The 72,089-nt window shown below is 37.3% G+C and overlaps 5 protein-coding genes and 1 pseudogene across 7 annotated transcripts in view; 2 read left to right on the top strand and 4 right to left on the bottom strand.

Moving 5' to 3' along the window:
* The window catches only part of LOC116206610 (mediator of RNA polymerase II transcription subunit 33A), an 8,931-nt gene extending 8,418 nt beyond the window's left edge, over positions 1–513 (top strand). The window contains exon 12 of the mRNA XM_031539386.1: positions 1–513. This exon is cut by the window's left edge and continues 857 nt beyond it. Within this exon, the coding sequence (XP_031395246.1) occupies positions 1–252 (252 nt within the window). The 3' untranslated portion in view covers positions 253–513.
* Positions 514–551: 38 nt separating this feature from the next.
* Positions 552–3,956, bottom strand: LOC116206611 (serine incorporator 3). The gene is made up of 6 exons (XM_031539387.1): positions 3,647–3,956; positions 3,033–3,266; positions 2,519–2,630; positions 2,249–2,423; positions 1,705–1,945; positions 552–1,139 (listed from the first exon to the last, which is right to left on the bottom strand). The coding sequence occupies exons 1-6, from the start codon at positions 3,819–3,821 to the stop codon at positions 835–837; spliced, it is 1,242 nt and encodes a 413-aa protein (XP_031395247.1). The 5' UTR covers positions 3,822–3,956; the 3' UTR covers positions 552–834.
* An 11,605-nt stretch (positions 3,957–15,561) lies between these two features.
* LOC116208422 (DUF21 domain-containing protein At4g14240-like) lies at positions 15,562–20,236 on the bottom strand. The gene is made up of 12 exons (XM_031541859.1): positions 19,814–20,236; positions 19,235–19,311; positions 18,374–18,457; positions 18,157–18,270; positions 17,966–18,049; positions 17,778–17,849; positions 17,316–17,383; positions 16,968–17,129; positions 16,503–16,869; positions 16,372–16,418; positions 16,179–16,260; positions 15,562–15,956 (listed from the first exon to the last, which is right to left on the bottom strand). Exons 1-12 carry the CDS (start codon positions 20,049–20,051, stop codon positions 15,849–15,851), a joined length of 1,503 nt encoding a protein of 500 aa, XP_031397719.1. The 5' UTR covers positions 20,052–20,236; the 3' UTR covers positions 15,562–15,848.
* A 3,459-nt stretch (positions 20,237–23,695) lies between these two features.
* Positions 23,696–25,926, bottom strand: LOC116206619 (glycine-rich RNA-binding protein 4, mitochondrial-like). 3 transcript variants are annotated; one of them, XM_031539395.1, is made up of 5 exons: positions 25,589–25,924; positions 25,063–25,131; positions 24,501–24,607; positions 24,181–24,260; positions 23,696–24,080 (listed from the first exon to the last, which is right to left on the bottom strand). In XM_031539395.1, the coding sequence occupies exons 1-5, from the start codon at positions 25,842–25,844 to the stop codon at positions 24,044–24,046; spliced, it is 549 nt and encodes a 182-aa protein (XP_031395255.1). In that variant the 5' UTR covers positions 25,845–25,924; the 3' UTR covers positions 23,696–24,043. The 3 variants fall into 3 exon arrangements, with proteins under 3 accessions (XP_031395255.1, XP_031395256.1, XP_031395257.1); XM_031539396.1 differs by having other exon boundaries at positions 24,169–24,260; positions 25,589–25,917; XM_031539397.1 differs by lacking the exon at positions 24,181–24,260 and having other exon boundaries at positions 25,589–25,926.
* Positions 25,927–30,087: 4,161 nt separating this feature from the next.
* Positions 30,088–32,413, top strand: LOC116208985 (annotated as a pseudogene).
* Positions 32,414–40,381: 7,968 nt separating this feature from the next.
* On the bottom strand, positions 40,382–42,394 carry LOC116207267 (adenylate isopentenyltransferase 5, chloroplastic-like). Its single transcript, XM_031540170.1, has 2 exons — positions 42,326–42,394; positions 40,382–41,784 (listed from the first exon to the last, which is right to left on the bottom strand). Exon 2 carries the CDS (start codon positions 41,768–41,770, stop codon positions 40,778–40,780), a length of 993 nt encoding a protein of 330 aa, XP_031396030.1. The 5' UTR covers positions 41,771–41,784; positions 42,326–42,394; the 3' UTR covers positions 40,382–40,777.
* Between the last annotated feature and the right edge of the window lie 29,695 nt (positions 42,395–72,089).

The raw sequence follows: 72,089 nt of genomic DNA on the forward strand, positions 1-72,089 counted from the left end.
AGTGTTCTTGATGGCAAGATATCACTGGGGTGTGATTGGTCCACATGGCAGGCCTATGTGTCTGGGTTCGTGATCCTGATGGTGGGCTGCACGCCTAACTGGGTGTTGGAGGTCGATGTTGATGTGCTTAAGAGGCTGAGTAGAGGCCTCAGGCAGTGGAATGAGGATGAGCTCGCCCTTGCTCTGCTCGGGGTGGGCGGGTACAGGACGATGGGAGCAGCCTCTGAGTTGATAATACGGGACGAGGTTTAGATTTTTGTTTTCCTGAATACTGATGCGTTTTGTCTGTAATTTTCGAGTTACTAATAGATGTATTTTGTAGGATATAGTTGTAGTCCCAACTTAGAGAAGCTGTGTTAGAATAAAAGCTGTTGCATTTTGTTCCTATTTTTCTTAGCGAGGAAATGTTTCATAGAATGTCTGTATAGTAACGTTGTTGCTGTGTAATAGAAGTTCTGACATGACATCGGAAAAGTACTTCCCAATGATACAATATGGGTTCTCCAATTCTAACTCAGTTTTCGCTCTCCTGCGGTCAGAGACAGAGATCGTTCACGTCTCAATACCTTCCGGGCTCGCATATTGCTGATACCATTCTCATTTCTGTCTTAAACCAAACTTGAGCAAAATATTACTCTATTTACAAGGAGACTGATCCAATGAGTGCAGAAGGCAATTGTATCATCCCACGCCTCCCAACTCTTTCCTGAACTCTAAAAGAAGAAAGAACCGGAACAGAAAGGAATTTAATGAAGTAATTACGCATTACATAGTAGAACTGCTGTACTATTATCTTCTTTCTGCTCTCCACAATGTACACACATACTCAAGAATCTAGAAGAACTCGCGATCGGGGAAAAGGAGCGGGGCAATGACTGTCCAGATATAAAGTCCAGCTGTGACCCACTCGGTACAGATACGGACCCAAACGGAAGTCCAGCCCACGTCAACGAGGTCGGAGCTGTCGGACGAGCTCGTCCAGTCGGAGAGAAGCATACCTGCGTACATGCTCGCGAGAGCAAATATTAAGTGGAAGAAAGAGTAAGAATAACTGACAGGTCTCGCCTCTGCTTCCTTCTTGTCCTCCTTATCTGTCCCTTCTTCCACATCTTCGGCCTTGAGAAGAGGCGCCTTTGCCCCTGCAACACGAAATTTAAAGCACTTATTAAGGAGGAATACAGGTGATTTTAGTAAGAGTTTTGCCTCGACCGGGAAGCTCTTAAAAATTGTGGTAGGGAAGTGTTGATAATGGGGTTCATAGTTTTCTACTTTCATTTTACACTGGAAGAGTAGTTTAACTTGTCAATGACCAAAAATTACTAACTAATGTATTTCTCAGTTCATTGAGCCTCACGGGTGATTCTGAATTCACGTCACCAGATTATTTACCAACCCTTTAAGTTCTATTAGTCTCACTACGCTGATGGGTGAGAGGGTCCAAAAGTCCTCCCACCACAATGGCTCATCAGCAATCTCCGAACACAATACACCAACAGTTACTACATGATTGTGGGCTAGAGTCAGTTCTGATACCACTTCTAACACACCCAAAATCCAAAAATACAAAGTGAAGGCACTTTTGGTTTGTTTGGGCCTCTATAACTACTAGCAATCTCCACTTTACACAACCGACAACAACTGGCTATCATATAAAGCGCCTTTCAAAATCTAGGGTGAAGTAAAGGATTTGAGTAGTTGGATTACCTGATCTGGGTGAAGATGGCGGGCTCAGGAATGTCGTCGAGGATCCAGCACGAAAGGCAGAGTACAAGACGGAGAGCACCGTCGTTAGCATTCCCAGAATAAGGGTCCCAGTGGAGACTGCTTTTGACTTGCCATGCAGACCATTGCATGCATAATCTCGAGGCTCACAGGATAGAGCAGTAAAGCACACATAAGCACAGTAGACTGATACCACTGAAGCAGGCAAGAGACTTCCGTTCACCTGTTCAGGTTATCCAGGGACAAACATCATTCTAAACTGGACCAGGACAGTCTGGTTCAATGGCCGGAAAGAGCCAATTCAATGGGTTCATTTGCAATGGTGAAAGAAGAAAAAAAGGGGTCCATTTGCAGATCCAATTTTTCGAGAAAAGAACCACTAAGATCTGATTCCAGTTGCCTGACTGGATGAACTAGCCTTGTCTCTAGGACTACAATAAAACAACGAAAATGTAGCATGACCTTAGATTTCAAGACATCAATAACTGCACATTAAAAGTTCATAGGTCAAGAATGCGATTTTCACCTTAGGATGTAATGCAACTCCAGTAAATATGACCGGAAGAATCAAGGACATAACCATGAAGAAGACGTTGAGGCCGCAGTCATGCCCTGAAGGATTGAACCAAATGAACAGGATCCCACCAATTGTAAATGCTGCGATGTAGCACCCAATTGATACTGCCAGCAAAGCTATATACCTAATGAGATTCATGGGAACAGTCAGAACCGAAATAGAGGAGAGCTGAACGAATAAAAAATGGAAGACATTATCACTAAGGAACAGAGAGCTCACCATTTCTGTTCATCTTTTTCGACCCATGCATCATTCCATGAATGGGTGAAGTCTAATAATATAAGCACTTGAACCAGAAGAAACAAGGCCGCACCAAATTTTGAGATAGTTGCTGCAAAATTCATCACATTTGTTCACGTCATTCATTTGATGGCCATAACAAGAAAGATTTTTCCACCTTATGAATCAGGACAGCTTCCCCTACTCCGTTTCCCCTTGACTCTAACTGATTAAAGACTATATGCAGATAGATTAGTATTGACACCCGGCTTCAGGAACTTCGGTACATTCAATGAATTTATGAAAAGTTGAATAAACAAAACAAAAAGTTAAATTTTATCAGTGTTCTAATTCAAAAATACACAAGAATAGTAGCTTTAGTACCCATCTTTTCATAGAAAACCAAAGCAAACTTATAACTTGACACATAAAAACAAGATTCAGTCGATTCACAAGCCGTACAAGAAAGCATTGTGATGAGTAAAAATAATGAAATATTTGCCAAGTATCGAACCATAGATCGAGATGACCACATTCGGAAGGAAGAACATGAGGACGACTAGCAAGAGCCAGATCACCATCTTTGCAATCCATCCACCATGCTGCCACGAATCGCGCCTATCATTTTGGTCCTTTATCCCAATCATTATGAGAGCGAGTATCCCAAAGAACAGGAAATTTCCCAGGCTCACCCGAAGAACCGCTTGCATCTGAAACCATGCCTTTGAATGCGAAGAAGTATTTATCCCTGAAATCGCGAAAATTACACTGCAAACTCATATCTATCTCTTTTCAAATCATAAAAGATCTTATCATATATCCCGAGCGAAGCTGAAAATCGACCAGAAACTCTTTCATTCTTTCTCTCCCTCCCTTTGATTCCTGCTATAGCAGAACCCGGCCAACAACAACCAAGAACGCGACTACACAGTCCCGAATGCGAATCATCTACAACGTTCAACACTCAGAACAAGCAGAAACCTCAAAATTCAAGATAACCGAGCTCAACCGCAGTTCAATCACTGTCACAAAACATCGACTTACTCATTTTAAGCTAACAGAGGCACAGAAGTCAAACTAGAAACGGGAGGAGAGAAGAGGAGCGAGTTTGAATCAAGGGGGACTGACATGAGATATGCTTGAGGAGGGGAGCGGCGACTTCTCGGAGGACCCAGGCGACGACGAGGGAGAGGCCGAATAGGCCGCAGTAGGCGAGCCTGGCCGACCGCCGGGAGACCTCCGACGCCACGGAGGTGCAGAGCCCGCACGTGGAGGCGAACAAGCAAGACGCCAAGCACGACATCGTCGCTCTCGCTCTCTAGAGAGATCTCTGGTAGGCCCGAAGGTACTGTTAGGTCGGAGGAAATGGATATGGAAGCGAAGCGGTCAACTTTGAAATTAAAGGATTTAAAGGTCTGCCATTTTCGTCTCCTCCGGAAGTCGCAGAGGACATCAGACAGCTGACTGGTAGTTGAGTAAGAAAGAGCCAAAAAAAAAAAAACCCAAAAAAGAAAAAAAAAAAAAAAAAAAAGAAGAAGAGGGAATGGATCGTTAAGGTGGTCTGTTGGGCTGTCGAGGTTCCCATGATCAGCTCGACATGGGCTTGTTGGGCCTTTTTGGTCGGGTCTAGTTCGATAGCAGCCTCGTAAATCGGGAAGGGGTAAGCCATAGAAGGATTACTATGTTTTTTTTTTTTTTTTTTAAGAAAAACGGGACACTAGGCCCGAGAAATACAATTGAACTAGTTAATATCCGGGCGGGCGGTGTGGTAATTTCCTCATCAATTTTTATGCGACTAAAATTAGATAATTAATACATTTGACATGCGAATGAATATAAATCTAGAAAGACTGATTGAAACTATAGATTCTATCGAGTATATACCTATAAACATTACAAATTGTGAATGCAAGCTACGAATGAAAAATCATAATGACAAAATTACTTATCTAGTCTTACGGAATAACATATATATGAAAAGATAACAATCATGTCACACACACACACACACACATATATATATATATGGAGAGAGAGAGAGGCAGGTAGAAAGAGGGGGGAGATCGCATAAATATAAGGGTTAGGGGGTCGCAAATGTTATCGGAAGTGGAACAATATATCTCCTATTTATATGATATTTAGCATGTTGAATACAAAAGAATATCACATATCTTGAAAACTTCTTTTCAGTTACATAGAAAACTTTTAATTTTTCAAAAAATTCTTTAATTATATATTATTATGTACAAGTAATATGGATAACTATTGAAAATATGTTGAATATGCCACAAACAAAACATAGTAAGGGTTCGTTTAACCGCGATTAAGAGAACAATTAGCGTGGAGCTAGGGTTTTACGTTTTGACTTACTTGGCGCAACTATATTTTGCACCTCGGCTTTTATATATTATATGATTACACAAAAATATGGCATGGAAATCTCTCCGAAGGAAAATAAAAATGTGAAAACCCCACTGTACTCAACAAATTCCGAGTCTCCTGTAATTGACAAGAAATAAAATGTGATAAAGGAGATTTAGGGTAAACTATCAATTTAGTCCCCGATATTTAAGGCAACCATCAATTTCATCCTCAACGTTTCATTATCATAAAAAATGTTCCCAACAACTTCGTTTATCACTTTGCTCCTTGCCGTTAACTGACCTTTAACAGCGTTAAAGAAAAACACTAAAAAAATGGAAAAAAAAATAAAATAAAAATTGGACAAGAGAGATAGGGCCATATCGTGTCCCTCTCCTTGTCCCGGTGACCTCCCCCCATCGGAGTGGTCGCCGGAGACATTCTGTCCTCCAATGACCTCCCCGGTGGGGGGAGGTGGCCGGGACTGGGGGCCACTATGTTGTCCTCCTCTCTCTCTCTCTCTTTTTTTTCCTTATTTTTTAATTAATTTTTTAATATTTTATTTAATGCAGTTAGAGGTGAGTTAAAGGCGGATTGATAGTGAGGACCAAAGTGATGGACGGAAGTGTAACGTTGGGGGTGTTTTTGATGGCAATGAAACGATGAGTATAAAATTGATGGTTGTCTCAAACTTAGGGGACCAAACTGATAGTTTACTCGGAGACGGATATTAATATATACTAGAGGGTGTACAATCTCTAATTGGATAACTCGTAAAATAAAATACAAGTCGATCCCCTGATTCTCTTCCACGTGCTGCGGTGTCTCGGTCGAGGACGTAAGCAACTTGTTCTGTTCAATGAGTCCATGTTGAGGTCTTCTGAGTCTTTGGTTCGGATCGGCTGGACTTCGAGAGGGTGTCGGAGTCTCGATCTCAACGGAGCTTTCTCTAGGCCTTTATGACTTTTCTTTGTTGTCAGTTTCTGAAGATGAGTCGTGATCGGAGAAAGACTGGCAATTCGATTAAAATACATTCTTATTTTTGTTGATTTTTGTTGGTTACGGATTATTCGAAATTAATTTATTATTTCAAATAGTATCAGAAACATCAATGAACCACCAAATATTAATATGGTGAATACTGGATTCGTACTCGTACGATGCACGTAATGTATTAACACATCAGGCCATTTGAGCATATGGCATTTTACACGTCTATCATCCAGAGTCCCCAACATTAGTACCTCATTTAATCGGGCACTAACATATTGAAAATAATAAGGTGACAATTTATAATAGAGTGGGCACGCCCCGACCCGGTCCAGGCTGTTGGATTGACCAAACCTTTATGTGGACCATCTTTCTCTTCTTCGTTCTCACATCCCCATATTTTTTTTCTTTTTCAAATTGGATGGAAATCTCGTGAGAAAATATCTTCTTTCTTCTGATGCAAGCCGAACTGAAGTATCAAATAAAACTCAATTCGATTATTCTCGTGGCACCGGCGCATGGGATTTGAACGACCTCATTAGGTTAGGAGAAAGTTTTATATATAACGGATATACCACGTGTCAACATCATAAGTCAATAAAATTCATCAATTTCTCTTGATTTTTAGTAATAAAACAAAAAAAAAAGTAAAATTGCTGTCGATAAAAATAAATTTTCTTTCTTTCTTTTTTCTTTCAAATTATTTTTGCAGGTCGCTTTTCCAGTCAGTAGAGGCCAATCACCATGTGAACATCAGGAGATAAACGTCGTTTGGTAGTGTTCGTCGGTAGAACTCGAAACGAAACCTCCGGCGTTAGAAGAGGAGGCGATTAAGCACATGCAGACTCTTGTTACTGAGCGTGAGAGCATGGTCTCCAAGGCAAATGCACTGCAAAGGGAGTTAAGACTGAGGGAGCAAATAAGGGAAGATGATGTGCTTATTGAGGGGTCTCGTTAAGAAGTGACTGCGAAACAACTTGTTGTCTCTACTGCTATCGCTGCAGTGGCTACTGCCAAGGGCACAGCCTTACTTGACCGACTCGGAGGCCACTTCCATGAGCGAGATGCGTTTCACTGTGCGAGCAGGCAAGGCGGCTTTGAAGGACGTCGTGTGAGAGCCATAGATCATTTTTCTTTCCATCGTTCGCTTGGACTTAGATTTACTTCGTTTAGTTGCTAGCACTTTTATTTGTTGCCAGAAAATAATTGTATCGTAGTATCGGAACTTATTAAGGGTAATTTTTCTGTGCAACTTTATTGCTATAATTTTTTTATGCAATTTTATTGCTATCTCTTTATTCTCCGCTTGGCTAGTTTGCACCAGCGTTAGCAACAAAAATCGAAACCTCCAGCGAACTGACCATTTATTATTATTAATGCGACTGAACCTCAATTAATTTAGTTGAGGCTGCCTACGTACTCTGTAGAGGATCAAGTCATACGTAGTTCAAGAGACTTTGCTTTTGGATTCTTTTTGGGAAAACTATACATTTCATTCTCTAAGTTTGATTTTTTTTCTATTTGTCATTTTTCTTTTTTTATCAGTTTCAACCTATAAATTTGATTTTTTTATATTTCAGTCCTTTTCCTTGTTCTTGGTTCGTTTTCATCTAATTCCTTTACTTATTTTTCGGTTTTCAACCTTTTATCAATTTTTTTATTGGAGAAAGTTTGAAGTTTGGTCCTCAACCTTTTGTAACTAGTTTTTTTTGTCCTAATTCTCTTTTTTAGTTCATCTTTTTTTCTTAATACTAAATGTTTTTGTTTCTTATAAATCTACGGCTCCATTGTCCATTAAAAAGCCCGCATGACATTTTAGAAACAAAATCTTTTTTAATTTCGAAAACAAAAGAAAATTAATTAAAATAATAAAAGGAAAATCATGAACCCGTTCGAGTTAATGAGAGGAGCGAGCATTTAGGCCATTATGGTAGGGGAGAGGCAATTTGCGTTGGGAGCATCAATATCCAAATTTGCAAGCAAAGAAATGGAAAAATATAGAAAAGAATAGAGGCAATTATGGGTCGATAACCACCGGTCATGCTTGTGATGTAAGGAATGAAGTCGTAAAGTGCAATGATGACTGTGATTGCGAAAAGAGACATTGATAGATTTGTAGGCTTAGTCCTAAGGTGACCTCTCCTTGAACAGTGGTACTCGGCGTCGTCCCTTACCACCTTCTCAAGTTACCATCCTAGCACCACCCGAGTTGAGGTTACTTATGCCTCAAGCTTTAAGTAGATTCATAAGCTTCATATTATTATTTTAATTATTATTAATTTTATTTATAATAAAAGAATTATTTCAAGATATGTAATGTCAATAAGCAGATAGCATTGAGGCAAAATTAAACCAAAAAAATGAATTAGGACAAAAGGAATAGCAAAAGAAGGTTGAGGACCAAAATTATATTTTTTCCCTAATAGTTATTTTGATATAATGATTTAAACAAAAAATAGTCAAAGGTATTGGACGAAATCAAACCAAGAAAAGGGAAAAGGATTAAAATAAAAAAAATAGTCAAAGGTAAAGGATGTAAATGATAAACAAATAGAAAAAAGGACTAAAATAGAAAAACAATCAAACCTAGAGGACTAAATATATTGTTTTCTCTCTCTGTTTTTTTTTTTTAATAAAATGGAAAGTGAATTCTTCATTTTCCTATGTTTGGTAAGACAAAATCCTTTATCAACGTAAAAGTGTTTTCGGTCAACCTAAAAAGCAAAGGCAAAATGAGGAAAATGAATTCATGTAAAAATTTTCGTAATTCATTTTCCTGACTACACAACTCTCTCTCTCTTATATCGGCTTACCAGACATATCTCTTCAAGCACATGAGATGATTTCCTTGGTATCCTTCCAAGCATGGCAAAATAGATTAATTTCCTTGAAATTAATTTTCCCTTCAAAAATTACTTAAATGAAACAAACGGAGCCAAAATGATTATTTTTCAAATTTATCACCATATATCAAAGAGGGCGTAGTACAGCTTGGTAACCTCTCGCTTCAGCACTAGACGTGAATGAACCCCCTAATGCTTTGTTCGGATAGGAGGGAAATAAGGGGAAGGGGAGAGAGTTGTGCAGGATTTTTCAAAAACTCCCATATAAAATATCATTTCCTTCCCTCCTTTTCCTTCGGTTTTCCTTGATCCAATTAACGGCGGGCTAATGATCCTTATCCATCTACTAAATTCAACTGGTAATAATTAGGAAAGAAATAAGAACCGAGAAAAGACTAATGTTTATATCACTGCACACAGAATATGAGCTGTGTTTATAGCTTCATGCAGCTCGAGCCTCCTGTACTCACGATTTGAGTTGATAATGAGATGAAGCACCCAACTCATGGGTAGAGATAAGGACCTAGGCAAACGCATAATAGCAAGAATCGCGAGACCTTTTGGACAAATTCATGCGAGCCAGTCCCAAGGCGAACTAGATCTCTTAATTAATTAGAGAACCTCCATGTTATGGATCTCAATCACATTTTTCTTTGGGTCATCCCGGTTTCCTCCATGCTTAGCACGGTTTGCCAGCTTTCATTTAGATAATGTGGTCTACTCTCTCAATTATTTCAACTCTTTTGATCAAAAGGAGGAATATATGTTGATGATATAGTGCGAGTGTGGTGTCTCAGTTGGTCACATCCTTAGCTTTGTCTCTTGTTCCCACCTTTCCCCTACACTGCACACCAAACCCCCTATTCATGTATACTTGAAAGAGTCGGACAATAGACAATGCCACCAAAAGAGGACACCACAGTCATGGTCGAATATTTATGTCCCAGATATTGATCAATATCTTACTGACAATATCGTGATCAATGTCTGATCCAAATGTTAAGATATTATGATCTGGTCCATATCGTTCTATCCAGTAGAAAGATCGAATTTGGACAAGGCTATCTTAGCAACTGGAGTAAAAAAAAAAGTATCTTTATTGTAACCGAAAAAAGAAAAAAGAAAAAATCTTTATGGCCTTGGTTTTGAAGATCCTCCAGTCCATTCTCCGAGCTAGTTTCTGCTATTAAGTCCTCTAGGGAGCTTGAATTTCGCTCAACTGCCAAGGACTAGTGGGAAATCGATAGTTTGGAAGCAGAGGATATTCTAGGGTTCAATCCAGCCACTAGTGAGTGACCTATGTGATTTCACTAGACGATTAATCTTTAGTTCTGAAACCAGATCATAGCATATTAACTACCAAGATAGTACTCTCTAGTATTACGTACCAATCTCCAGCTGAGTAGTTCGAGTCACGGAGCTAAGTTGAAAGCACTAGCTAGTGAGTGTAAGTAAGGTCTAACTCTGGACTGAGCGTGATAAGTGTCAAAACGTTCAATATATACTATGCAAGTTTCCCTGAGATGGTCCAATCCATTATGATTCAAGCCGGATGGATATACTCGGATATACTTCATATCGTAGTAATCCTCATGTAGAAGATCAGCTTAGAATATATTTGTTTCCTCTTTTCTCATTTTTCTGTTAGGGGTTATTATAATATCCTAGCTGTGTCCCACGTCAATATGATTTATGGCCTTCATCGGGTTTTAAGACTCTAGGTGGAGCCGGAACACTTGTGAGCCATCCAAATAGTTGGGGTCCCCAAAATAGCTGGAGATCAGTACATTTCTGGCCCAAGAGGTCGACGCGGTTTGATCTTAGAGAGAGATCTTTATTCTGCCGATTGATACTTCTCTGAGTTCTCTCGACGTAAAGAGAAGATAAGGTTTTGAGGGGCCTTTCCCATGTCATTCTTTGGGATGGCAAGATTGGGACATATTGATTGGAAATGTGCGGGTCGGGACCCAAGCTGTACTTATTATCAGATAGTTATCCTTGATTAGTTGGCCCTTCTACATAAAATTTGAGACTCGTCAAGAAGAGACTAGAACAGATGCTACATGCCTGCACATATAGAAGTCCCTCATATTAAGTTACATAACGAATGTTATGGTTGATGTCGTAGTATGCGAGCTTCCGTTCCATAGTGGCCATCCTTTCTCCTTACACTAACATATTATTCATTGCTATGTGTGTATCGCACATAGCGCAATGCATAAAGGGCTGGTCCATCATATATATTCTCAGATCAAAGAGCTAGTGTAGGCAGCTTGCTAGCCAAGCAATTTCTTGATAATATACTTGCATCTTGTGAAAAGAAAAAAAGAATATGTAGACATATGTACTGATCGGATCACATTTTATGGAATCTTGTTTATCGAACCAATACGCCAAAATCCAGTAGCCAAAAATATTTTGGTGTTACTCTTGCTAAATCAAGATATCGGATATGGGTCCCTCTCACCTGGGAGGCAAAGAGCTCCTGTCCAGAAAAGGGAATATAATGTGGGGTTTGAAACTGAAACAAGATAAGGGGTGCCTGGTTCTCATATGCTCCAAGAAAAGAATTTGCAGACAAGAGATTAATTATTAGCTACACAACTGATGATTAAGTTCGAGTCAAATTGTGTTGGAACGAGCACGTGATGTACTCGTTCGACATGGCTATACATATGGACCCACCATGCAAAACTTTGACAAATCTGCTAGTTGCTCTCAGCATTGATCTCTATATCTAGGGTTATGGGTCGTGTGTCCGAGAAAGCTCCAATAAATGCGAGCGTGCATGCATTGTATATATATATATATGTGTTTGTTGCTCATCATCAGTGGAAGAGAGAAGACGACGTGCAAGGCTCGATATATAATAGGGCAAGCAAGGAAGTTGGGATTATAGCTTGTGAGTGTGTGTGTATATCTGAATTCTATAAATAGAATTTAGATGGGTAAGAGATGTAGGAAGTGGAAGAGGATGGTGAGGCAACAGAGAGGGAAGCTCTGCATCATGAAGATGTGTATCTCTATGCTTCTGTGTTGGCACAAGTATTCTTAGATAAATCAGCTCTTTGCTACATATATATGATAGCTTTCTTGTCTTTCTTCAGCTTTTCCCTTTTCAAGAAACTGATCAATTAGTTTCTTGTTGGTGTAATTTGGAGCATAAAATTGAAATACGAGTATGAACAAATTGTTTCTTGGGGGAAAACTCAGCTGGATTTTTTGCTGTCTGTCACATTACCTGCAAAACTTTCCATGCTAGGGAAGATAAAAAGATTGAAGTGTGATGTGTAAGCGATTTGATATATATAAAATGGTAACCGATTAAATGCTTAAATAGTTGGATAGAATTTAGTCTGAATATGTTATGACTGTTTAAATGGAATAAATTTTGGAAGGAAGGGAAAGGAATAGATAGAAATCTCCATTCAACTAAGACCTTGCTTCTTCTTTTTGTCTAAAGAGATTCTTTTTACGTAAGTCAAAAAGTCTGTGGAAATAAGGGGTGAAAACGGGTGGATATGGGCGGACTTTTTAAAAATATTTCGATCCCCTTTTAGTTCAGATCGGTTTTTTTAGAATAAAAGAACATTCTAAAAATTCTTTGGGAGTATAGAAAACCATCCGCCCATATTTTCGGTTTTTTCGGGGACATAAAGTGAAAAATTTATGAGTCCGATTGAAAAAGTTTCAAAAACGATCAAGAATCGCAAAAAAAAAGGATTGCCATTTTCTTTCTTTTTTCCATACAAATTAATTAAGATGTATAATAAAATTACAACATAAATATTTCTTAAAAAAATTGAATAATCTATCGATGATTTTAGTGGAAATATATACAAAAATGTATATACACTACAAAAAAAAAAAAAAAAAGTCTTTCCCGACGCACTTTCAGACTTTCCAACAGATTTCTAGCACGACAAAGCAAAATACAACTCCCCGAAGTACAGCACGTTCTAAGACGATTCCATTTGATCACTGTTGCCTAATTTGTTTTTCCTACACAGGAAAAATTGAACTTTCACCCACTCAAGCCATTATCTGCGATCCAATTCAACAATGCACCAGCTAAATCTCAATCAGCTAGAACACAGACATAACAACAACAAATGAGCTAAGGCTCAAATTTGATATATACACCACCTGATCATAATATTGTTGGGAATATAAAAGTCAATTGGGAAAAATTAATCCCACATCGGAAGCATAAAAGAAAATAGAATGCTATATATGAGATTGGATCTCACAATTTATCAGTTTGAGCTTTTAAGTTGAAAGTTGAATCCAAACCCATGTAAGTCTAATAGAATTTAAGCTATATGATCCGAACTGTACATGTGTTATACAGTAAGCCCAACTCAACTGAGGGAGGCTGAGTTCTCCTCCAATTGAATCTAATAAAAATAGCTAATCTGGAGGAATATCATCTATACATCTATCCAATTACAAGTTTGTCAGAAGTCCTATCGGTACCTTCGATTTTACGATCGCCTCGCCGAGGATCCTGATGACGTTCTTGATCGCAAAGTGCAAGCAGTTCGCGAAACACAATCCAATAAATAACCTCGTGGAAGAAATTGATTACGAAACCCAAGCTTCATGAGACGGATGCTCCCAGGTCTGGCCATTGAACCAATTGGAATCCCACCCTCCTCCACCTCCCTCGCCACGGTTGAAGCCGAATCCCCTGCCAGTCGGGTGGCAGCGACACTAGAATCGGCATGAATTGGAGCCAGAGTAGAGGTCGGAGTCGTGAGCAGTGGGAGCAGCGGCGGGAGGAACTGGGAGGGGCAGGGTATCAGCGGCCTTCAGTTGTTTGGAGAAGGAGAGATTGAAGTTGTAGGCGGTGATAACAGCAGTTGGAGAGGAAGTGGAGAAGCGGTTAGGCGGTGATGACGGAGACGTAGAGCAAAATTTCAAGTTGGCGCCTAAATGTTTTCAAAATTTCAGTTTGGCGCCCAAATTTTTATTTGGCCCGACTCACATGTGTCGGCATAGATATGTTCTTGTGCTGACTCACCTATCTATGTGTCGGAAAAATGCCCTCTATCTTGATGCACATGCATCATCCTAGGTGTACACTTGTACTGACTCAATTTTGTGTGTCGGCAAAAATAAACTTATACGACTCACTGTATGTGAGTTGGAAAAAATTGCATTTTGCCTACGCATTTGAGTTGGTAGAGGTCTAAAGATGTGCCAACTTACTTATTTTATGTCGGCAAAAGGGTCTCTAGTGCGACACACTATGTGTGATCGGCATGGACCCACTTTTTCCTGACGGCGACACACATTGATTGCATCGGCAAAAGCCATTCCGCATGACCTTTTCCGAACACATGCTCGGTGCGTCGGCACAAAAAGAGTCGGGAAAAATCATTTTTCTTGTGGTTTTGGGGTATCGCCGGGTTTTGGTCAGTCCCTGTTATTTTCGAGTGGATTCTAATGCCCTTAAAAACCACCCATGAAGTCTTTTAGCTTGCGTTTGGTTTTCGAGTTATATAAGTGATTCAACCAACTTGATTTTATGCAATGGTTATAAGTGTTGATAAATATATTGATATATGATATATATATATATATATATATATATGTATGTACATATAGATACGAAAGTATATGGAAAATTTATTATTAAAAAGTTAACTTTAAAAATTATTAAGAAAAAGTATGAATGAAAAAATATTATTAAATGGAAGTTTAAAAATAGTTAGAAAAAATGTTTGAGTGCAAAAGTATTATTTAATGGAAGAAAATAACAAAACAATTATTATTATACTGTTGAATTTTGGAAAGAATAAAATTGAGTTGAATGGAGTTGGATTATGATTTTAAAAAGAACAAAGCTGATTTTTCGAGATTTCTGTTTTTTTGTTAGGGTAGGTTCGGTTTTTTCGGGTTTTCGCAATTTTCCTTACACCCCCAGTGGAAATGCAGGAATCTGAAAAAATATCCCCCTCTCTGAATCCCCTCCTCCAGTTCCCTCTAAATCCCTGAATTCAAACAAACTACTTAATTTCGAAATTAAAATTAAACTTTTAGGCAACATTTTAGACACATATATGAGCAAAGATCTAATGAAAAGCTATCTAATTTTATTTCAAATTCTAAGGAAAATTTACTTGAGGAATGGTATCACACGTACATCAAGTATCTCATGCGGCTTGTCCATGAATCCATATCATCTTATGTCGGCGAATCAATCATCTAGGGGAAGATTCTTGACAACTTGATGTCGGCTCTTCGCTACCTGGCGTTTGTATGTTTCTAAGGGTTGGAATTTATTCATCCACTAGAGCAGTACGTAAGCTGAGGACAAAACACCACGAAATAGTTCAATCCATATCTGGTATGGTGTTGGCTTCACGAGCATTTAGAGGACCTCTTTCTGAGTACGAGAGGACCAGGAAGAACGCACCTCTGCTGTACCAATGTTCATTCTCCTCGCATCGAATGATCAAGTCGAATACAGAAACGCATGAAGACATTTGAGGCCAAAAAAAGGGGGGCAAGTCCTCAAGGAATTCCTCTTTTTCTGCATAAGAATTGCAGTAGGAAACAGAACAAAGACAGGCAGAATTACAAGTTGCAGTATGCAGGCTTTCGCCTGATACCTGAATCGTCGAGGAACAGAGGCCTGGGACAGGGTCGTGTCCCAATAACTCGTGTTTTGATGGTATCGACAACACGTCAGTAAGAAACTCAGAAGTCTCTATTGCTCTCTCTCTCATGCTGCGTTCATGTTTTCCCATTTGTCCCCTCCGAGAGAGAGATGGACCCGAAAGAGAAATCAGAATGTCGCTTTAAGCCTACTAATCATGGAAGGAACAAGTAATGCGACGAATATAAACTGAACAAAATTTTTTCCTTGATAATCCTTAATATCAAAGTCAAGATCATTTCTAGAACCTTAACTCCTTTACATATGAACCCATTCAATCTCTGGTGTCATGAATTACACTCGCCTAAGAGCCGCTCTCCAAGTTAAAGCACAGATTAGTATCACCAAAATTCTTCATCTATATGTCTTGCTTGAAAGTTTGGTTTATTCATCCTCTCTACAGCGATGACCCGAATACTTCTTCCTAAAGTCTCAGAGCGAACAATCAGATAAAATCACGCGAGTTGTCTTGTCATTTGTTCCCAGGAAGAGGCTCCACAGGATTTGCTTGAGCTTTTGCAGAGTGCAGATCCCCCTCGGTAGTTTTCCTCGGGGTTGTGCCCTGCTTGTTTTGGCCTCCCTGGAAAAATCCGTAAGTTTACGAGAATTTCAACTGTATAAGCTTCAAACTTTCTAGTGAAAGTCATTATTATGAGCAAATTTCACAATAATATATTCACTTCTTTCCCCCGAAACTTGCTGTTTAGAAGACCAATCCATGTGCATATATGTAGAACAAAGTGTACAATCACGCCGATTCAATGAGACTCCTGCAGAAGTTCTATCAGCGCGAGAAACTTACAGTTCCTTTGTTCACATTCAGCCTCCGAGATGAGGGAGCCCTCGCCACTGATGAAGCCGCAGCTACTGCAGCAACCCGAATCCTGAGGAGAAAAGAAGGAAAATAGAGAAACAAAAAAGGTATTAGCTTTGAAAATCTTCTGATCAAGCAAACTACAGCAACAAAACCAATGGTGAATCTAATTCTGCAGTACCTCTTGTGCACATCAACATACTCATCTGTTTCATCTACAATTTCTTCCTGCACAGATGTAGAAAGCAACCATAACATAATCTACTGGAAAACGTTCGATAGTTCACAACGAGATAAGATGAAACACTATACCTGCAGTAGTTCCTCAAACACATCTTCGAGAGTAATGATTCCTATGACCTCACCATCTTCAATATCGTCTGATGGAGTTGAAAATCCATTTGTGGCCAAATCATTGAGTTGGGCCCGATTTGCAGTGGCAGGCTTCAAACCCTTCTCAATATCGAGAACGACAGACTCAAGCTTCGCATTTTGGTTTGAGAGCAAAGGTGTGGTCAACTGGGAATCTGCATCATTAGGTTTAGTTTCGGCAGATTTCTCCTCAAAGGTTGGTGGAGGAGTTTTGGTCTTTCCCTTTGCCCGAACCACCGCCGCCATATGACTACTGCCCTTCTGAAACTCATTTAAAATGTCATATAGAGGCATATCTGCTGGAACCCTGAAGAAAAACATATGAATATGAATCTGAATACTCAATGGATATAAACTAGAATTAAGAAAAATTTAATAAAACGATGGAAAAGGAGATGGGGCAACCTGGGAATTCTTCGAATAGAAACTGCACTAACTGGTGTCTCCGTTTCAGGTCGTACAGTGAGAAGACTTTTCACTAGTAGAAGCCCAATTATATTCTTAGGACTCCCAGAATACACAGGCACTCGACTGTGACCTCGAGCAAGAATTTTCCCCATTGCTTCCCTGAAGAAGAATTTGAAACATTTCTTCGAAACATGTTAAACAACTTCAGTTTCAAATTTCCATTTGATAAATGTAAAAGGTTAATCATGTCAGAGGGCAAATCGACTGGGATGCTGGCAGAAAATATTTCATAAACTGCTGAAATTAAAGGACCCACTGGAAAACCTTATCGAGGCCTAGACTTACCAGTCCAATTTTGAATTGACATCTAATGAGAAGGTTGACTCAATCGGCGTCATGGCCTCCTCAGCTGTCTGTCAGATAACAGAACTTAAATTAGTGAGAGATATTCACTCCAATCATCTGACCGAATTTCTAATAGTTTAGAATTTGGATTAGGTTGAAACAACAGCAAAGTCAAGCATGCAGTATATAACAATCCACACAACAGCACGAGGCAAATATCGTAAAAATTCAGCCAAAAAAGCAAAACGAAACAATGGTTATTCGTCATGCAGCTTGGTAAAACTTACATATGGTTTGCTTCTCATGTCCTAATAAAGTCTAATAGATTCATACTTGTAAAAGTGAGAAGTAAAAGTCTGTAAGGATCCAGAAAATTAGAAAATAACTTCAGAACGGGCAGAAATTTTGACGGTAAAATTGAGTGCTCCACTAATGGGAAAATTTTCCATTGGCAAATGCTACCTTCTCGGTTAAATCGAGTGCTCCACTTATAATTGTTGTCTCATCATGTGTGAGTTCACCTCCCTTGCCAGCCTAACAAAAATATAAAAATGTCAGTTAGAACATTTTGAAAAGAAGAAAATTAAACAAGAGGAACATAGCAAATTATATGTCATGCATGTCCATCAAATAATAATGAGATAAATTACCTCCTTGCTGTGGATAGAGACGAGAGCTTTCAGCTGTGCACGCCTGAACAGCGCGTCATTGTGACCTAGCACCCAATCCAGAACCTGAAAAGAGAGTTAATCTTTTCTTTTTTATGAAAACACAAACAAAATGAAAGGACTAAAGAAGAAAAAATTAGCCTCGCCACTAGTAAAATTTGACAAGTGCCTACCTTCCCAATGGGGTATGCAATCGGATAGCAAATAACCATTAGAACTCTCACAACCCCCACCAAATTGGCACCTACTGCAAGCCCATATCTAGTACAAATTGCTTGTGGAATAACCTTGAGATCAAAATAGAAGAGGGTTAGCTCTAATTTGAGTAAACGAGACCTTTGTCAGGTGGGGCTGAAATGCTGAAAGATTGAAGAATGTAAAAGGAAGTACCTCTCCAAATGCTAAGACGAAAGTCACAGAGAGAATAATAGCGAGGTACTGATTAAACATCTTATCGAGATATATGGGGAGGGCCTGAAGATTGCAGATGCAATGCAAAGTCATCAGAGTCAAAAGGCAAGAATCTAATTATTAAAGGAGAAGCCTAATTTGAAGCAGCACTAACTGAATATTGTCAGGGTTGTTCCCTCAGATTTAGTCCCTGTTCTCCTCTATTTTGATCTATCATAACTTTTTTCTTTTCATCTTGGCACATTTAAGCTTTGTGAGCTGCAATATATATCTCTGTGCAATTTATAAGTTCACTTGTAAATGAACTTTTACAAATAAAAAGAATAATACTCTCAGGCAATAGCACAAGCTGAGCAGTGAGCCTCCGAATATTAACTTGAAGGAAAAACATGTTATTGCACTGGGTCATACCAAATGAGCAGATCAATTCTTTTAGTTTGTTTATCCTAGGGAGGTTTGGAGAGTGAATATTTATCCAGGAGACAATGGTTCTTTTGGCCTTTGATACAACATTATGATGAGCGAATCGAAATGAAAAGATATAACTACTAAAATCATATTCAACACAATACAATAACGCTGCTTTCAACTAGATGATAGCACATTTAGTTTCAGATTGAGCACAGTGGTTAATTGTTTCCACTCCAAACATTACATAATGTTTACATATATATAAGCCATAACAATTTTAAATCGATTAAAATACCGACACGTCCACTTCATGTGAGATGTATCATGTGACGTCGATGCCCTTCTGTTGAATACAAAACATTGGATCCAAAGTATGGACAAAAAAAGAAAAATTGAAAATGAAGTAAAGCAAGTGAACTTTAGAATCACCTCCATCGCAGCAGCATTACATAGGAGCAACGTGACAAGGAGCTGGTGTTGCTTTTGCACAACAGGAAGAATCGCAGCTACCAAAAAGAAGAGCACAAATTAGAATACCTTTTCCCTGGAAAATCAGATCTCATTGTTCCTTCCCACAAACATAAACCCCTCCAAAAAGGAACCGAAAAGGAAATTCAGCTTTATGACTATTGTCTTATTTAAAACCAGCAAAGCTGGACAAGACCCGTAATTCTTTCAGTAAGTCACAAATGATGGATTTACAAACGGCTCGGCATCATTCGTTCCGTTTTGACATTTATAGCAAAAGATCAACCTAGTATCAGCTCGAACTTTACAATTATTCCGGATCAGTTTCACCAATCAAACATATATGATATGCCAATCATCCTACCACCAGCTCAGACCGTTGGACGAATGGAAAATTGGGTTCGACAATCAAGCCTTAAACCAATCAAAACAACAAAAACAATGAGGATAGTAACAGAGAAATCAACCACGAGCTGTCGATAAAGAAAGATCACTAAATAATTCATTCTCGGATTAATCAAAGGGAGGAAGGTAGCTAACTGGCTTGTTTCTTCTCGGTGGGGGTGCCGCTGCGTTGCAGGATCTCGAGGTCGACAAGGCTGAGGGACATGAGGCCGAGCGTCAGCCCCGACATCATGCCAGCGAACAGGACGAGGAAGCACGACACCCCAGCGTAGGCGAACCACTCTATCGACCCGAACGGTATCCACTCCGCCCCGAGGCGGCCGCCAGGCTCCATCAGCTCCCGGGCCGCCATTATCGCGTTCACCGGATGCATCCCTCTCCCTCAATCAATGGGCCCTTCCCCCACCAATTCGCTGCCAAAATTCGATCTTCACGTGGGTTCCCTTCAGCTTATGGTCGCCGGCCGTGCCCTCATCACCGTCAACGTCGTCGTCACGGTCATCGCCATCACCGGAGGAGGACGAGAAAGGGAAAGAGAGCGATTATCTTGTTTCAGTTTTGTGTTACGTGGTCGGAGCTTATAGGTATGGGGCAGTGATCTGCCACGTGGCGGTCCCTGAATGGTCTGAGGTGTGTTTTCGTGGGGCCCAGTCAAGGGCAATTAATGCATAGGAGGACAAAACCAAAGATGTCTCAATTCTTCAGCGCAAAAAGGCCAAAAAGAAAAGCAAAAAAATAAAATAAAAATCTATGTATATTTAAAAATTCCTGACAATTTATGAAATGGATATAATATATTCAGAGGGAAAAAAATAAACTTGAATTCCCTTGAATTATTCAAGTGAAGACGGGGTAGGGCTCGTAGCTCAAATCAATAGATCGCGAGGCTAATGGCTGGTGCTGTCGAGATTTCCAGAATCTCTGAAAAGGACATCATCGATGGCTGCGTTGACGAAGAATTTAAAGAAAGTCTAATACTGAGAGAAGCGATGGTCTCTTCTTGCTTGCTTGTCGAGAGAGAGAGAGAGCTTCTCAAAGACCTTTTTATTATTTTTCAAATTCTATTCATTACGCTCCGTTTGATTTATAAATTATATTTTTAAAATTTTAATTTTAACTTTAGCTATTACGTAACAAAAATTAATAGAAAAAATAACATTATAGTCCTATATGTTTGATATTTTTTGACTTTGAATCCTAAAAATTTTATAAGGGCAACCAAGTCCCATAAGGTTTCAAAAAGTGTTAGCATTGGTCCTAAATCTAATTTATCATTACCGTCACACCTATGGACCTAACGTCGTCAAATTCGTCATGTTGACCGTTAATACGATGACGTGGCACGTTCTTATTGAATCGATTTGAAATCCTGTGAATTTTTCAACCCAAATTACTCCCTGTAATACCCGTTTCAACTCGGTTCGGGTCCGGATGTCTCCTTCTTCACCCGACTCCCTCCCCATGGCCGAAACCCTACCGCTACTCCTCTCCTCGACCCAAAAATTTGGTCACCATGTCTGATAGCTTGAACCCGGGATTCCCCATTTTCTAGCTTGATACTCTCTGCCTTAGGCCTCTGCTTTTGAAGAGGAAGAAGGAAGAGGAGATGATAATGAACGAGATGATGATGAACATGAGTCAATCCAATCCATTCTTGGAGTCATAAAGACAAAATTACAAGGAAAAAAGAAAGAATGGAAACAAAAATCAATTGTAGACTGTAACAAGTCATTAGATTCCTTACATTCAAAGATTGCAAATTTCAAATTTTGAAACTGGGATGGAGAACAGGGCTTTCATTCAAACCTCACATTTTTCTTCAATAAGAAACTGAACAAGTTACCAGCACTGCACATGCGAGCTTCAGAAATTAAAAGCGCTCAATACCTCCCCTTTCAGCACACTCATCGACTCAAACCCAAAGCGAAAAATCCCCACAAAACAGAAACTCTGAAGATGACGAGATGAGCACTGAGAAACCCTAATCCGAGTCGAATCCCTTTCTGTCTCTTTCGTCCTCTATTTCTGTTTCTTAGCCCATTTCTTTCACTTGTTTTCTAGACATTACGCTATGTTTCTTTCACCTTCCCCTTTGTCCAGAACGTTTCACACCTTTCGAGTTTGAACCAAATCGTCGCGACACAATTAATGTTTTTTTGAATGTGGGGGTGTGGATTGATTTGGGATTTTGGTGTTGGTGCGATTTGCGTGTGCAGTTGATAGCGGAGGTGGCCATGATCGGCTTGTTGCAAGGGCGGCACTGGCTCTGTTTGGAGGAGAGGAGCAGCAGTAAAATTTCGGCCATAGGGAGGGAGTCAGGTGAAGAAGGAGACATCTGGACCCGAACGGGTTGAAACGGGTATTTCATGGAGCAATTCGGGTCGCCCATGAGCAAGTCGGGTTGAAATCCGCCGGATTGCAAATCAGTCCAATAGGAACGTGCCACGTCATCGTATTAACGCCCAACAGGACAAATTTGACCGCGCTAGGTCCACGTAGGCGTGACAGTAATGGTCAGTTAGATTTAGGACCAATGTTGACACTTTTTGAAATCTTATAGGACTTGGTTACCCCTTGTAAAACTTTTAGGACTTAAAGTCAAAAAATACCAAACATATAAGACCAATAGTGTCATTTTCCTAAAATTAATAACACAATTATTAATTTTTCATTTTTTAAATTTTTGAACGATTCAATTCAATTTTTAATACTAAATTATCTCAACTATTCATTTCTTTTTCTCATAATTCAACAATACAATCATTACAAACCAATTAAAATCAAAATTCAATTCTATTTAACTCTAAAATCAAACACACCAAGTGTTTTGCGGTGTCTTGCAAAATTGCATGACGATCTAAAAATATAATACAGCGATAAAGATTGAATGTGTAAGATATTTAAGAAAAGAAGGGAGAAAAAAAAGAGAAGATGGTCCTATCATATTCATGAATATACTGGCTTGATCAGGAATTAATGGCCCGTTTGTTTTCAGGGTTAAAATCACAAAACTTTAACTTTAATTTTAACTCAACCCACTACACAATAAAAATACACATTTCTCAAGTAAAAAATTTTAACTTTAACTTTAACTCAACACACTACACAACATTTATCTTTTTTCATAATAAAAATCAAAATTATTTTAACTCTGAAACCAAACACACCGTAAATCTTTTTCAACTAATTTTATTCTTCATTTATGTTTTTCTTCTTCAAATATCAACAGCCATTCGTACATTTAAATTTAAAAAAAAAGCACAAAGAAAGTTGAGAGACATAGGACTAATTCGAGAATCGAGTGAGAGAGGGAGAGAGAAGTATTTTATTATATAGGAGGATATCCAATTATTATGCACATATTTTGAACGATGTATTTTTCTTTTTTCGAATGTATATAACGTTAATAAAAATATTGTATTGTATTGTATTAAAATATACATTAACATACTTAATACATGAACAAATAATACGCTTGTGTGTGAATACATTTATGATGATATCATTGACAGAACAACCTAAAATAGATTACAGTCTATATAGAATAATAGAGAAAATATACTTCGTTAATCTTTCATAAATAATGGATTTAGGAGAAATTTTTAAATGTTCATATCTCAAAATGATGTAGAGAGGATGAATTAAGAGAATTCTTACAATTAACAACAATCATGACAATTTTCCATGCGATTAACATTGCATTTACGAGTTTGCTACATCTTAATTGATTTTTCTCACGTCACCTAACGAGGTAGGACCACCGATGAATTTCTCAAGTAAAGTGACATCTCGACGTTAATTGTAGTGATTTCCTTATGAGATGGACTCCCCTTTGTATTGTATATGCATCCGAACTTTAAAAATATTCAGTCAGAAAAAAATAATCTGTGTAACGATCACGACCACAGCTCGTCCCCAGGATTTAATATATGTATTGACAAGTCCTGTTTCACTCAATTTAATATACATATCTATAGATATTCTAATCAAAATATTCAGATCTATATCTAGTGCATACGTACCAAACCTGTTCTTAAAAGATAGGATTATATGTAATATTTTATAGTGTACATCTACCATGAGAGCCTCTTCATCGTCAAAGTGGTCCCCGCCATAGTCCTTTTCATGGAACAATGATAGAGCCACCGATAAGCAAATACTTGCAATTACAGGCCCAGAAAACAAAGAAAAATAAGGAAAAGTGGCAAATTTCTCTTCAAAAAATTTGCCCTTTCTTTTGGGTATCCCCACCACCACCAGCAGTACCATTAGAGTTCATCAGACTTATGATTTCTTCCTGCAGTCAGTCCCTAGCTGATATGACATGATGCAAATCTTGGCATTTCCTCGTCTTCAGCGATGCCATTATTCAGTCACTTCTCGTACGTCCTTTTCCTTGATTCTGCACAAACCACGCGTTTAGAACCGAGGACCAATTTGGCTCACTAATCAATACCCTTGAAGGTTCTGGAGCTGAGGCTCGAGCTTACGAGTGTCAGAACCTGTAGGGAGTTGTGTTTTCTAGTCTTTTATGAAGATTGGGTTTCGCAACCGCGACGAGGATAAACCTGCCATAGAAGAACTGAAAATCCTGCATGTAAGGGACTCGTATGTGGGCACTTCTGTGTCTTTCATACACACAATCATAGCTTTTTTGGATGTGGGGATGTTGAGGAAATGGATGAAGGGGACTCGGAGGGAGAGACTGAGTAGATGATAGACATTTTTCCATCAAACACTCCCTTCTTTTTGCTCCAAATCCCTCCATCCAAACAAGCCATTAGGCAAGGAAAGAAAAAGTTCAGAGTCATGAATTTAATACCTTGCCATTCATTTCCTTCACAGAAAAATTTGCTGACTCTTCGCTAGAAAACCAGATAAACCCGTATCCTAGAGATTGCTCGGATTCTTTATCCCTGATGATTTGAACTGCACCACAACACAGAAATTAGAATGGTTCAAAAAGAAACCAGAGGAAAGAGATGAGACGTTCTCTAGTTCTCCTGATTTCCCAAAATCAGACAAACATCATCGTCAATTAGTTACCATTGTCTATAGAAACATTCACATATGGATTAAGAAAGACGAAGATTGCAGTTTCCTAGAGGAAATTTGCAACGTGTTGGATCTTTGCAACACCATGACGACAAAGGTCGCTTCAAAGTGATGTCAGCAAAAGCATTTTCGGGGAATATATGTTTTACAGGCAGAAACAACTCTACAACATGTGTATGCAAAATGACTGAAAATCATACAGAAAACTGAAAATTTGAAATGAACATGATCACTACGTTGGGCAAAACTACTTAACAACTAGCAGAAAATTATCTAGCTCCACTAAATTTTATCTCATTAGGACTGTAGGCGTGATGACATTGGTTTACCTCGGGTGACTTCTCCAAACTCCGAAAACGCCTTCTTCAACTGACCCTCCCTTGTCGACCGTGCCAATCCTGCATCAACATTTCTCTGCAGTGTTGTAATGGAAAATATATCAAAGCAAGAAAGCCTCCGTAGGCTTTTACTGCAACTGAAGAAGCATTAACCTAATTGTACAGGGTAGGGTCTAATTGCAGAGTGAAAACCAATGTACCTAAATCGCACTTCAGTACATTATGCTAAGCCTGACAATTTATCTATAACCAAAAACTCATCTGAGGAGTTGAATATACGCAACAAAGGCAATCGTCGAAAATGGAATTAGACGGAAGGCCAATAAGGGTGGAAAGATTGATCCTTTCCATGACAACTCGACCTCCGATGTCCACTCAAAAACCCAGCTTGCGGATTCAGGCAACAATATTTGCAGATATATGCAATTTTATTAATTTAAACTAGGCCAGCGGATGAAAAGCTTGCGAATAAAGATGTAAATTTGACATTGCTTTTAATTGAGCTGAAGATTGTTACCTTTTATGAACAGCTTCGGGGAAGGTGACTCTCGTTGCTCCACGGAGGAACTTGAGGCGGGGCAAGAACTGAGCGCTCGAACACTCGAGCGATGATTAATCGCAAATCGAAATTTTGGCGATGGAGAATGTGCATTGCGGGAATTTCGGGTTAGACTTAGGGGTATAGAAATTGAGGGCTTCACAGCTGCAGCAGTGATGGCTGATTGAGGTAATTCGATTGATGAGGAAGACGTCCATGACCATGAGAGCATCATTTGTGTTAGTGAAACTGAAACCCTAATCGGCGTTCTTCGGGGGAAAGTGATTTTGCGGGAAAGGCAAAACAGAACAGCAGCTGGATAATTGCGTAGGTGCCCCTGAAATTTTGGGAGAGGAGCCAACCAATCCTAACGTTCACAATGTTTATCAATTGGCCCCTCAAAAGTTAGCCAAGTTGCAATATATCTGCCTATAGTTTGAAATCAAGGTTGTCGGCAGCACCCTAAGTAGGGGTGCGCATGGGTACAGGGTAGACCTGAAACTGGTTGGACCCTACCACAACGGGTAAGTTATGGGTAGTTTTAATTAGAAAAAGGGTAGGATTTGAGTAGGAAAATTGAGAACCGGTGAATTTCGATTTCGATTTCGGTTCCTGCAGGATATTCAGAACCGGATGATATTATTGGCCCCTCAAAAGTTAGCCAAGTTGCAATATAGATGCCTATAGTTTGAAATCAAGGTTGTCGGCAGCACCCTAAGTAGGGGTGCGCATGGGTACAGGGTAGACCTGGAACTGGTTGGACCCTACCATAACGGGTAAATTATGGGTAGTTTTAATTAGAAAAAGGGTAGGGTTTGAGTAGGAAAATTGAGAACCGGTGAATTTCGATTCCGATTTCGGTTCCTGCAGGGTATTTAGAACCGGATGATATTATTAAAATAAAAAAGAGTAAAGTTCAACTCCCTATGGCTGTGTCTGAGACTTCCAAATCCCTAATCTACTCTGCCCAATCCCCTCCGCCTCCGACTCTCCAAGACTGCCCAGTCCCCTTCGTCTCCGACTCTCTTTCAAGTTCCCTAAGGCACTACGCGAGGGTTTCCTTTTCTCTTCCTCTTCTCCAAAACCCTAGTAGTCGGCGGTCGCTTCCTCTGGCCATCCTCTGGTAGACTGGTACGAATCCATCCTCCGCCAAGGATGCGGTTAAAGCTTCTTTGGCCTCTGAGTGATGTGCTTATAGATTCGATTTTTGGTGAGGACAGAAGAGATCAAAATTGGAGATGACGTACCCTATCAAATCTGACTTACTATTGTTGTTGGAAAGAAGGGGTTTGATCACTTTAACGAGTGATTTCAGCGGAGCGGTTTCTAGTGAATGACAATGGTTATTTGGTTCATGCCCAAGTGGAGATTGGCAGCTATTTGTGATTTGAAGCACCATGGGTCTCTACTTGTAAGTCATATTTTGTTTTGAGTTTGATACTCCAGATATTGTTTCTGTTTTCTGAGTTGGACCTGTGCCTTTCAATTTGTGAATGTGAGTTTGATATTCCAAATATTGATATAACGTATACCTTAATTACTTGAATCTCACTACTTAGTGGGAGTGAGTGAGTTGTGGTCAATAGGGTCTAAGCACAACAGATAAAGGCAGGAGTTGATGAGCTTTACTATCCCCTCCGCCTCCAACTCTCCAAGACTGCCCAGTCCCCTTCGTCTCCGACTCTCTTTCAAGTTCCCTAAGGCACTACGCAAGGGTTTCCTTTTCTCTTCCTCTTCTCCAAAACCCTAGTAGTCGGCGATCGCTTCCTCTGGCCATCCTCTGGTAGACTGGTACGAATCCATCCTCCGCCAAGGATGCGGTTAAAGCTTCTTTGGCCTCTGAGTGATGTGCTTATAGATTCGATTTTTGGTGAGGACAGAAGAGATCAAAATTGGAGATGACGTACCCTATCAAATCTGACTTACTATTGTTGTTGGAAAGAAGGGGTTTGATCACTTTAACGAGTGATTTCAGCGAAGCGGTTTCTAGTGAATGACAATGGTTATTTGGTTCATGCCCAAGTGGAGATTGGCAGCTATTTGTGATTTGAAGCACCATGGGTCTCTACTTGTAAGTCATATTTTGTTTTGAGTTTGATATTCCAGATATTGTTTCTGTTTTCTGAGTTGGACCTGTGCCTTTCAATTTGTGAATGTGAGTTTGATATTCCAAATATTGATATAACGTATACCCTAATTACTTGAATCTCACTACTTAGTGGGAGTGAGTGAGTTGTGGTCAATAGGGTCTAAGCACAACAGATAAAGGCAGGAGTTGATGAGCTTTACTATCCTGATCTAATATTTCCTCTCATTTTCAATGAACTTTTTTTCATTTTTCATTTTTTATTTTTATTTTGATGCATAAGCTTTTCCTTTCATTACTGCCCCAAAACGAATTACATGTAATCGTCAGAATCGGGTCGTCTAACATACTGCCAACCCCAACAAAACCATATGAAACTCACAGGCTAGAGAAATGGATACACACAACCCAACCCCTATGGCCCAGTTAAAGACATTTAGACATCAACATCAATAACCAAACAAGTAGAGAAAGACAGCATAATATTACACTATGCCCCAAGCTGCAATTTCCTTGCCTTCTTCTGTAGATTTCTTACTCCCAACATTCTTCCCTTCATAGCTTGTTTTATATATGGTACTCGGAACTTGTGATATAATACATGTTTCGGGTAGGTTCCGATTCCAAGATTCAGCAGGGTAAGGTCCGGTTCCAAAATCTCGAAATTGATCCCTTACAGGGTAGAGTCCGGGTATTGTAAAAAAAATAGGGTACGCGGAACCGATTACCCCTAACCCTAAGTAACTGCCAACACCCCTCATTTGAGGTCGTCAGCACCTAATTATCCAGAGCTCGGACATGAAAGGTGTGCTTTGTAGAAGCTCTACCTTGCTCTGCACATTGCAAAAGCAGGAACTTGGTTTCACGAATCAACCCCTTTTGCATTCCCACTATTAATGAGCAAAACAAAACAAAGTGAGATAATTGCAAAAGTGCCCTTGAAAATTTGAGCGAGGTGCAAATGTAATCCTAGCGCTTAGACCATTCTTTTTGTTTGGTTTGGAGAATGGGCATTTTTAGGGATGGTGATTTGTACCCAACCTATGGGTATCGGCTTCTTCGGACATGTTTGGATCGTTCGCCCCATTCTAAAACAGGTAGAGATCTGTAATATTTCTATTGCGGAGCACAGTACAGGTCAGAACTTGATTTTAATGGAGACCAAGACCCACCGGTCATTATATATAAATACATAAATATATATTAAATATAATACATAAATATACATTAAAAATTAATATATATTTATATATTAAGAAAACTATCAAAATATTCCTTGAAATTGTAACAATAACAGCTAACGTGGAGCTAACTGTACCACATGACAGAATATGATTGGACGAGTAGGCCCCACATGATTGGACGATAATAACTAACATGGAGCTAACGGTGCCAGGTGTTACTCGTTCAATCATATTGTGCCATATTGCATAGTTAACTCCCACTAGTTGTTATCTTTATACTTGACGGAATAATTGACATCGTGCTAAAATTGCAACTAAATCTGAAAGTCGTGCATTTATGTGTTATTTTTTAAAGGTCGTGATATATTTAGGAAAAAATGTAAAGGTCGTGTATTTATATGCTAATCTACAAAGGTCATGTTATATTAAAAAAAGAAAAGAAGCAAACGTCATGCATTTTTATACTATTTTCTAAATGTCGTGTTACTTTAGAGAAAAGTGCGAAGGTGGTGCTTTTTTATGTAATTAATCCTAGTTAAAATGACCAATCGAAACTTTGATGTGGCCTCCTACGTGCAAATAAGTTGTCATTTAGTTCGTCAAATTCTAAAAAGAACATTCTCTTGCAAAAAAATTTTAGAAATTTTTGTTATAGAAGGGAGCTCTGGCGGGAAGCTGTCTCCTCCCCCCCCCCCCCCCCCCCCCCAAAAAAAAAAAAAGCTTTCCCCTCGGCTCTATGAGAGGATCAGAGGGCTCCTCGTAAGTGGAGGGTCGCAACCCCTGCTCTCTTGGATGAACCAACGGGAGAAGGTCGCTGTTGGGGGAGTCCCCCCTTGATTTCCCCCCTAAGCCAAGAGAGTGAGCTTGGGTAGGGGCTCCCCATCGGCAACCTCCCCCACCGACAAGGTCACCAGAGGCTCCTTCGGTGACCATGTCGGTAGGGGAGGTTGCCGGTGGGGAGCCCCCACTTGATCCCTCCTCTCCTTATTTTGTTAAAAAATTTAAAAGGAACTTTTTTCTTAAATTTTGAAAATATCTAATGCTGTATTGATTATACTATTTTTTTTTAACTAAGTTTACTTGACATCGGTAGTCTAGCTAGAAGGCTATATCAGATTTCCATCGCTCAAACTTCATGACGGACCATTTGATAGACAGAATTAAACTTCAAGAGTTATTTTGACGGCAAAAACTTTTTGAGGAGCAAAATGGTGGCCGGTTTAAACTTTGAGGACCATTTTCCGTCTTCCCTCCCTCCAGGCTCCATCGTTTCTCCCCTTCCACTGCCTCCTCCTTCCTTTCTAGCTTCCACTCCACTGGTCGAGTCATTGGCTGCACTGCCTCTCCATCAGTTCCTGTTCCTCACCTCATGGTCCGTGTGCCGCCGAGCAAGGTCCGGAGCTGTTGCTGCCGTTTCCTCCCCTGCTTCGTTGGCATCGTACCATCGCTCGTCCTAAGGCCTGCTGGTGCCTCAGAACAATCCCAGTTCGCTTGCTCTGCAACTCCATGCTTCCTGAGGAAGAAGAAGCTTATGTTGAGATTCATTGTTTCTCGCTCGTTGCGGCGCACGATGCATCAGAGTTTTCATGAGCTCATAGGCCGACATCAGTATCCCTCTCTGCTTCTCATTCCGCTCAAATCCTCGTTAAACTATTTACGCAATTGTCCGACCATCGGGCGGTTTGATAGAGAAAACTGTATCGAGTTCATTTCATCATGAATGCGTAACAATCTTTTGATGTTGTTAGAATGAGCAGGAGTGGAACTACGGTATCAGGTCTGAGTGTTTAGTTCTACTAGAATCGGCAGTGAATTTCCATTTCATGATCAGTTAATGAATAAATTTGAATTCTCCTATCAATTTATCTAATGGTGCGGAGAAATATGTATTGCCATGGTCCAAGGACGGGTTTGATGATTTGCGTGAGCTCGGGAGAAAGTTTTTAGCTCATAAAATTGAGGAATCTATGCGTTCCTATGAGAATGTCCTCAAGCCCCAGCATCCCTTGAATTTCAGCTACTTCCTTCTCCCCTCAATTGAGCTCGTTGTTTTACTTTTTCGTCAATTAAGTCATCATGCAACGTTTTATTTGTTGCATATGTTTCTTCTTGGATCAAAAGTCGTGGTGCATCAAATGGTTTTCGGACAATCACACGCAGCTGAATTCACTAGGGCTGAAAATGACCTCTGCTAATGCAATATGGTAGCTTTTCATTGTTGGTTTTCGGGTAAAAAATAATAGATGTCTCAAATCAGTTTCACTTTTTTTCACTGATCCCGTTTCCTTTTCTATCTAGATTGATATGCATGTGCTGTCTTGCTGATCAGTTAGCAACTACTCATAATTTCCAGTTGTATTGGCAGGAAACAAGTTTTAAGATGCTGCAGCTCCATTGCACGTCATTCATATCTAGGAATCGTAAATAGAGAGAGGATGCGTTCTCCTAATACTGGTCATCATCAACATATAACGAATTATGGTGGCCAGGATATTTGAACCAGTAATTAGCACCACCTTCCTCCGAAAGATCAGGTTCGCAGCCTTCCCTCTAGAAGAGAATTGAGCAACATCGGACGCTCTTTGAAATTTGAATCGGGCGAGTTGGATTCAGTATTACAACTAGATCGCTATAAGCACCGTTCCAAGAATTGGCAACAGGAGATAAGGCATAAACTGACAACAAGCATCTTTGCCAGAGCTGTTGGCTTTTGGCCTCGTCGAAGAGTTCAACTCTGGCCAGAAAAGACTGGGGCAAGGGAGCCCTTTTTGGGTAACGTTGCAATGTGGTGGAACAATCATAAGGAAAAAGAAGCAAATGAGCGGTACGAGCTGATAACCGGAAACTATGTCTCAAATTCTAAATTTCAGATCTTTGGGAAGAATCACCCAGAAGATGACTGGCTTGCAGCTTCACCAGACGGAGTAGTTAGTGCTAGAGATCAAGTGCCTATTGGTCGATGAAAATGCGAACCAAGCTTCACCCTGCAGGCTGATTCCCCTCTACTATATCCCTCAATAGCATGGTTTGATGGAAATCTTAAACCGGGATTGGATGGATTTTTACGTTTGGACAGACGAAGGCAGCAGTCTATTCAGGATTCACCGTGACAGGAAATATTGGGGTACTCTGAAGTTGGCCGTTTCCGCTTTCTGGTTGAAGCATGTGGGGCCTGCACGGAAGATTTACAATAAACATGTGATAACAAATCCCCTCTCTGAGTTAAGCTCATACCGACCAGAGCCCAGGCATGAACTCTGAAGTGATATAGTTCGGGAAAGCAAACGCATTGTAGATATTTCCGAACTTCTGATGCAGGAGATTGGCGGGAAACTGCTAAACTGACCCATTTGGGTGTATCTTGGTTAAGCATTTCTGTTATCCATTATTGCAATACCAGCGGAAACCATGTTGCTATATTACAATGTGGGAGATAAATATGTTGCTGCCGGGAATGAGACAGAAATCCCTCTCCGGACTCAAGCAGCTTACTTGAGTTCTTTAAAGGGGGAACATCATAAGTTTAGTTTGCAATGTTCATGTCTGTTCGTTCCTAAAGATTTTCTTCATTTCTATTATTTTTGGTATTTGGCTTAAGCCTATAAATAAGTAAAGCACTGAGTTCCTAAAAATCAAGCGAGGATAGAGTTGCACACAAATAACTTCAAGAACAAGAATGAAGTAGAGAGTGCTTAAAGAGGAGGAATGGGCAATCCTAGTCGCTCAAAGTACACTGTGACAGTCCAGAATGCTTTGGGCTTTCTTCAAGACTTCCAGTCTATTATATAGTAGTCTAGGATCAATAGAAAGAAACCACTTGTCGGTAATAGATTGGATGAGCTCTCGACATTAATTTGCTAATTGGATTTGCACCAAGCCCATAACGTGCTTCTTGACAAGTCCCAATCCGAGCCCACCAAGCAAAAACTCTCTAATACATCCCGAATATGGACTTAACTCAGGACAACGTCACCTATCCCGTAATTTAGGCCCACATGTCATATTTCCCTCAATATATGGTCATTGAGCCATAATATGGTTACACCTCAATGATCTTCGAGCCATGGGCTTAATAATCTATTGTATTGCGATCTTTGAGTCACGAGTTTTAACATGCCAATCTCCATGTTCTTTGAGTCGTGAGCGGTCAAGTATAAAATATCAAAATAATTCACATGTCATTCTCTACGGTCTTTGAGCCGTGATGAGATGACATATTTATCAAGGATATTTATGAAAATCTACATTTTGCCCCCTCGAGACATTTTCACCCGGCTAGTAGGTTGTATCATGAAAATGTCTCGACTAATGAGTCTCTCTTTTTTTTTTTAAAAAAAAAAATTCATCCGATAATTTTATGAAGCATGTTTAAATCAATATATGCATATATCCATGAATGTATGTTGTTTAGAAAAGAAATTCAATCGGTGTAGAACATGAGTTCAAAGTGGAATCTTCAATTAAAAACAATAAATTACTTAGAGACATGCTTTCTAAAAGTGGAGGAATTATTATAGGGAGAAAATTTCTCCAAATGTGAGGTGTAAAATCAAAATGTTTGATTTATTGACCAAACAAAATTAATGTTAATTATTTGAAATGTTGACTGTCTTTTCACATAATATGTCTATGTTAAAGTTCTTTCCATTCAAAAAGCAAAGCTTGATGCTCAAAGGAAGCTTTTTGAGGACAAGGAAATTCCATGAAATATTATTTAGAAATGAGAGATAGAGGAGAGATATCTTGCAAAGATCAACAACTCTCTCATTTGTAGAGCAAACTCTGTGAGGTTGAAGAATTGAAGGCCTCATAAGGATCGTAGCTCTTATATGTGTAGCAATCCTTGCGTGGATTGGAGAATTACAACTTCTACGTTATCTTTTGATCTGCTACGGAAAGGTATGAATGTGTGTATATGAATATTCTAAAAATATGTATTTATGAATATGTATTATGAGATAAAAAATCTTTTTCAAAATGGCTAGAGTGAATAATTACAAGAGAATTTGTTATGGCATTATATTTTTTGATTCCTCATAAAACTGGAAGAAAATTCGTGGGCAGAACCAAGGAGGATTTTATGAAAATAACTAAAACAAAATACTGCATTTTTTAATGTCTAGGAAGAACAACCAAATGGAACTTCTTTCTTTTTTGTCATTAAACAGAGAAAAACGTCAAATGTGTTCTTTTTTTTTTGGCTGAATTACCAAAATACTGCAATGGAATTAGAATAATGCATTGGGATAAATACAATTGCTGTCAACGTGTTCCCCCTTTAAAAAGAAAATTATAAATATTTGCTAAGACAGTGGTATAGTGGAAAACTGCTTCTCGATATGACATATTGCTGATTCCTCTTTTTTTCTAAAACAAGAAAATTATAAATATTTGATAATGTTTTGTATTGCCCCTTGCTTGTTTTTGTTAAAAAAACAAAATACAAGCATTCCGATTAAACATGCACTACAAATGTCTAATTTTATATTTTAAGCAGCAGAGATGAAAGAGAGAAAAAATGAATTTATATATTTGTTATGCACATATGTATGGATGGAATTTTCTTTAAAAATATGTTCTTGAAAGAAGACAGAAATATTTGTTATTTCGTTTACGGATAGTGAATTTCGCATGGCTCGCTTTGATGAAAGTAGAAAACGAAAATGTACAAATTATATCTCGGTATTTTTTTTCCATCGCTGGCCAAGAATAACTAATTTAGGCCAGAAGGACTGATAATAAAAAATAATCAAATAATCATGCACAAGTCGATATCGCTATCAAGCATTGCCAAGCCTCGTGGCATGATGAGAAGTTAGACCCGAGTCTACCCCATGTAGATCAAACTAGGGTTGGTGTCTTTGGCTTCTAAAAGAGCTTTAGATAAGGAACGCGTCTATGCCTTCTTATTATAATGTAGTAAATTGACATAATTACCTCTTAGATTATATATGTTCTGAAAGTGTTTTAGGCATGGCTTAATTAAACAATAGAATCACTTTCAGAAAAAAAGCCAATCTACTTTTCCTATGTTAGTGTTTTGAACATGTCCTTCTGTCTTGGTAACCTAGTCATAATGAAAGAAGATCATCAAAGTGATAATTATCAGGAAAAAGCAGGCAATAATTAATTGTTTTGTTTTGGGGTTTATCCTGACCTAGTTTATCTAGATAAACTGAAATTCATTCGTGATAATTCAGTAAAAATTTGATGGTTGAGATTATTGGTTATATCGTCAGATAGATGAAGTCTAAGTGGGGAAGGAAAGCCCTATTTACTTAGAGAAAAATTTTCAATTTTTTGGAAATTTTCATAGAAAATAAAAAAGCATAATTTACCTAATTAAAATGAAAAACAATTTCTTCAAATAGATTTTTCTAATTTTCTAAATTCAAAGCATTTTAGTGTAAGTACTTTAAATAATTTTTCAATTTTCTTTTCTTTAATTGGAAGATTCTTTATCAATTATTTTTTGTCTTTTTAATTGTATCAATTATCCTCCCTTTATTTCACCAAAAATTATCCTCCCTTTAATTATAAAGTCTCTCATGATTATTAGATATTGAATATAAAATTAAAAATGTTGAGTTTGTAAACATGATTTTTTTCAATTTTCTTTGGACGAATAAATTTAGAAAAAGAGAAGAAAAATGAAAATGGCTTTTCTAAAAGTAAACAGGTCAAAAGCTTCTCAAATTTCCAAGCCGCTAGTTGAGTTTATAAGTCTTACGGGGCTAGTGGGTTTGCTGGAATGAGTGCGTTTGGATTTAGAGTTGAGTTGAGTTGAGTTTTGATTTTAATTAGTTTGTAATGATTGTATTGTTGAATTATGATAAAAAGTGTGAAAAAGTAATAAATAATTGAGAGAAAGTAATGATTAAGTAATGATTGTGTTGTTGAATTGTGAAAAGTGATGAATAATTGAGAGAATTTAATATTAAAAATTGAATTGAATGATTAAAATTTTTTAAAAAATGAAAAAAAAAGTAATGATTGTGATGTTGAATTGAAGATAAGTGGAATTGAGTTAAAAAATTTTCAAAAAATAAACATACCCTAAATTGGCGAAAATGTAAATGAGGGAATTACAATAGAGAGATTATAGTGTTTTTTTTTTTTAAATTTTTTATGTATACTTTCTATAATTTATGAAATGGCAACAATATTCTTTTCTTTTGAAATAGGACGACTACCACTCATACTTTTGTTGGTACGACAAGCTGATGTAATGTTATTGTTCATTTAAAAAAATTAAATGACAAAAGACAATTGGAGAGATGTTTGTATGAAGGAGCAAGAGCAAATGTCGTCACCAGAACTCACAAGTACGAAGTCACTGGTGACCCCTTTGACAGCCATAGACCTTGCCTTGGCGGTGCTGATCGTCTGCGAGCTTGCCCTCCCGCTAAAGGCTCACTATATTCCCGGTGATTTATGTTTTAGTTTTATAGTTTTTATTTTTTAATTATATAATTATTTTGATATTTTAAAATTGTAATAATGGTATTTGCAGGTGCCACATCAGCAAAGAGGACACGTGGCAGTGAGTCAATTGCCACGCCAACAGTTTTTTCCCCTCCTAAAGGATAAGTGATATCGGTAAAGTTTGGGGTTGTGTCTACTTTATTTTGAAAAAAGAAGGTGTCAATGATATCTTATGAAATTATAGGGAGGGCGCCTGAAATTCCCTTTTTTTTTTATTGGATGGAATTGAGTAATTTTTTTAATGGATGATGGAATTGAATAATTGGGAATTATATAATGTTTGCACTTGCAGTCGATGAGATATTAATAAAAACGAAAAGTATCAAAATACCCCTACACATTATTAAAAGAAAATAGATAAATTACTTATTTACAATGCAAGTGAGAAAAAACTCAGCTCACTGAAGCCACTGCTGTCATTGGGGTCGCCCATTGGACCCAGGGTGGCGATTAATCCTGATTTCCTCCGACCAACCATACCGTTGGTTGATTGTTCTTGATTGGACTACCATTCTTATATTTTGTAATTCTCACCTAGCAGATTTTGCTTCGATCCTGTGCAATGCTCAAGGAATCGTGCGCGGAAAAGTGGCACTCATTGAATTTCCTGACCAGGAATTCACCTTAGACTTCTTCCCGGCCGAAGGATGACTAGCCGTCCGGGAGCATCTTTGATCTAAACGGCCATGAAAAATAACGAGAACCTCTAAGAAAGGGAACACTATACATTCTATATTCCATGCTCTTCACCAAAGATTCAAATTTCCTTGTAGTCAGACAGCACAAGTAATTATGCAGACCAGGTACATGTCTGTACAGCACCAGAGTGAGTACGGAAACTAATAAATATTACCTTTTGAATTTCTAGAAAACTTTACCAGCCGTTTGGATTCAAGTTAAAGTTACTTTGATTTTGATTTTGATTTTGATTGTGGAAAAAAACAAATGAGATGTAGTTATAAATTTGACTTGGGAAATGTGTGTTTTTGTTGTGTAGTGTGTTGAGTTAAAGTTAAAGTTAAAGTTAAAATCAAATTTCGGGAAAACAAACGGTGAATTTAGAAATATTTCATTTTCCCATAAAAACATTAATAATATTTCGAAATTCTCAATATTCTCACTATAACAACTAATCGTCATAATTTTGTTAAGATTTAGATATTCGAAAACTCAAGAAAATTTAGAAAATATATTTTTTTTGAAATGGATCTTTCACTTTTGCGCTTGACTTTTAATATATCATAGATGATTAGCTCGATGTAATTTGTGGTAGCTAACAGTATACTAAAAGAAATACCCTTATTAGACTTTAGAGGCCAATAATGAGGGAAATTTATAACATTTGCCTCTAAAATCCTTTTTCTGAGACAAATACAATATATACCTCTTATGAGGATCTTATTTGTCTCTAAAACACCTAAAGTTAGTACTTTAATAAATTATTTATCACTATTACTAGCAGTAAATAAGTCTTTTGCTTCTAAAAAATAAGTTTTAGAGACATATTAGTAGAGACATATAGAAAACTTGTTACCAGATCTTTTCTTAGAAAGCAAAAGATTTAATTGCTTCTAAATCCAGTCTTTTTTTTAGCTGAGTCTTATTTGCACATAATATATTCTTTTAGAGATAGAATACAATTGCCTCTAATAAATATAATTCTCATTTTACCTCCAATATAATCAATTTTATCTAGAAAATAAAGTAGATAAAATGTCAAAAGTTTGATGGATTATTTTTACCTAAACAAAGAAAATCTATTCGACATGGATTAAAAGATATTCAAGTTACTCTCTACGTAATAAGAAAATGTCTTTTATTTATTTATAAGTGTAAATTACGTTATGCAATTATTAAATTATATAAAATGGTAAACTACTATTTTTTTGTTTATTTACAGCATCAATTGCATTTATATATGATATTTTATTATATACATTTTGGGATAACTGAACAATTTGCAAATTACCACCATGAGAAAAAAAAGATTAAACTATATATGCACAATGTTTGATTTACTATTACTTGTACATATTAATTATCTATCAGTTTTAAATAATTATAGAAATAAAAATTTTACTTATTTATAGAGGTTTGACAGTTTTTACTATAAGATATAAATTAATGTAATTTAATTCAAAAATACGTTGGTAGTCAAATGGTAAAAACGTGAGATTAAAAATATAGTATTGGAGTGAGATTAAAAATTTAGTATTGGAGGTTAAAGGTTCAAGTCAGGTTCAAGGTAAAATATAAAACGTAAATATATGAGAGATATTAGAGTCTAATGTAATTGGTATAATTTACTTTTAAAAAAAACTATATAGAGGCTGTTTGTTGCTATATCTCCTAATTGGAGACAAATCTAATTAACATTAATAATACTAATTCATGACTTTTATTAGTTGTTGCTAATTTACTTCTATAGACTTAATACAGACCAACAATATTCATAGTTGTCACTAAGCCTATTTTAATCATCTTCCCTTATTTACATCTCCTCTAACAAATTCTAAAATACGAAAGTAAATAAAAAAGATGGAAACGTGGATATAACACACTTATATAGCTTTTCATAATATGCTTTGGTATTCCATAACTAACGAGAATTATGACAAATGATTTCTTAAAGTTTATAAAATTAGTGGCTAACTTTTTGACTCTTTTTTTTCGATTATAAGAGAGGCCCACATTGAAATATAAATTTTAAATATCTAATAAATCGGCAGTGATAGTCCTCCTAAGTATCAAACTTGAGACTTCTTTGTCACCAGACGAGAAATGTACCACCGCGCTATACTTTCTCTTAATAACCTTTGGACTTTTACTGTATAATCGGTTGAAGAGGTGGAGTTTTGGACTTCTTTGATAACCTGGCACCACATACTTTGATCATTTGTCACATTTATATTGACATTCAATCGAAAAGTCACTCGATGAGTGGTTGGCTTAAGTCACTCGACGAGTGATTAGCTTTTATCTTAAGTGGAATCTCTCAAACTTCATCTCTGCTTGTAGATATTAAATATAAATTCTAGATCAAACATCAGCTTTCCTTTGTCTGACTTGCTTGAAGAACCGAATTAATCGAGGTACGAGTAAACTAACTTGAACGCCACCTCACTCCTAATTAAAAAAGAAAAAAGAAAATACCTCCTCCAATTTTTGCTTTCCTTGCCGTGAAGAGGGCCAAATCCTGTGGAGACGCTACAGACTTTGACCGCGAGGTGTAACGCATTGTTAGTGAATGGATTTACGTATAAGTAGAAAAATTTTACGCACGATCCTACGGTTGGAAATTTTTTTCATGAATTTGTTGATTTATTATAGTGGTTTGTGTTATAATTAATATATTGTATAACTAAAATTTCAATATTTTTAATTAGAATATCGAAATCGCAATATAATAGGCCTTGAGCAGTCCATTAATTTTAGGTAGACAACCTTTCTTGCAATTATATACTTAAATCTAATAAGAATTAAAACTTAAAAAAGAAAAGGTTTTAATTTATCTTTTAAAAAAGAAAAAGAAAAAACCTATCCACATCCCTTTTTACATTTGTGGCAAATGATAATTAAAAATTTATGGCAATTAATAAATAGAAAAGGAAAAAAATGAGAGGGACCAGTGGCTTCCATTTCCATGTACAAGAGTTTTAGTTTATTAAGATTTAGTGAGAATTGCCCTTAATAGTATAAGCACACTTCGTGATCCATCGGAAAAGACACTGCATGCTTTTCTAGAGCATGAGGCAGGCAGTTATGGAAGCTTTAGAAAATGATTGTCTCCCCCAACATTTTATCTTTGCTTTTATGGGATGCAAAGTTAGAGATAAGTCTCTTTTACAAAAAACATTATTTTGACGGCTCATTCTAACATTTTCTATTCAGTGAATCTTTGTGTGAACGCGAAAAGGCACGTTATCTTCGCCCCCTTTGCCAAGATTCCATCCAAAGTAGCTACAATTTCATGAACGAGCATAAATCAAGAATCTAGATGCAAGCTGAGAATTAGAATTTTCGTTTTCATCCATGACGAATTTCATTACATAGGGTTCGCTGCAAAATTACAAGAAGAAAAGAGAAAGAAAAAGGGAAGAAATACTCGATAATGTCATCTTCAAGTAATACATATATAGATAAAATTTCTTTCCGTTCAGATATCTTGTGAAATTCAATTATGTTTTACCAAGTTTGCGATAATGGTTACGAAGCGTTTGTGTGCTGCCTTATAATTTGCAGAGCATTGGTGGCCTGTGTCATTCTTGTAGTCCAAGCTATACCTTCCTTTTCATTTTCTCATATTTCAACACTTCATGTGAACCAACAATATGCCATACCCCTGCATTTCGTGTTAATACCTTGGGACCTAAGAAAGCTGCCTCCTGTCAGGTTAGGTCGAGCAGATACATGCTAGTGTGTCATGGCAGCCATCGGGATAGAAACTGCTGCTGTTGCAATTGCGCCCGCACTCGAGGTGTCAGGTGTTATAGCTCGAGCTATTGGATTTTTGTCGTAGAGGAAGCCATAGACTATCATGGTACTAGGCCCAGCCACGACCATCTCCCACACTTCATTCGCCTCCGCTCCTCTTTTCACAAACACTTCCGTGGCATCCAGGCGTTGCATTTTCCTGTCCCAGATATCGTTTAGCCTGTGAATCTTTTGCAGCTGCCGTGAAGCCAGAGCACACGTATTTTTCTTGATTTCGTCTATGGCCATCTTGAGAACTCTGGCCTTTGTCTCGACGTCTAAGGTGGTCGAAGCTTCGATGCTCAAGTACTCGACCATTTCAGTGACCCCGATTGCACGCCTAATGCCCCTTGAATTGTCAGCTTTGGGGTCATAAATATTCCTCACCTCACCTACCAACCCTAACTCTACCATCTTATCGACTCTTTCTGATACAAAAGATTGCAGGACAGGCATTGACACATCCACCCAAAGGAAGCAACACTCATACCTCGACTGAAACTCAGGGTTCCCATTCACGAGTGCATCGATGAAGGAATTTGATCCGCCCGCAATTATCGGCAGCCGGCCTCGACCCAGAATCGACTCTATAGCCATTAGCACGTGGGAGCAGAAATCGTCGGCCGTGAAATCAGAATCTGGCTCAATTACTCCAAGCAAGTGGTGGGGTACGCCCCGGCATTCTGCTTCTGTTACCTTATTGGTAAGGACCTCGAGACCTCGATGGACCTGGATTTTGTCGGAATTTATGATCTCGGCGGGGAACTGGGTCGCAAGATCGATGGCGAGCCTCGACTTTCCAGTTCCAGTCGCTCCCATTACAAACACGACCTTGTCCTTTGTACCATAGAAAGTATCTGGGGCGAGTCCTGGTTGGAAACACAACAAGCCGGGCTGTGCCTGCTTGCAAGCAGCTAACTTCGAAAGACTCATATGGATCCTGCAAGCTGAAAAATATATGATTGTCATTAATTAATTACCATTTGATGCCAACTCTATATACGCCACTAAATCACACTTTACATAGAACTAGCGAATTGCTGGGGACGTTGCTAGTTAAAAGTCACACGCAATTGTGCGAACCCGACAAGGATGAAAAGTATTCACTCGATCAGTATGATTGTATAAAGTTATCATTATTCGGTTGGAAGTATTCAAGATTTATATAACATAACCCGGAAGTTGTTACAATTATATAACAAGACCAACCCAACATGACAACTCCATAATTGTAGCTTATTCCCGACAATTTATAAACTATTTGGGCTCGAATTTATCTGTTAATGCATGCACATGACAAGAATTATGGTTCCAAAAAAAAGAAAAACATTGACAATTTCCACAGGACCAAACCATATCACCTTTCAATGGTTTCTTTTTTCATCGGAAATAAACATAAACCCTCAAAACGAGGGAGAGTGCAGGTGTCTATTTTGCACAATATGAAAAATTTTGTTCTCGACAAAAAAGAAAAAAAGATCCACTTACAAATTATAACTGTCTTCTGCAATTTCTAGTTCTCTTGTGGAGTATGTGGAAGCTCAACTCTTACACAGGCACAGGTTGGCATCTTCAACTATATATAGTGCCAAGAGCACTCAAAAGCTATTATTTTATTATTTTTTTCCTTTTCTGAAATTACAAAAGAGATCCCTTAGAGGAAAGTCTCTCTGTATTTTTAATTAATGTGTTTGGTATTCAATATCCCCCTACTATTTTTTTTAAAAAGCTCATGAGCGCAAAAAGAGAATAAAAGGATTGAAAAATTAATAAAAGGACATTGAAGTTGCACTAATGAGAATTAAACATGAAATCTCTTGAGTTCAAAGCAAGAATGTTCCTACTGCAACCAAATCCCTTTTCTCAATTTCTCCCTTATTTTGATTAAAAAGGAGGATGGGTAAAAAAAAAGTTTAATAAAGAGACACAATTAATCGCATCGGTATGTTAGAGAAACAAGATGCCCAAAAAGCGAGATAAAGAAATAAGGTAATAAGTCGAACACTGGATATACGTGATATAACCCTCAATGAGATAAATATCCACAAACATAATAAGAAATCCACCAGACAATAAACAAAGGATGGCAACCCCGACCCAGCCCCTTTACAAGCTCCCACATAAAAGAGTCTACTCAATCTCTCATCCTCTTTCATTCATCTTCTCATTCTAACCCTAGAGTTTCAAAGAATGCATCTTATAGAATCCCGAAGAGATTACATCATAAACTCCCAGACCGGTAATATCTTTTCCCAAGATATTATATCTTTTGAATAAACTCTGAGGTTATACAAAATTCAGGGAAAAAAAAAAAGAAATACAATCTCAATAGAACATGAAATTCTTGACAACACCTGTCTTCCACCAATCTCGTCCTCGCTCCGGATCTTCGAGTTTTCAAGTATAATTCAAGACATTCCAACAAATCTCCCCATTAGCTTGCATTAAACCAAGCATTGCAATAGTTCGTCTCTAGTCACGTACTCTGTCATAGCCCTCATTGGGCTCCACCTCAGCTTGTTTTGTGCTAACGTGTAGTCTTGCGGAGGCTGTGGCCTCTCTTCAAATTATAATTCTGAACGACCTTTACGCCAAGTCGAGATCTGATGCTTCCAGTCGAGCTCCCCTTTTCCACCATTGTCCCAATCTAGGCAGTTAAGGCTTCTCCTCCTAATGCATCCTCAAGGCAACATATTCAACCGCATAGGTTTGAGCTCAAATATGAATTGTTAGGAAAAGAAGTGGTTTGGAAAGCGAGATAAAAGGAATAAGGTAATAAATCAAATAACGTATATACATGGTAAAACTGTCAACGAGGGAAACATACATGGATAATATAGAAAATTCATTAGACAATGAACAAGAAATTACAACAGTCGGATTTTGAAGCTCATAATGAGAAAAGTCTACCAAATGTATCATTCTCTCTCATTCATTTCTCACTCTAATCCAATTCCGTGAAGGCATCTTAGAGAATTACAAAGAGATTACACCATAACCTATCCATAGGGTGAAACACTCTCTCAAATCGACTCCAAGGGCCACCAATATATATAGGTCCTCAATAGATATTCCATAATATTCTTCAGAGATATTCTAATATCCTCCCTAAAATATTTTCTCTTTTGAATAAATTATGAGATTACTTGAAATTGAGAAAAAAATGGATATACAATCTCAACAAAATCTGAGATTTTCGACAATACATATTTTAGACAGATCTCGTCCTCACTCTGAATTTTTTAGTATAGTGCAAGATATCCTAACATGACAAAAGTCGAACTTAAAACCTTTATATCATCAAATAAAAGGATATATCACTGCATTATACTCCTTAAATTTTCTTATTTCATTATGAGGGGGCCATTGACCCAATCTATTTTCTTATTTCAACTTTTTTTCTCCTTCTCCGATAAATTAAAGAAAATAATTATACATATGCCCTTTAATTTTAAATGCAGTTGACCCCATCCCACGTATACAATTAGTATAATACAAAAATTTTAACTTCCAAAAAGAAAAAAAGAAAAAAGAAACCTCAATTGGCCAGTTGGGCGCAAAAGAAAGGGCTAGAGTTTATACTAATATTAAAAAGCATATTTATGCAATTGATAGAATTGAGACAATATATCCTTTATTTTAATAACCCGCCCGTCTTACTATGGAGACAGATTTTAAAAAGGGGGGAGAAAAAATAGCAATTAGTAAATTATGGATATCTCATATTGTAGCATAAAATGCTAATGATCACGAATTCGATTGATTATAATTAACGTTAGCTGTCTATTATATATTTGATATTTGATTTCCCTTGGCGCCTTTGAAGGCCAGATCTCGTCAGCATATATATAAGCTGTAGTTATAGCATGCTGTCATTATGCATATGATTGAGATTTGGAGTCTTTGTAATGCGAACATTGGAGAATCGAGATAATTCAATAGTTTGAACATGGTATGAAATCCAAAAAAAGTTTGTGCGCATGGTTGTTGAACTCGTGAACATTTCATGAGATTCCATCTCTCTTATATGCCGACTCATAATAGGGAAGTTTCCCAGAAACCTGTCCACAGTTTTGCTCTAAATACATACATTAATCAATACCAGTCGTGTATATAAATTTATATATGTACATCTGTATTTATGTGTGTATATATGTAAAGGCCCTAGAGGGAGAGTAAACAACAAAGGTCCTGACCATCTTAGGCTGTTTTTTTCATGAAAGAGCCATTGCTATGGACAAATATTGCAGGAGAGCACATTACCAAATTGTGCACAATGGACATTATATATAGTTTAGTCCAAAAGCCAATTATTCTTCTCTGTTTTATTTTGTGTATGAATAACTTAAATAAAGCATAAGTCAACTCAAAGTTTGGAGTGTATAGCGTTGTCTGTAAGGGGATTCCTTCTTTATTATGAACTATATATTTCTTTTTGCTAGTTATTTAGGTTATCTTTGTAGAGCGTTTAGGTCCTTACTAAATCACCGATTAATAAATGTGGAATCCAACCATGAGAATATGGTTTAGCATCAAATTGAGCTCATAGTATAGAGGACATTTATCTGCAGTGCAGATACCCGAAACTCACTGGTAAAGCATCTCAAAGCCATTTTCCGAATGAAAATTTGTGCTTGGAATACCTTGTGATGTTATTCAAAGGGGACAAAAGAAAGTAATAATTAACAAACATAGAATCCTTACATTTGCCCCAACATTATGGGTGAGCCTGTTGTTTTCAACAAAAGCAGTGGGCAAGAAGAATTTTCTCTTTTAGTGGTTTTGATGCACACCCAAAATTTATTATTTTATGCACTTTTGCATGTGTTATTCAATGCACAAATCATATTTGATCCAGTAAACCATAAGAAAAAGGGGGCAGAAGTGACGGAAAAGTCCGTCACTAGAAAAGGTATCAGTGCCACAAAATTTACAGGAGCCACGGGCATGAATCGAAAAAATTGAAATACATCGGTCCATCGAGATATGTCCATAAAGCTAATGCTTCACTTATCGTGTAATTGTATGGATATATCATATCATGAGGAACTGCAATGAGCATATATTACCCCACTAGCTAGAAAATGTGTGGACCATCATCCTAAAAGAAGCACCTGGCTATGCATCTAAGTAACTTCATTCAGGTTAACCTTTGGAGCTATGAAGTGAATTGGTAAATATATATTACTGTCGGCCGATCCTCTTGCTGTGATCATATGCTATCTTTTCACTACTCTGGTCATCAGGTCTCTGAATCCTATGCAATAATGTTTGTACTTCTAATCATAACTCCTCAGAACCAACAAATTGGTTTTCCAGTTTTTGTTAAATTCCCCTTCTTAGGGGGAAAAAAAAACATTACATCGAATATTCATGACCTCAATATATTTATTGGGCACTGTCTGTGAAGATCCTAGAAGAAGGCCGTGAAGAAGATCGTCATTATTTATTACATAATAAAAAATATTGATGTAATCTAACAATTTTATCCTTTTGGAACAGATGATTTTGATAATCTCAAATTTTCACGTTGTTTCACTCTGTTTTCACTTTTGCGGAATGTGAGGATATAACTTGAAAATAAATTTGGCGTTGTATGGTAATATTATAGTTATCATCATCATATATACATATTCATCTACTCAAAAGGAAGCTCCTTAAGTTGATTTCTTACATTAATTTAAGGTAGCGAGCCAATGGAGAATCACAATTTTTTTGTAATAAATGATAATACTTATGGAGCAACAGCTGGCTGATCGAGCACATTCCCATATTTCAAAAAAACAGAAAAAGAAGAAGAAGAAAAGCTTCCTCATGTCAAGCAAAAGAGAAGCACAAGCATGGCCGGAGTCAATAAATTCAGAAAGCGAAAGATGAAATTTTTATTTACTTTTGTATTGCAATCCGTTGATACTTTGCATCCTTTTCTTGATTTTTGAAATATACTATATGGGATTTCTCACTACAAGTGCATAGTGGAACTGATATGCAATATTATTAACATTAAATTCAAATGAGCTAAGTAAGTTTCAATTATTTACCCCAAAAAAAGTAAGTTTTAATTGTTGTATAGGAAAGAATACTAGAGAAGTCGTTCTATTTATAGTAGCAAAGAGAAATGGTATCGTTTTGTAAGATTGTGTATGTTTTTAAGAGAAATCCATAAGGTTTAAAAGAAAGACGAAATACTTGAGGCCAAGCTTTAGTGCGAGAAAGTGCTATTAAGTATTGAAAATTAAGTGCTATTACATTAAGTGCTATTAAGTGTATTTGTTTGTTTAACTTAATTATAGTTATTGAATTTCTAAGTGTTAAATGAAATAAGTATTTATCCAATTAAGTTAATCTAATTTAGTAAGATAAATGTTGAAAATTTTATATTATTAGTTGATAACCGCGCATTGCACGGTAACGTTTTATCAATTTTTTTACGACAAAAATAGATACTCAAAAAATATAATATATGGATGAATATTGATTGAAAAAATAAGTATATTAAAAAATATATATATTAAAATAAATATAATAAATGCTATAAATTATGAGTGAGATTCAAAAAAAATAAAAAAAATAAAAAAATATGAGATATAATAACATGTATATACGCAGAAAATACTGTGTAGGAGTTAGGGTGTAAGAAAAATTATAATGAGTGAATATGTGACGTGTAGGATGAATTTTCATATCTTTCATTTGTAGGTTATACGGTACATTGAATTAGCAAAGAATCACATGTATCAAGGAGTTATTTTCAATTATCGAGAAAGCATTTAGTTTTTCAAAATTTTCTTTTATTGTATATTATCACATACAAATAATATGGACATTTGTTTAAAATTGGTTGAATATAACCCTAAACAAAATATAGTAAAAATACATTTCGTTGGAACTGAAATGACAATTTATATTTCACTAAAAAAAGAAAGATAATATTTTTTTGGGTGAATTCTGGTATCCGAAAGTACAATTGGAACCCGACTAATTTAGTCAAGTCGAGTTGGCTTACTAAAGGGTAAATATCTCATAGCATGAATTTTCTGCATTTACAAGGGCTTGAATCCAAGATCTTACTTAAGTGGAACAAATACCGAATCGCTTCAACCAACCCACGTTGGTAAAAAAAAAAAATTTTGTGGAGCTAAGGGTTCCAAAATTTCATTACGTGGCACAACCATATTCCGTGCAATGGCTTTTATATACTTATACTGATATTGATTTGATGTTTACAAAATGTCCACAAAACTATCTTCTTTTCAACTTTTTCCCAATATTTTATATTATTAGTTTGGATTATTTTTCCTAAAAAGAGCTAAATCAAGATCTTGCTTTGAGAAAGGACGATGGTGGCCTCGACTTCGGCTACCACCATCTCAAGCAAGATAGCCGATGACTCCAGTGGTCATCGGCAACCTCATCTAGATGGTTAGTGGCAAGGACTGGGGCTACCACTGCAAAATTCTCTCTCTCTTTAATTTTGAAGAGAGAGGAGAGAAGAAATCACAACAGTGGGGGCTCCGTCGCCGTCAACAACAATGCATCGGTCGATGACCATGCTCTTGCCGAAGCCCAAAAGATATCTAGCCTTGATCGCAGGCTTATCTAGCCTCGATCCACCACCAGGCTAGTGGCAATGGATTCGGTTGTTGTAGCTGACCACAAAGCTTTTCCCTTTTTGAACTTTTTTATTTTCTAAAATTTGTTTGATAATTTTGATAATTTCAATTGACATAGAATTATTTAATGACAAAATATATTATGGGTATTTACAGTAAACACCCTAAATTCTCGCAATGGGAGGTTTCCATCCATGCAAAGAAAATATGCCACGTAATCCTTTTTGACAAATCATCAATTCAAAATTGAAAGTCTCTTTGAGTCTCTGCATTAAATACATAATATTTTTTTAATCTCCATTATTATTATTATTATTATTATTATTATTATACTAGTTTTTATAACCCGTGTGTTGCATGAAACATTACTATAAATATAATTGTATTATTTATTCAAACTTTAATTATTTTTAGTTAATTTCAAAATTTTAATAAAGAATTAATTCTTTTTGATAGTATATAATATCTAATAATTTCTTCCAAATATCTTATGGAATTGCGATTAGTTCATATATTACTACCATATTAGAGAAGGAGTAGTGATTTAACATTTTCAAATTTATCTTTCTCCAATTCAAAATTAGTATGCCAAATTTGAGAATAATTTTGTAATTATCTTAAGTTTAGAGGTTATATTTAAACTAAAATATTTAACGTTTAAACATATTGATGCATATACATTAAAATTATCAAGTATTTCTATTTATAAACTCTTAATTTTTATTCATTTATTATTAATTTAGTCCTATTCAATCCTACTTATATATATATTTCATATATATTAAAATTTCGAAGTATTTTTTATTTATAAATGTATAAATTTTATGCATTTATTATTAATTTACTCCTATTTAATCCTAATTATATATATTTGCAATTACACCAACTATTTATTGCAATGTATTCAACTTAATATATACATATATAAAGAATATATTTATCTTTCTATCTCTACAATATTATAACATTTATCTTTATTACCATATTAATTGTCATGTTCTTAAGTTTTTATATAGAGATATAAATTATTATTATTATTATTTAATTTCTATACAGCACACTAAATTATAAATACAAACTATTCACCCCTATTTATTAGGGCATTGTCAAGTTTACATATATGATATAGATTGTTATAATTTAATTTCTATACAACATACTAAATTATAAAGACAATTACTATTCTACTCATAGTTATTGGAGAGTTGTCAAGTTTATATATTATATAGATTATTCATGCTTATCAAAAAACAAAAATTAAAATTTTAAAAAAATTAGGAAGGTGTCTATTAAAGTATGAATTGCATGAAAGGCATAGACAATTTGGAACTTCTAGATCTGCAAACACTTGGAAGAAGATTAAACTATTTTAGGGTATCAATTACATTTATTATATCACTTTTAGTTAAGGAAAATAATTATTATGGGACACCTTTGTAATTTGAATGGATTCTCATGACAAAAGTCTAACGGTATATGTAATATATAAATTCAATTGGCAAAAGCCCGCACAACGCACGAGCCTTATGACTGTTTGACTGATAATTGGTGCGTGATAATTTTGGAGATAAAATATAATTACTTGATTTTATAGGAAAATTTGAAATTAACCCGTGACAATAAATTACGTGATTTTTCCAAAGGAAAATTCATAATATGCAATAGAATCAAAAAAGATAAAACATAAATGAACCAAAAAATGATGTGATATAATAGTACACGTCCTCACTTGTTAATCAAAATGTCTCATATTTTATACTCGTTCCAGAATTACCCTTGATCATTTATTAATTATTATAATTTTTATCTCATTATACTAAATTAATAAAACTTCTCTTGTAACCGAAAGAATGAAAAAATAAATGATGCATTTTAGCATCATTTACCATTAAGAGAACAGTGTGATGCCAGAAGTGCATTCCTTTTCACTTCCTTGACTTCCCCACTTTCGTTTTTGCATCTTCGTGGATAAAATGCTCCATGATGGGACAGATAATCCGAAACCAACCTTTAAGTCACTGGGGAATACCGAAGACTTCCGTACAATTATTCTATACTATTTCCATTGGCAATTTTAGAAATTAAGCAAACAGTTTCTAACATCATATTATGCGGATCTAGTCATATAATTATAGCTTAGAAGCTTCCTTTCTCAAGAATTGATTTATCCTTACAACGATTTTATGGAGATGGAGTGCATAACACGCATGATCATATTGTATATAGTAAAACTAAAGCCCCTTTGTACTCAAATTCGTAGTAGTCACAAACTCAAAAATCAGCGTATTGCATCTAAAATACATTTTTAAGTCGTTTTACTCATTAGTCCATGATCCTTAGCTAGAGACCACATAAATATATAGTTAAGTTAGCCCGTTATTTAATTACAAATTTATAAACATATGGGAATATCGAAGTTAGGTTTTTGATGCTACGAATTATACTAGTCAGTGAAAACTTCACTCTTTAGAAGAAGGGAAATGCTGTTAATTTGACAATTTAACAAACCTTTACCATATTAATTTATTACCCCTAAGCTTTCAATATTTGTCGATTCGCTACCTCCTCTATGTGATTTGCTAAGTTACAATATGAACCTAGTATAAGATTAGAAAAAAACAAGATAAAGATGCACAAAAATTTTCACTAGCGAAGATAGAACTTGAAATCTCTTTTAATTTTAAGTCAGCAACTTATGTCACTATATGAATTTTTTAACTCTACTCCACTTAACTCCATTTATATTCAATTTAACAACATAATTATTACTTTTCTATTTTTCTTCAATTTTTTAATCATTCAATTCAATTTTTAATACTAAATTCTCTCAACTATTTATTACTTTTTCCACAATTCAACAACACAATCATTACTTTCTCTCAACTATTTATTATTTTTTTCACAATTCAACAACACAATCATTATTTTTTCTAAACATTCATTACTTTTTCACACTTTTTCTCATAATTCAACAGTATAATCATTACGAACAATTAAAACTAAAACTCAACTCAATTCAACTCTAAAACCAAACACAATATCATTCTTCCTAAATTGATGCCTTTTTTTGCAGTTATAAATTGCAGGTCCATGAGCATAAGATAATGAGATTGGTGTCTTTTAACTTTACTCCATTCGATTAGACAAAAAGGGTTTCCATTTTCGGTTTTATTATATATATATATATATATATATATATATATAAATTTAGTGGAGTGCCCTATAAATTTCATAATACTCATACCCTACCATCTAAAAGGATTAAAAAATTAGTGTGAAACTTTACTCCTGTTGAGAGTAAAATTCCACGCAGAAAAATGAAATAGAAAATCACAAATTTGTAAGAGATTGAGAACCACAACCTCTCAGCTCGAGCTTTTGGGTTAAAGATATGTCCAATCACTTATAAGTCCGATGGGAATTTATAACTAAGTCCAATGGGAATTTCTACAATTCCAGATTAATAAAATAAACAAAACAGTAGCAGTAACAAATGGGTGACGCAACATTAACCTCGCACAAATAACAAGCATCATCAAACCAACTCCCATATGTTGGATCAGAAGTACTCCCAAATGGAAATTAAGATACATCAAACAAACTGGCAGTGTCTCCCAAATATATCAGACCAATATCTCTTATACTATCCATCACACTTCAATAATCCAAAACAAATTAAAAGCACCCTAACTAGCACCAAAGAAGCGGCTTTCAAGTCAGCCTAACGACTCAATCCATGCAACAAATTCGGTTTTCCTGCTCATACCTTTCTTCGCAAGTGCATCAGTGACGTTGTTGGCCTCTCTGGGAGTATACAAATTTTACCTCATCAAATAGACTCTTCAGATTTGATATACTGTCGAATTCAACTGAGACCATCCTCCGAGGGCGCTAGCTCATTCTGTTTTGTAACCCAAGTAAAAACATTAAAGGAATCTATCCCTCCAATTAATTTGAATTTCTTCGGCCCTAGGTGCTACTGCAGTTAATTGTAAAGCTCTTATGACAGCTATCACCTCTGCCTCATTTGATTCCTTGATACCAATAGCTGCTGAGAATAGGCAAATTATGTCCCTTGGAGCCTTGAAACCCCGCCTATATGTGCACCGGATAGGTAGCTAGCTAGTTGGAACTTTCTTTTTTTATCTTTTATAAGAAGTGAAATAAGGACAATAACACATAACGAAGGTTTGCTAGCCATTTTAAGGAGTCCATTTTCATTTTCCTAAGGAATAAGAGAAGCCAATAAAACGTTACAATTTGTCTTAAATTGTGACATATATAATTATAGTATATGAATATATTATCCATAGATATATTTTTTGGTAAACCAGTGAACGAAGTTAAATATAAATTGACGCGGGGTAGCGATCCATAAAATGTCTCGTAACAAACTACGATTAAGACCGTTAAGGACAACCATCAAGAATATGAACATGGAAAGGGTAACTGAGAAATCGCCTAGCAGAACTATAGTTTGCACAAGAGTTGCCATCCTAGAAGACGTGCTTTGCCTCCAGTTCATAATCCCGGTCAAGACAAACCTAGATGTTGAACACCAGACCCCGAACAGTAGCCATATAACAATCTCTTCCAATATTCAGATCTCACAATCTCTGAGTCAATCTTAAGAATTGCTGTAAATTTATAAAGGTAGATTGTGACTTGTGAAGGAAAACATGCATGGAGTGACTCGAGGAAATATGTGAAATTAATTCTCAATGAAAAGTGCTTCGAACGGGATACGAATTGGAGTTTGTATGAAAAGATAATAATCGGTCAAAATTCATCGTGCAGCTAATAGATGACTTGGTGCCACAGCACTATAGTTTCAGTCTGCAACACCGAAGTTACTATTAATTTTCAGTTTAGTCAGCACTGTAGCACGGAAATCGATGCCGCAGCACTGCGGCAGTTATCTTGTTTCAGTTCAGTCGACGCTGCAACACTGAAACCGATGTTGTAGCACGGCGGCGGCTACCATTTAAAAGTTATGAACGTTGGCCGCAAGGATATGACTGTTCAAAAGAACACGACTACTCTTATTATAAATAAACTTATGAGGGATGAACAAACATAACAATACAACATCAAACACATTTTCTCCGCTTATTCTCTCTATTCTTCTTTCTCCCAGTACTCTTTAGAGAAGTCTCAAGGAAAAATCTATGTTCTTGTCGCACGAAAATCTCAGTGGTCATGCTGTATCCTAGAGGTGATATTGCAATCAAAGTTCCTGCGACAAACTCTTCGTAATAGGGGCGATAATCACCTTAAGAAAAGTGATCTTCAAGTCTCTAACCACACTTTCCAATCTACTCTATGACCCTCTATTTCAACAAGAATGACACTTCTAAAGCCAAAAGACCAAGCCCCCGAAAAGGCACCCCAAAGTTCAGACATGACTGAATAAGAGAAATCGGTAATGCAGAAAAATTCACTAATTCAGTAGCCCTCTATTATGTTGAATAATACCGCCTCCTCTAGCAACCCCTGGGTTACGTAGGGAAGCCCTGTCGGTATTGAATTTGAACCAGTCTACGCATGTATTTAATGTTACTCATGTTAGATGAAAGGCCCTCACGTATGTGGGTGCTAAGACCTATTGGGATTGAACTCTATCAAACGGAGTTATTTCTCTCTTTATAACTTTCACGCTTCTTTCTCACAAGATACTGATAGGCATTTTCTTTTTTATTTTGATCTTCCTATTATTTTTTTTTGAAAGGTTTTGAGATAATCAGAGAGAGAAAGTGGTTTTTTAAGCGAAGTTACTTTTTCATTAGTTTAAAAGTTGTTGTTTAACCAAAGGGATTGATTCAAGCGGTTTGTCACTTGTATCGCTTAAGTAAGATTTCAAGTTCGAAACCTTGTGAATGTTGAAAATTCATGTTGGGAGATTTTTACCCCTTAATAGATAAACCCGAGTCAATTGAATTAGTCGGACCCAATTGGGCTTCGAAATATTAAGGTTCACCCCGAAAAAAGTTGTCGTTTAAAATCAAAGAGAAAATAGCGCAATAGCGAACTCTCTCGCATGATAACCAATAATTTTCAAGTTCGATAATCAGTAAGACTACTCGTACCCCTTTATTAGTTATTAGAATTTCTATTTCATTATACATACTCCACGGGCCTTTCTTGTAAAAAGAAAAAATGCCTTCTTTAAAATCCATCCATATATATATATATATATATATAAAACTATATCCTTTAAGATGTGCACTTCCGGCCAACTTTTATAAGTGAAATGGCAGTATAATGATGAGACCCTTATGGCGTTATCAACTATTTGTTCTTAGGGACTTAAAAAGGCGATGCAATAAAAATTTTATTTTGTACTTCGTGGCACGTTCGTAATTTTCATCGTAGCTTTTATATATAGTATATAAATGTAGATGTTATGCAGTCCCTTCTTGTTAATAGGGAGATTCTTGACATTCATTGATTGCACAGCAAAAAGAAAAATAGGAGAGATTCTCCGATCTAGCGTCTATGGGCCTATTTGGTTTCAAAATGGTATTTTAGAATTACAATTCTAACTTTAACTCTACCCACTATAAAACAAAATAACTCATATAAAGTCAAAGAGTGGATCCCATTTATACCACTTTTTTCCACAACAAAACAACATAACACATACAAAGTCAAAGGTGGGTCCCATTTATACCACTCAAAATCAAAATCAAAATTTAATTTTAAAATCCTACTATAAAACCAAATGCAACCTATAATTTAGGAACTGAAACCTACTTGGCCATTTTAATCTCGTATTTGGGGATTGGAACTTACCTTAAAAGAGAGGACCTACTTAAAAACCCTATTTAATTATTACTTTTTTCGGAGGAAACGGGGCAAAAGTCCTAAATATCAATTCAACAGGAATAAGACGGGGTATGAAGGCCCATGAAATATTGCCTAACAGAAGTGATAAGACCCTATTAGAAGCCGAATGGAGAACATGAGTGCCCAAAGGGAAGTCGATCACCCTCCTAGCAAGCCTATCCGCACACGAGTTTTCCTCTCGATAAGTGGGTTGAATACAGATTTCCCAAGTTTGCCAGCAAAGTTCTTTAATACATTGGAGTAGGGCTTTGAATGTGGATGCATAGCTACCCTCCCCAGAGATAAAATTGAGCACCACCAAGGAATCCATCTCAAGTATAACTTTTCGAAAACCTGAATTTCAAGCCAGCTCTAGACCCATAAGAGCTCCTCATAATTTCGCCAAAGTGATAGAAGTGATTCCAATATTTTGCACAAAGTCGATCACCCAACCACCACTGTCATTGCGTATTAAGCCACCAGCCCCTGCTATTCTTGGATTCCCACGATCGGATCCATCGGTGTTTAAGTTAAGAAAATCTTCAGGTGGCCTCAACCAGCAAATGTCCATCGAAACCTTATTGCTACCACCTCCAACAGCCCGAGCTGCTGCCCAGGACTCCCGAAATCCCAAAGTAGGCGAAGAATTGCTTGTGTACCCGACTCCGAGTAGGAGAAATCGGGGTCAAACAACGCTTTATTTCGCCAATTTCAGATTAACCAACAACTCGTGGCAAAGATAAAAAGCCAGTTAGAGTAGAATGGTCGGCCAAGATTACTCAGTAACTAATCCTTCAGGGGATAAGAGAAGAACACTGATTAGTCTGCTAAAGGGATAAGGCTTACCCAAATCGGCTTGGACAACGCACAGTCTCGGAGGGCATGTAATGTCGATTCGGTGCCCAAGTTGCAACCTGAACAGCCAGGAGAGGGGCTGCGATGTCTCTTGAATCGGGCTTCGTTTGTGAGAAGGCTTTCTCCTGCAACCCGCCACAAGAAAAGATGAATACGTTGTGGGCCTTCGCACGACCATATAGTCTTCTATAGTCTCGACTGAGAGGGCAATCCCGAGGCCGGGGTTAATAACTTATAAGCCGAGAACACCGAATAATCTCCCGACGGTGAAAGCTTCCAAAAAGGAATATCACTGCCACTCGTATCCGAGGATGGCGGCAGCACACTTGCCAAGCGGAGCAGCGATGTATGGTTCAAATAAGTTAAGATCCGAAGCCAATCATAGCCTCCAGACGATGTCACAAAACTTGCAACCGACTCGTGTAGAATTGCAGTCGATGGGACGGAGACAACCTGCTCTAGTAACGGCCTACAGCCCGGGACCCAATGATCCAGCCAAAATCGTGTTCGAGAGCCCTCCCGTAACTGCCAGCCCATGCATGATGCTCCAAGATGAGCTAATACCACGCCAAAGCCATGAATCGCTTGGTTTCACGGACAAACAATAATTCGGGCCCAACCGATTCAGATATTTATGAGAAAGAACCTACACCTAAAGCTCCTAGGGTCGAGTGAGAAGCCCCCAACCAATCTTACCAAGTAGAGTTAGGTTAAACTCGCTCAGCTGATGCAATTCGAGGCCACATGCCTCTCTCGGTTGGCAAATTGAATCCCAACGTACCATATGAGGTTTCTTTTGATCCTCCTTATGTCCCCACAGAAAATTCCGACACAATTTGTTAATTTCCGCGTAGATACCACGAGGAAGAGAGACCACCTGCATCGTATAAAAAGGGATCTACTGAATTACTGACTTGATCAATGTGGTTCGTCCAGCCATGGAGAGAGAAGATGTCGACCACCCATTGAGCCAGTTTCGAACTCGAGCAACAACATTTTGGAAGTAGGATTTCCGAACCTTCCCGTGCACAATAGGGATCCCAAGGTATATCCCTAATTCATCCATGGGGGTAAATGAGCAACGTTGGCAAATGACAGAATGAATTGGGTCAGCAACATTCCTCGAGAAGTGGACAACTGACTTGGCCGAGCTCACATTTTGCCCCGAACCGCAACAAAAAACATCGAGAATCCTCATGATCTCCAAAATATGATCTTCAGATGCTTCTGTAAATAAAAGAAATTATCCGCAAACATGATATGTGCAATTGGTGGACCCCCAAATACCTACCCTGATCGACTTTCATCTCCCAGCCCGCACTGAGTCAAGAATCAAATGGGCAAACCGCTCAATGTAGAGTACGAATAGATACAGGGACAATAGGCATCCTTGTCGTACACCCCTCTTTGGCGAGCAAGCATCGATGGACTCACCATTCCATAATACCTGCATCACAAGTGAGGAAACGCAATCTATAATAATTCGGATTAGGCCTTCCGGAATACCAGCGAGTGACAAGGTGGCATTCAAAAGTTCCAGCTGAGGCGGTCATAAGCTTTCTCTAGATCGATCTTAAGTGCCATGAAACCCTTCTTTCTCTTCATCCTTCTCACAGAATAAATAAGCTCCTGAGCCACAATAATATTGTCTTGGATGTGCCTTCCCGGTATGAAACTCGACTGATATGGCTAAATAAGGCTAGGCATGTATTTCTGTAGCCTATTGGCCACAATCTTTGTTATAAGTTTGTCAGATACATTATAAAGACTTATCGGGCGGAATTGGTTGATTGTTCACAAGACTTGGACCTTATGAATCAAAGAAATCAGTGTAGAATTCATGGCTGCCACCGATCGATCACTCTCGAAAACACCGCGCACAAAATCTAACAAAGAATGAAAAATAATGTCTTAGTTCGTCTGGTAGAAGACAGCCTAGTTCCCGTTAGGACCGGGAGCTCTGAATGGAGGCATATTGAATAGGGCCTTTTGTACTTCCTCAATAGTAACCCCAACCAAGAAGGCAACGCTAGCCTCAATTGGAAGCTCCGGAAACCTGCTCTCCGTCATGCACACTCCTCGGACCAAGTCCTCCCCGTACAGGCTGCTAAAGTGAGAGACTGCGAGCTGTCGGAGATGTGCCTTATCATCTACCCATTCTCCGTCATCACCCTTTAGCGTTTCAATCCTCAATCGCTGACGTTTGATGACTCTACGGGTATGAAAATACTTCGTGCTTCTATCACCAAACTTGACCCAGTCGTTATGCGATTTTTGGAACCAAATAAACTCCTCTTGAAAAAGTATCTCCTCAAGTTCCCGTGCAAGCTCCTACTCAAGCCGAGTGATGGAAGGGTTAAAGCCTCGCTGCAACACCTTTTGAGCACCCCCGATACGAGATAAAACCTTGGACTTTCGAAAGTGAATATTGCCAAAGACTTCTTTATTCCACTTTTGAACTCGTACTCGGAAGATTAGCAGCGAGATCCCCGGACTGTCCCCAATTGGAACGAAGGAATTGAGGGAAATCCCGGTGCGTGTACCATGCTGCTAAATACTAGAAAAGGTTGCTTATGGTTATTTTCTCGACTAACACCATGACTCCTCACAAGAATAGGATGGTGGTCAGACTTGACATAGGGCAAAACTCGGATTGAAGCTTCTGAGAATAGGACTCGCCATTCTCCATTACACGCGGCTCTATCCGGCCGATAAAAGATGCTCCCGCCCTTGATAAGTAGGCCCTCGCCAAGTGAATTGGGGCTTGAACTTCCCAAATCCAGCAGACGACATCGATTGAGAGTCTCACAGAAGCTGGAAGCATCATTTGGATTGAATAGAGCCCCCACCGGATTTCTCTTCCTCTGATACAGTAACATTAAAATCTTCTACTAATAGCCATGCTTATGGTGTAGATTGGCACCGAAGTCAAAAACTGCCACAGCTATGATTGGGTTAAAGCATAAGCACTCCCATATACTACAGTAAATAGCCACGATCTCCTTCACTCCTCAATTCTTGTGTGGATAGCTTGATCATGACGATGTAAGACCGTAAGCCAGAGCCGGTCAGAACGCCACAAGACCCATATGCCCCTGAAAAGCCTCGGGCTTCAACATGGACTACATCGAAGTCCCTGAGCTTCCTGCACACTACATCAGCTCGATTACCGCTTATGCGAGGTTCCACGATAACTGCAATATCTGGATCATGCAAACGAAGATAATTTTTAAAAGAGCTAAGGAATTTAGAACTTCCCGCTCCTCTACAATTCCATGAAAGGAAATACATAAAACGATTCATGACGGGGGGCAGGATGCATCCTACTTAAAGCCTTCCGAGTTGACAAGAATCTCCAAATTACAAACGATCTTCTGCTTGCCTTCCACAGCTACTAATGGGAGTTTTTCAACCGCCATTGGCTCTGAGCCCGAACATTGTTGCTTTTCCGAGTGACTATGCTCGGGCTAGTGCTCAATGGGCGAGGCAGCGTCACCTTGACTTCCATGGGAATCCTGAGTTACAGACATCTCAACCGTCAGAGAAGTGATATCCTCTTTTGTTGACTCGGAGCAGCCCGAGGATACAGGCTGGGCTGGACCAGGTTTAACAGAAGCCTGTCCAGAAACATTAATATGGACTTTGTTTCCGGCAGTTTGGGCCTTGTACGACGCAGTGAGTCGGGACCGTGAGCTCTCCCCTACTTCAGTTCGACTTAGGGCCTGGGCCCCTCCAGCAGGCCCATTAGCTTAAACTTGTTGTAATTTCCTACCAACAATAATATTCTCTTCCACATTTATCTCATCGACAGACTTGCCTTCTTCTAATACAACAAATCGAGATCATTTGCTTCCTTTCCTGGACGCCTGATCGTTGCCCCTAATAGGGGTACTTTCATTTCCTTTCTTAGTAGATACACCTGTCACAACCCGAGATTTGCGCCCTCGATTACGAACTATCATCCACGGGCCACAAAGATCCCCTTCCTTGACAGCTGGCGATTCTCCGACCACCTGCCGGTTGACTTTTGATGCAGCAACTCTGTCATTCTCCTAGGGAACCAATTGGGCCTCACCTCCAAGATCGCCCGCAACGGCTTTGTGTTGCGTTACCGTGACGCAGCCCTCTTTTCGGTGGCCGTATCGACCACACCCAACACAAATGAGGTGAAGACCCTCAAATTCCACCTGATATAACTTCCCATCAAACTCAATCTCCGGCCGCAGAGACTTAGTAAGGTCCACCTCAATGCATAGACCAGCAAAAATCCCCTGAGAGACCGTTTGAGTGTTCTTGTCTATCCTAATTGGAAGCCCCAGCGCAGCACCAATACGCCTCAACATAATGCCACAATGCAATTGCACGAGTCGGGAAGGAATACGAACCCAAACCACGGTACGTTCAACCTGAGTTGACCACAGATTAAAATCCGGCATCCATTCTCTAACAGTAAGATAATGACCCTAAACCATCCAAGGCCCCCCCTGAAAGAACCCACTCTCTGTCCTCCGTAGTCGCAAATTTGGCGAGAAAATGATCATTAGGAAGATCTGTTAGTGAGTAGGTTATATTGGGACTCCATAGCTGATCCAGTCGACGTTTCAGAATTGTGTATGGGACTATCTCCCCCAAGACGTTAAGGACGAGACCTCCCTTCAATCTTGAATTCATGGTATTCATCTCCTCTTCTGTTACCATGATCTTGGGTCTAAGTTCATTCAAGAAGTCAATCATCACCAAATAACTCTCCCATTTGCTTAAGAAATCAGCGCCGGAATCCACCTATACCACAGCCGGCTCCCTTTCAAAACTTCGCTATACCGCACCGCCCATTGATCACCCTCAGCCCTTTGAGATCCCCCGAGACCTGACACAACTTGATTCGGACTTGACCTCGCCGCCCCTTGCGCCTCCACCTTTTTGGCTCGTTTAATACTCCGATTCAGCAAGTCCTTCTCTTCCGCTGTTTGTTCCCAAGCAGCCGAGGAAGGATTTGCATCAGACTTCAGACCGAAGTAGAAGATGCGCGCCGGTGCGGAAGAGGGAGGCTTGTTCATTGGTGTGGACATGCTTAAAACTTAAGTTTCTTTTATGTTTTTTCGATTCACTAAAAAAATTATACTTTTTCGGTGAAATTCCTAATTATACTTTGTAATTTTTTACAATATTTGATCCTTTCAAAGAAAACAAACTGTGAATTAGAATTATGAGAAATATTACTCTCGTAATTCAGAAAAATCGAGTGTTAAAGATTATTTACTCTCCAATAAGTAATTAAAATAATTTTTTCGGTTACAAAAGAGGTTTAAAAGAGAAATTCTAAATAACTGATAAAATGATATGGGTAATATCATTAGAAATGAAACCTACGATAACTACGTTAACAGACGATGGCGTGCGTCACTAGGCTGCACTCTTTATTGATAATAATTAAATTAATTTGACTACAATTTCATAAGAAAATATTTTAACACAAATACTAAAATATATTCATTATTTTCCCTTTTCGCATACTCTCCAACTTGTACGTGTGACCATCAATCAAACGATGGCACCTCCCTTCCTCCGCCCGCTTGCGCGCTCTCTCTCTCTCTCTCACGCACACACACCCCCATTACCCTCCCTCTCCCTGAGGTTCACAATTTGCCCCTAAATGTGTTGTCTTCTTCCTTCCCTTCTATATACTTTGTGGCCTTTGCAAACTAGTCCATTCAGTATCGAAAAAATTGTATTGGCATGGCAAGTATGGCAATCTGCCGATTATAATTTAGGCCACCAGTTCAATATCTCTGTCGGCAAAACCGACCTCCCCATTCATGCGAAAAAGCAATTGGAAGTAAAAAGTGACATGTGTTAGATATGGATTATATTTTTTTTTTCATAAATCATGATATTCACCGTACAGAATATGGAATCCATTTGGTATGAGATCAAAAGAGAAATGCGGGTATCGGTAAAAGTAATTATTAAAATAATAGTGAATAGTGAATATTATCTATAGTAGTGCCAACTTGGTTATAATCGCTATTAAACTAAATTCAAAGAAAGGTCGATATTGTGAAATTTATAGCCTTTTCGAGCTAATTTGGCAAGAAAAGGAATAAGTGCTAGAGGAGGGTGAGACACAACAAAAAGTCACTTTAATTTGATATTAAATTCAAAATGAAGTGGAGGCTTTGCAACATGATTAGGGACTAAAAAGTCTATATTCCAAAGAGATATAATTACTAATAGCCAAAAACGTCTTGTTGTCCTCCTTCCATATATATTAAAATACTTATTGGTACTTGAATTTCAATTCAATGCAGGAATTAAAATTTTAACACTTAAATTAGAATTAATTCATTTGATAATCAAAATTAAAGTGGACTTAACAAGATAAGTAAAACAAAAAACAGCAGTCGATGATTCAGTCACCAAAACTCCACTTTTTTTTACTTTATTTTTTTGGTTTAATCTGTCAGCCAGTGAAAAATGTATGTATACTTGTATCGTTACCACTTATTTGATCTATTTAAAAAGAGGTCATATCTGCTCATAGACACTAGAGGGGGGAGGCAGAGAGTGGCTAAGGTGATGTGATAACTCTACACGGGTCATCACTGCCTAGGTAAGATTGGAGTCTCTGTTAGTCGACATAGAGCTATCACTACTAGAAGTCGTCCCCCTCTCTCTTTCGTCGATAGAAAGGGAGGGAACTGAGTTATGGGAATTCCATCGCAAGGTATCACCACTACTAAAGAGGTCACTAGCTATATCTACATCTTGTTTGAATTGAAGGTTAAGGAGGGTTATGAATGAATGAATTATGAAGAGATTATAATAATCAATATTTGACTTTTAAAATTTTTAAGAGGAAGGGTTGTGGAGGGGTAACTAATCCCACCATAATCCTTCATAATCTTTATATTTTAACCCCACTAATTTAGGGTATTATGGAGAAATAAGAATATTAATATTGAGATAACATTATAAAAAAATAACCAATGGTCAAGATCTTTTCCAAATTCTCATACTATCACACTCTTTAAAGAATGTATCCAAACATAAATTATGAAGAATTAAAGAATTCTTCCCTAATTTACCCCATCTCATCCTTCCATAACTCGCCACACCCTACCCCTACATAACCTTTCGTAAGATATTATCCAAATAAAGGGCTAAGGTCCTTGATCTTGCAAGATCCAGTGGCCGTGGCAGGCGACCAAGCCCCTTTCAATTCAAACCATCCCGTCTCAAGTGTTTGAGCTCTCTGTTCTTTTTTAGAAAAAAAAATAATAAATTATTTTTTATGTTTTGAAATTCTAAAAGTTGTGTAATAATAATAATAATAACACATCAAAAGTAGGAAAAAAAAAGTTTTGAGGCAAAATAAAAATATAATAACAATATGATGGAGGTGTGGGACAAATCATTGTTGGGTCGGTTTAGAGCCCATGATTGTCATAGGGCCGGTATTGAAAGTTTAATCCCACATTGAAAATATGACGCCACGACCATCTGGTTCATCGGTACTACCAAAAAGTTTCATGCTTACGTTAGGAAATTCACAAATTTATATAGGACTTGAGCCTGTAATCTATTAATTTAAATTTTTTGTTGCGGATGACCTCAAGTCCGTGTAACCCAGTGGATGTTTTCCTAACAAGTGGTATCAGAGCGAGATGGTTACTTGCAAATGGGCTCAAATCCATATAAACTCGGTGGAATTTTTTCCTAAAACAATCGAGATAAATTTTTCAACACTTACATTTCTCCTCTTACTAAACAAAGATTCACTTAATTATTATTTCATTAAACACTTTAAAAATTTTGTGCTTAATTTTAAGTCTAATAAAAATCATCTGACATCGCTGCACAATCGAGGTCATCCTCTCCTCTCAAATATTTGAGTTCTTTGATCATTTTTTATTTAAAAATATATATCTTTTATATTTTAAAGTTCAACAAATTATATAATAAGAATAATCGATGGGCCAAAAGTAGGAAAAGAAAAGTCTAGTGACACAAAGTAAATTTAATGTCAAAACAATCTAAAATTTTCGGCACTTGTACTGCTTCCTCTCACTAAACAAAGATTCATTTAATCATTTAATTAATCACTTATTTTGTCATTTGACACTTAAAATTTCAACACTCAATCTTAATTAAAGCCTGATAATACCTTCTTAATCTCGTTATTACTGAAAAGACCATTGTTTCCTGAACTTGACCGTGTGAACTGTAAGTAGTTAAAAGATGTTGATAGCCATATAGGGTAAAATCAAAGTCTTGCTCATAACCTGATTGTGCTAAATTATTTCACGTTTTAAAATTCTTTATTGTGAATAAGTAAGTCATCAAATCATATTTGAAATTATAAGGGAAAATTACAAAAATCCCCTTGTGGTTTGAGTTCGAGGTAAATTGGATCCTGTGATTTTTCGAGGGACAACTAACACCCTGTAATTTGCTTTGTGAGACATAATGGACCTCGCCGTAAGTTTTTTCATCACTTTTGGTCATCAAACATTTTTTTGCAATTATTACCCTCAAACTTTCAACTTTTTTCAATTTTTTTCTAAAATTTGGAAAAAAAAAGAGGGGGAAGGAGCTTGGGCATCCGATCGGTGAACCCGACCCCACCACCGAGGTCGCTTGTACCCACAGAGGATTTGCTCTATTGTCGACATATCTTCTGAACATCGGCATTAGATGGCTGAGTTCTATGTGGAATATGGCTTGATAACCCTCCCCTAGTTTAGCTAGGGTCCATGTGTGACGGTAGAGAGTTCTGATTGGAACATCGATTGCTGCTACATTGTATTTGTGCCTTTATGTTTGATGTTTTCTTTCACGTTAATATTATTTATGTGTAGTATGTCTAGGAGAATCCGATTTTTTCTGATCTTATAATTTTGATTTCTTGAACTTTTTGTCATGTATTCATCACATTTAACCACTTCATGTTATGAATGAATTTTCGAGATTCACGAGAAAAAAATAGTTAGTAAACAACACAAAAAATAGTTACCAAAAAGTTTTTTTTTCTATGGCTGAAATGATATAAATATGTAAGAAACTTATTGAACTCTATCTGATTACATATACGCATATATATACACATATATATCGGAAATGATATAAATATATATTGCCTAATTCAAGGGGTCACTCACTTTTAAAATAGCCCCCACCTTCTTTGGATTCTACAGGACCCTCCGAGTACAAGATATCATTGCATTCGCCCTTAAACTCCAAAAATGTGCTAAAAAAAAAGCTTTGCGGCTTTTCTGGTCAGCCGTATATATAAATTCATCCATATATATAAGGGGCTATTCTTAGGGTATTCATTCTTTGACTAGACTATCAACCATCTTGTGACTGAAAAAGAGAAAAAGGGATCTACTCCTACACAACGCATAAATGATTTTGATTGTGAGGGGCATCGCAGGCCCCCTACCATCCTCTCTCCTGGTGTTTGTCCCTTTTTTTTTCTAATTAAAAAATCCCTTTTTTAATATAGAAAAATAATGTATTTTGCCAAAAAATTAATCTTTAAGATTAAAGCCAACACTACTGAAAGAAGTAATCTAGTCTTGAAATGCTACTAGATTCAATTCTAAGTTGGCCGTTCGGATATGTATTAGGATTAGGATTTCGAAATTCTTATCCAGTGTTTGGTGTCGATTGGATAGGGATAAGGATTAGGATAAGGTGAGATATAATTATTAAGAGACTAATCTCATGTAGGGGGTGGGATAAGGGTGGATTAGGATTAATATCTATGACAAAAAATAAAAATGCTCCTACCCTAGCATTTAATTTTCCAAAATTGCCACGATAATTTATTTATTTATTTAGGGTTAGGGTTTGAGGCTGTAAGATCGATCATAAGATAGGTCATGGACCACCCTAATTAGGAGGGTGGCCACTGATGGGACTCCCATGCACTATCCGAAATTGAGATTAAAATCGATTCCATTTTGAAGGGATGTTGGCATGGCTCGATGGCAAGCGCCATATCAATCAAGAGCGCTGTCAACCCCATTAATGATTTTGATTTGGAGGGGCATCGCCGGCCCCCTACCATCCTCTCTCTTGGTGTTTGTCCTTTTTTTTTCTAATTCAAAACTCCCATTTTAATATAGAAAAATAATGTATTTTACCAAAAAAATAATCTTTAAGATTAAAGCCAACACTATTGAGAGAAGTAATCTAGTCTTGAGATGCTACTAGATTCAATTCTAAGGTCATCTTTGACCGGCGGATATGGATTGGGATTAGGATATCGAAATTCTTATCCAGTGTTTGGTGTTGATTGGATAGGGATAAGAATTTGGGATAAGATGAGATATAATTATTAAGAGACTAATCTCATGTAGGGGGTGGGATAAGGGTGGATTAGGATTAATATCTATGACAAAAGATAAAAATGCTCCTACCTAGCATTTAATTTTCCAAAATTGCCACAATATTTTTTTTTAAGGGTTTGAGCCGTAAGATCGTAAGATAAGTCGTGGACCACCTTAATTGGGGGGATGGCCACTGATGGGACTCCAATGCATCGTCCGAAATTGAGATTAAAATCGACCCTATTTTGAAGGGTTTTAGCCATAAGATCGTAAGATAAGTCGTGGACCACCTTAATTAGGGGGATGGCCACTGATGGGACTCCAATGCATCGTCCGAAATTGAGATTAAAATTGATCCTATCTTGAAAGGATGGCGGCATGGCCCGATGGCAAGCGCCATCTCAATCAAGAGCGCTGCCAACCCCGTTAATGATTTTGATTAGGAAGGGCATTGCCGGCCTCCCATTATCCTCTTTCCTGGTGTTTTCCTTCTTCTTTTTTTTCTACTTCGAAATTCCTTTTTTAAAATTAAAAAAATATATTTTGCCAAAATTTTAATCTTTAAAATTAAAGCCAACGCTACTGAGAGAGGTAATCTAGTCTTCAAATGCTACTAGATTCAATTCTAAGGTCATGTTTGACGGTTAGGATATGGATTAGGATTAGGATTTCGAAATTCTTATCCAGTGTTTGGTGTTAATTGGATAGGGATAAGGATTGGGATAAGATGATATATAATTATTAAGAGACTAATCTCAAGTAAGGGGTGAGATAAGGGTGGATTAGGATTAATATCTATGGCAAAAGATAAAAATGCTCCTACCCTAGCATTTAATTTTCCAAAATTACCACGAGAATTTTTGTTTTTTTAGGGTTTGAGGCCATAAGATTGTAAGATAGGTCGTGGACTACCCTAATTAGGGGGACTGCCACTGATGGGACTCCCATGCACCGTCCGAAATTGAGATTAAAACCGATCCCATTTTGAAGGGATGACGGCATGGCACGATGGCAACCGCCATCTCAATCAAGAGCGTTGCCAACCCCATTAATGATTTTGATTGGGAGGGGCATCGCCGGCCCCCCACCATCCTTTCTCCTGGTGTTTGTCCTTTTTTTTTCTAATACAAAACTCCCTTTTTTAATATAGAAATATAATGTATTTTGCCAAAAATTTAATCTTTAATATTATTGCCAACGCTACTGAGAGAAGTAATTTAGTCTTGAGATGCTACTAGATTCAATTCTAAGGCCACGTTTGACTGTCGGGATATGCATTGGGATTAGGATTTCAAAATTCTTATCCATTGTTTGGTGTCGATTGGATAGGGATAAGGTGAGATATAATTATTAAGAGACTAATCTCATGTAGGGGGTGGGATAAAGGTCGATTAGGATTAATATCTATGATAAAAGATAAAACTGCTCTTACCCTAGCATTTAATTTTCCAAAACTGCTACAAGATTTTTATTTTTTTTTGGGTTTGAGGCTGTAAGATCGTAAGATAGGTCGCGGACCACGCTAATTAAGGGGATGGCTACTGATGGGACTCTCATGCACCGTCCAAAATTGAGATTAAAACCGATCCCATTTCGAAGGGATGACTGCATGACCCAATGGCAAGCGCCTTCTCAATCAAGAGCGCCGCCAACCCCATTAATGATTTTGACTAGGAAGGGGGTCGCCAACCCCCAACCATCATCTCTCCTGGTGTTTGTCCTTTTTTTTTTTCCTAATTCAAAACTCCCTTTTTTAATATAGAAAAATAATGTATTTTGCCAAAAAGTTCATCTTTAAGATTATTGCCAACACTATTGAGAGGAGTAATCTAGTCTTGAGATGCTACTAGATTCAATTCTACTGCCATGTTTGACCGTCGAGATATGGATTGGGATTAGGATTTCGAAATTCTTATCCAGTGTTTGGTGTCAATTGGATAGGGATAAGAATTGGGAAAGGTGAGATATAATTATTACAAGGCCAATGTCATGTAAGGGGTGGGGGATAAGGGTGGATTAGTATTAATATCTATGACAAAAGATAAAAATGCTCCTGCCCTAGCATTTAATTTTCCAAGATTGCTACGATAATTTTTTTTTTAAAGGGTTTGAGGCCTTAAGATCGTAAGATAGGTCGTGGACCACCCTAATTAGGGGGATGGCCACTAATGGGACTCCCATGCACCGTCCGAAATTGAGATTAAAATCGATCCCATTTTGAAGGGATTGCAGCATGGCCCAATGGCAACCGCTATCTCAATCAAGAGCACTGCCAATCCCATTAATGATTTTGATTGGGAGGGGCATCGCCGGCCCCCCACCATCCTCTCACATGGTATTTGTCCTTTTTTTTCCTAATTCAAAACTCACTTTTTTAATATAAAAATAATGTATTTTGCCAAAAATTTAATCTTTAATATTAAAGTCAACGCAACTGAGAGAAGTAATCCAGTCTTGAGATGCCGCTAGATTCAACTCTAAGGCCATGTTTGATCGTCAAGATATGGATTGGCATTAGGATTTGGAAATTCTTATCTAGTGTTTGGTGTTGATTAGATAGGGATAGGTGAGATATAATTATTAAGAGACTAATATCATGTAGGGGGTAGGATAAGGGTGGTTTAAGATTAATATCTATGACAAAAAGTAAAAATGCTCCAACCCTAGCATGTAATTTTCCAAAAATTGCCACGAGAATTTTTTGTTTTTTAGCGTTTGAGGCCGTAAGATCGGGAGGGGCAACAGTGGCCCAGCACCAGCCACCACATCCCTGGGCAAGGTCGTCAGCTATCTCGAAGGTCATCGATGACCTCGCTCGGGCATTGGTGTTCAGCGTAGGGTCACCACTACTCGGAATTTAAAAAAAAAAAAGGAGAGAGAGTGAGAGAGATCAGGGTTGAGGTGGCTCGACGCCGACCACCACCGCTCCAATCGAGGTTGTCGATGCCTCTCTCTCTTTCTCTTGCTTTTACTTTCTTTTTAAATTACAAGCAGTTGGCCACCCCCTTCCCTCTCAAGCTCTGTTGCGATTTGGTTCCTTTTTCAAATTTTCAAATTTTTTATTTAAAAATATTAACTAAACTATTGGGCATATTTTGAACAAAAGAAAAAACTATTGGACATGTAAGTAACTTTTCCTTTTTAACCCAATCCCAAATTACACCAAAAACTAGATTTGGATATTCAATATCCATGAGATTTAATATTCCATGTCATCCCATCCCTATCATTATCTTTAACCGGACAATCAAACGTAATCTAAGGGAATAAACTTCCAATTTCCTAATATTTCTTCATTTCTATTCTTTACATTAAATTTATAAGCTTCCTTTATTGCTTTAGAAAAAGAAAATTATTTAATATGTATCGTAAAATACGAGAAATATATCACTAGACTATACTTCATTTTTAAATACCTGTTTAAATTTCTTTCTTCAGCATCATGAGTGGACCCAATATATTATTATGATTTATTTTCTTTCTTATCTTTTTATCCCTCGTTTCTAGAATTCCAGGTCGAAGTTCAGTTTAAGCTGGAATGGAAGTGGCAGGTCGCTATCGAGGCATGCCCAATTACAGATGCTGACCCTAGTGGAAGACCTGCAAATTCCGTACTCTATATATATATGTGTGTGTGTGTGTGTGTGTTTTGTTTAATTAGTAAAAGAAAGCGCATTAAGTCAAGAAATTAATTAAATATAGGAATGATCCTTAGCTAAGTACATTGATTATGGAGAAGACGAGGGAAGTTGGGAATTCTCCTTGGCCATCCACAGACAAAGAGTTCTCTGCCCATCATTGTCCATCAAAAGTGTTAGGTTAAAGCTTTTGAGGAAATTCATCTTCGCCGAATTTATACATTCTATTACATTGTACGTAAAGCAGAGTAGTTCATCTGCTAACTACTCTGCTTTACCAGCTAGTCGCATGCTTGCTGCATCATTTATTCTCCTTTTCTTTTCTTCCTCCTCCTCTATTTTTCAAAACTGTCCATATCACATTATATTTAAGGATAAATTGCATTGGTGGTCCAAAAAATTTTATAAATATTTCAATATGGTACAATTTTTTTTTTGCTACTTGATGGTATAAAATATTTCAAAGTTGTTTCAGTATAGTACAAACCGTCATCTCGCCATTGACGCTGTCAAGCCGTCCTTTACAAGACTGCAAATTTTGCATCATTATGTAACTTTACGTAAAACATTTTGTACTATTAAGTTACAACTTCAAAACATTTTTGCACCATCATGTAATATCCCATAAAAATCGATTTTGCATCATCAGCGTCGGCTTGACGGCGTCAATGGCGAGATGACGGTTTGTACTATATTGAAACAATTTTAAAACAATTTGTATTATTAAGTAGCAAAAAAAAACTTTTTGTACCATATTGAAACATTTAGAAAACTTTTTGGACCACCAGTGTAATTTACCCCACATTTAATTAATTACAACTACAAAAATAATTTGGTAATTTTATCGGATAATTACCATCTCACTTACCCCTTTTACTCCCATTTTTCTCCTTTTCCTCCTCAACTCTATATTATTCTCTCATTGTGTAGGAAAGGTTTTAAGTTTCAAACCTCCCTCCTTTTTTTCCCTGTTTTATTATGTGTTATTCATTTTAACTTTTTAACAAATTTCAAAATGACATGTCGAAATTGCATATCTAAAAAAATGTCAAAATAAAAAGGGCGTACTGCAACAGTGCACGCTCTTATCTAAGCGGTTCCAAGTTCAATACTTGGTGAGACAACCCGTTTTAATGGATATTATGATTTCTATTTTATCATACTAGATTTATAAGCATCCCTTGTGACTGAAAAAAATAATATTAAAGTATTTATTATATTATTATCCGTCCGTAGCATGGGCATCTCTCTACTTATTACTGTATTGAAGAAGGATGCAATGGTGTAACATTCACTTTCCCTAAATACCTCTAGTAAATAATTCTGATTAATAATAGTATTAATAACTATTAAAATAGAGTTACAATTATAAATATACATAATTAGTACTTTAAGTTTATTTTCTCTCCACCATTTTCCCACTCTTCTCTCTTCCCCTTCCCCAACCTTCCCCACTCTCTCCTGGGTTGACGGTACATATCATAATAATTTTTAAACAAATGTATTAATTAATTAATTTGCAAAATATTGGCATTAGTTGATATCTATATTTATTCAATACAATATTTCAATTTACTTATATTATTAATTTAATTTTTATATTAGCAATGCCACGTCATGTAAATCCTAGCAAGCATCCTGCGGGTAGCGCGGATTTGTATCTAGTTTATTTACATGTAAAGTGCGAATCCTTCTTAGAAAAAAAAAAAAAATTGATTCTCAATCTTTAGCATTTTTGAAATCTTCGGCCTGAATCTTATTTTTTTGTCATTCTCATCCCCAACCTTTTTTCATTTTCGTCACTTTGATAAAAAGTCACATTTTCTGTTAAAAAAAGACTGACATGACCATTTTTAATGAAAAATTCTTTTTTGAAAATTGAAGATTAAATCAAACAATATAAAAAAATTAAAACGAGGTTAATGGAAGAGAGAGGGTTGGGGGCATCCCCACTGGCCACCACCTCCCGACGAGGGTCATCGGCAGG

Source organism: Punica granatum, chromosome 5 (genome assembly GCF_007655135.1).
Source record: "Punica granatum isolate Tunisia-2019 chromosome 5, ASM765513v2, whole genome shotgun sequence".
Classification (NCBI taxonomy): domain Eukaryota; kingdom Viridiplantae; phylum Streptophyta; class Magnoliopsida; order Myrtales; family Lythraceae; genus Punica; species Punica granatum.

Bases quoted from the DNA above. Each gene is read 5' to 3' on its own strand.
- LOC116206611 (XM_031539387.1), bottom strand. From the start codon at position 3,821: ATGTCGTGCTTGGCGTCTTGCTTGTTCGCCTCCACGTGCGGGCTCTGC. The intron at 3,267-3,646 runs GTCAGTCCCCCT...TCGCGATTTCAG, and splicing joins CCTCCTCAAGCATATCTCAT to GGATAAATACTTCTTCGCAT. The intron at 1,946-2,248 runs GTGAAAATCGCA...TAACCTGAACAG, and splicing joins GAGTTGCATTACATCCTAAG to GTGAACGGAAGTCTCTTGCC.
- LOC116208422 (XM_031541859.1), bottom strand. From the start codon at position 20,051: ATGCATCCGGTGAACGCGATAATGGCGGCCCGGGAGCTGATGGAGCCT. The intron at 18,458-19,234 runs GTGATTCTAAAG...TGCAATCTTCAG, and splicing joins GTAATGCTGCTGCGATGGAG to GCCCTCCCCATATATCTCGA. The intron at 16,419-16,502 runs GTATAGTGTTTC...ACATCTGTGCAG, and splicing joins TGTTTGAGGAACTACTGCAG to GAAGAAATTGTAGATGAAAC.
- LOC116206619 (XM_031539395.1), bottom strand. From the start codon at position 25,844: ATGATGCTCTCATGGTCATGGACGTCTTCCTCATCAATCGAATTACCT. The intron at 25,132-25,588 runs GTAACAATCTTC...ATGTTGATGCAG, and splicing joins CCCGAAGCTGTTCATAAAAG to GATTGGCACGGTCGACAAGG. The intron at 24,081-24,180 runs GTTCTGACACTC...TGGTTTGTGCAG, and splicing joins GAAAACACAACTCCCTACAG to AATCAAGGAAAAGGACGTAC.
- LOC116207267 (XM_031540170.1), bottom strand. From the start codon at position 41,770: ATGAGTCTTTCGAAGTTAGCTGCTTGCAAGCAGGCACAGCCCGGCTTG.